The sequence below is a fragment of the Malaclemys terrapin genome, chromosome 1 (genome assembly GCF_027887155.1).
Source record: "Malaclemys terrapin pileata isolate rMalTer1 chromosome 1, rMalTer1.hap1, whole genome shotgun sequence".
In the NCBI taxonomy this organism is placed as follows: Eukaryota; Metazoa; Chordata; order Testudines; family Emydidae; genus Malaclemys; species Malaclemys terrapin.
Window position 1 is genome coordinate 75,062,543 of NC_071505.1, and position 72,089 is coordinate 75,134,631.

Sequence of the window (72,089 nt, forward strand, 5' to 3'; positions counted from 1 at the left end):
CTGCAGGTTCCATTATCTATTTTGCTTCCCCCCATTCAGAATCATTAGTCTTAGTGACTCACAAGGTCTTAATAACACTGTAGGAGCTTATGCATTAAAATGTAGTGACCTTAAACTTTTCTGCTTGGCTTGAACGCAGGAAAAGTAGTTGGTTACGTGGAAAGAATTATTATTGATTCATATCTATTTGCTAGGTTAGATTTGATTTTGGAGAATGCCAATTGAAATGTTTAGGGCCAAATTCTGCCCTGACCTAAACCTGGATCTTGCAAAGCACTTACCACATGCTTAACTTGAAGTATATGAGTAGTCTCATTGAAATAATCTCTGCAGATGAAGAATTATCCTTCTGGAGCACATGCCTTGGATGAGAACACAGCTCAGGAGCAGGAGAACAAGACACATTTCTGGACAGATCAGTATGAAGACACCTTTACTAACCAGCACAGAGCTGATGTATAGAACCTCCTGGAACAGCATCTAAGCTTTCGCCAAGAATTTGTGTGCAAAACTGCTGCTGGACAAATCAACAAGACAGAGTGGGCCAGCAATAACATTGCTATTGCTTCCCAGATGTAGGTAAGAACCAATGTGGATACCGGAGGAGATATAGGCAAATCCATTGGATCCTGTATGCAAGGCCTGAGCCAGATGAGCAAGAAGACCATGGATATAATGATACCATTTCAGGTCCCAGATGCAGATAACATATCTGTGTATAGGTATTTCCAGGAGTCATAGGGCAGTATTAATGTCATTGTACAAGACACTGGTAAGATTTCATCTGGAATATTGTGTACAATTCTGGTCACCCATGTTCAAGAAAGATCAATTCAAACTGGAACAGGTGCAAAGAAGGGCTGCTGGAATGATCAGGGGAATGGAATATCTTATGAGATAAAACTAAAACAGTTTGGGTTGTTTAGCCTAGCAAAACAAGGGCTGAGAGGAGATACAATTGCTCTCTCTAAATATATCTGGGAGTAAAATACCAGGAGGACAGAAGAACTATTTAAGTTAAAGGACAATGTTGGCACAAGAACAAATGGGTATAAACTGGCCACAAATCAATTTTGGCTGGAAATTAGAAGATTATTAGCCATCAGAGGAGTAACGGTACGTAACAGTCTCCCATTAGGAATAGTGGGAGCAAATAACCTAACAAGTTTTAGTTTATGAACAGTATTATATAACTGGGTTGCCTGTGATAGCAGGGTTCTAGACTTGATAACCCAGGAGGTCTCTTCCAGCCCTATGTCCTATGTTCCTTAAGTGTACTGGGACCTTATACCCTGAGAAACTCATTTCATCACATTGAGGTAGTGGGGGATGAAAATCAAGGCTTCTGACTCAATTATGGCCCTTACAAGAGCTGTGCTGGTGAGTGGAAGGAAGAATATTGGCCAAGCAGCAGTAACTGAAGGTACCACTTTAAGAGGCTTGTGAGGGGAGATATCTTCTACTGCACCAGCACGCTGAGAGCTGCCTTTGGCACAACCCCAACCCCGGTCATATATCGATACATCCATCCAATAAGCAAGGAGGGATGAGGCAATAGCCTTGCCTTGCTCAGCCCAGAAATTCCGTTTCTGGTGCCACTGACTATTACTGCCAACAGTGCAAGCTGGCCTCTGGCGGGTGCAGGGAAGCAGATTATGCCTGGCCTTCCTGCACTAGGGGTGAGAGAGTTTCCTGTCATCTTCCCCTCTAGTGCATCAGAGGGCAGCATTATTTTATCTCTTAGTTTTCAAGCATCAAATAATTGATTGCTTGAGATATATTGAGAGTTACCTTAATTACCTTATTTACTGTGGTTAAAGAACAATGTAATACACCATTGCCATTGAACCCCAATAAATATGCCATTAATGTTATTTTAATGATCAATTAGTGTCTAACATAACTATGACAGGTTTCAGGGTAGCAGCCGTGTTAGTCTGTATCCTCAAAAAGAACAGGAGTACTTGTGGCACCTTAGAGACTAACAAATTTATTAGAGCATAAGCTTTCGTGGGCTACAACCCACTTCTGTAGCCCACGAAAGCTTATGCTCTAATAAATTTGTTAGTCTCTAAGGTGCCACAAGTACTCCTGTTCTTTTTAACATAACTATGGTGTTCAATCAACGTTTATTGCATATTTTACTGTTATTGGGAGCTCCTTAAATAAAAGGTGTTGCCTTCTGTTTACAGAGGAAATTAATTGCATATGTAAATACTCTAATGTTGGTGAAAACCAGACATTTGAGACTAAAGAAAAGATAGGTCAGTATATATAAATAATTGTTTCCCTGATAGATCTTTATAATAAAGTAGTTCTGCGAGCACAGTATTTAATATACAATCTTTAGAGCACTACCTTACTCAGCATGGTCAGCTTTTAAAATGTCTGGCCTGAATTCATAGACCATTTTGAGTGAGTAACACAATATTGTTTTGTGCCAAATGCATTATTTAGCAGCTACAGGGCATATTGTATGTAACAGTTGGTACTGACTTATGTGCCTTGACAACACCCATCAGGCAGTATTAAATCATTAAAGTGTTATGGTTCTTTCCCTGAGGAATCATAAAGGAAAGCTCTATTAACCTGCTGGCTCCCCTCTGCCCTCTTTTTTCCCTTTGTTCTACCTTAAGTAGCTAGATGGGATTCCTGGAGCTTGGCTGGTTCTGGAGCCATCTGGGGATTGATTTGGTTGAGCTGCCCAAAGCCCATAAATTTAGGACAATTGGATAGGAACAGGAGGCCAAGTTCAGGGGTAAAAGGCTGTCTGAAAAAAAGTATGATGATTTGAGTATCCAAGGCTTCCATGAAGAATGTTCTCCCTGCCCTGGTCCGGCCATAAAAAATAAGGGGAGGTGTGAGGCCTCAGCACTATGGCTGCTTTGACAAAAGGAGAAAAGGGTACTGAAGTTTGGGAATGTAATGGGGATTGTCTTGCATACTGTTTTATTTCAGAGTGAGATTTGGGAGCTTGCCAGGAGCATAGTAAGTAGGATGACGACAAGGGAATGTTTTTGTATAATTTTGAATGTTATTTATGATTAGGTGGGTTTGTCCTGCCATTGTGAGACTGAAGAAAACAGTGGAAAATTTCTGCTCCAGGAGTCAGTAAAAGAAAAATCCCCAATCTTCCAGAAAATGAGCTAAGCTCCAAAGCTATTTTTGAGGATCGCAGCCACACCAATAGCATATACAATTGGTGGAGAAGAGACTGTTGGGCCTGGTAATGAGGATCACATAAACCAGAGCTTTTCTCTTTTAAAAAGTCCTCCTTTTATAATTACAAATATTTAGTTCACTTGCAGGTCTTTGAGGCAACAAATCAAATAATGTGATTTTATGTATGTTTTACAGTCTATTAGTAATTGTACCACCTGGGAACTAAGGATCAAAGCCACATGGTTGTTACCTATTTGTATGGTGCCAAGCACAAAGATAATTTCTGTCCATAGACTTCTAAATTTGAAATTTCAGAGTTGTTTCTGTTTCATGGGATTTGAAATGGAACATTTTTTCATTGGTCTCAAAAATTTTCTTAACTTTTTTTTAAATGGATATTTTTTCATATTTTTGTGCTGTCATTTTTCCTTTTTGATACTGAGCTCAATAAAATGAATTCTGTTCAGGGTTTCTTTGGTGGTTGATCACTTTTTTTTACCTTTGGACACTTTCCTTTGACACTTCCGCAAGTTTTGAAAAGCTTCTGCATGGTGGAGAAATGGAAGAAATTTTAAAAAGTTACAGAGTGGGAAAGGAAAAATGAAACTCCATCACTCCATGTTTCTGTAACTTTTTAGAACTTGTGATGGTACTTAGTTCCTGTGGAAATTCATTCCACAGGCTTGGATTGGTCCCCAAGAATCTCTCTTTCCTGAATAGACAACCTTATCCTTGTGAAAGGAAGTTCCCTTATACCCGAGAAGAGCTCTTGATTACAATCCTTGCTGTGAAGCTATGAGAGATCTCTTAGATATTTTGGGCCCCGGACATTGAGCACCTTGACACTAAGGTCAGAGACCTTGAACTTGATTTGAGATTGTATGGGAAGCCAACGTGGAGAGTGGTAGGCAGAATTTATGTGCTTGTGGTAGCCTGTGTTGCTGAAGAGAGAAGTACTTATATGACTCCAAATAGTTGATATTATAATAGTGATAAACTAGATGTTTATTAAATAAATGCAAAGGGGATTACACATAAAGAGAAAATAATGAATCCATTCTTACAGAGCTAAACGAGGATTTCAGATGCTATTTCAGTCTGTGAATGACTCAGAGTGGCCATATGCAAAACTTTAATGACACTTTAATAGGTCTGCATCCTTCCTGAGCACAAGTGTCCTGGGATATCTGAGAGCTAATATAACTAGCAAAATTCAGAAATTAGAAGGGTAGCTGCCACTGAAGACTAAACTTGACTCCTAGCTTTACCTCTGAAAGGAATTTCTCTTATTCTTCTTTCCTAATTAACAGTGAATACACAGTCAAAATTTCTTCCCCCTCCCATCCATCTCTCTTTATTTTGTGTGTGGACATTTCTACCCCTCCAACCCCTGCCCCTAAGTATGTCTGGACAAACTGGTTTAAACAAAATCACACCATCACTCAAAAGCCTGTATCCATTTACAGCACGAAAGCAAAACTTTCTGTAGGTTCTGAAATGTTTGATTTCCCTCTCGCTCCCTACTTGTCCCATTTATCATTTTTGCATACCTTTGCACTTCTGGACTCCAGCCAGACCTGGAACTGGACTGAGATTTCCTGCCAAATTTTGCTGACTCAGGAGGTTTATATAAGCTTCAGATAAACATCCATATTTTAGGGGCTTATCCAAGCTCAGCCTGACCTCCAAGTCTTCAGATGTCTACCCCATCACTAGTAATCATCTGCTTCATAATAAGATGCCATCCTAAAGGGACGGTGTGTCATGGATGAAGATCAATATATGAGATATTATTTTGTTAAACAAAATAACCTTGTTTCGCAAAAAGGGTATTATACATTTTTATTTGGCTTTCACTACTGTGTGTTGATTCAAATCAAGACTGCGGTATCAGTTTGTACGTACCTGTGACTAGTGTTCTTAAAAAGCAATGATAAACACAATTTATGTGAGGTTCTTTTACATAGCACAACCTATGGCTCCAATTTTTAGGTCTGGCTGAACTGTGCTTGGCACATGACCAGGAAATTGGGGGAGAGTTTGCCCCAGGATAATTTACAGTAGCTTCAGGGCTACCGTAAGTTATGCTGGCTTGCAATGGCTCCGTAGGGGCCATATGTTGAATGGAAATCACCAGAGTGCAGTGTGATCTAGCTATGCCCCCATCTACCCTCCAGCACACCCCCTGCTCAGGGAATACCAAGAAAGGGTGATTACCTAATGCTGGAGGAATTCCTCAGCTGCCCAATGAGAGAAGTTTTATAGTTCCTTTGCACCTTTCTATATCAAGGCCAAGGAGTCAGGCCAAAAATTTTATGTTTTGTATAACTTGGGGCCTAATCCTGCAAGGTCCTGAGGGATGCTGTGCAGCCTCAACTCATTGACTTTAGTGGGCACTGTAGTGAGTCGGTGTGGCTCCCCTCCTGCCCAGAAGAGGGAGCCCACGTGCAGGCACCAGAGTGGGTGGGACCACCACCGCCTGTCCCCGCCCCCCGGAAGTCAAGGGGCAGGACAGGAAGTATAAAGGCCGGCCGCCAGAGCTCAGTCGGCGGCCAGCCACCGCAGGGAGCAGACGTGTGGCCGGGAGCTCCCGGCCAGGAGACCGTCGAAGACAGAGTCCTGGACCCTAGCTGGCCTGAGCTACCCCGGGCCCGCTACGAGGAGGAGCCGCCGGAGCCCGTTCACGCCCGCCACTGGGAGAATCCCTGGGAACCGCACCCCACTAACCCTGAGGGTGAGACTGGACCCGAACCTCTTCGCCCCTGCTGCTATCCAGAGGAGCCGCCTGAGGACCATTGGCCGGACTTCCCGGCAGAGCTACCGGACTTGCCGCCGAGCCCGGGCAGAGAGGAGCCCATGCAGATGAACTGGCCCGATCCTGGCGTGACGAACGAGGTAGGCTTTGAGGGGGATCATGGAAGCAGCCCGGGGGTAGCCGACCCCGGTCCGGCTGTAACCGAGTGTGAGCCTATGTCAGTGTGTTGCGGTCTGGATACCCCACTGACCAGCAGCGGCAGCAACCGCTGTTAGGGCCCCAGGCTGGAACGCAGTGGAGTGGGTGGGCCTGCGTTCCCCCCTGCCACCCCCGCTCACGGGTGGCAGGCTTCCCCCTCACCCAACGCTCGGCTACAGAAAGCCTAGGCGTGCCTTACCTGAACTGTTTATCCGCTCAGCCCCTGCAAACAAGGGCCTGAGCCTAACTGTGTTTGCCCCGCCCTGATCCAGGGCCTGGGCTTTGAACTATTTGCTCGCTCAGCCCCTGCTAACAAGGGCCTGAGCCTAACTGTGTTTGCCCCGCCCTGATCCAGGGCCTGGGCTCTGAACTGTCTGCTCGCTCAGCCCCTGCTAACAAGGGCCTGAGCTAACTGTGTTTGCCCCGCCCTGATCCAGGGCCTGGGCTCTGAACTGTCTGCTCGCTCAGCCCCTGCAACAAGGGCCTGAGCTAACTGTGTTTGCCCCGCCCTGATCCAGGGCCTGGGCTCTGAACTGTCTGCTCGCTCAGCCCCTGCAAACAAGGGTCAGAGCTAACTGTGTTTGCCCCGCCCTGATCCAGGGCCTGGGCTCCTGAACTGCTTGCTCGCTCAGCCCCCTGCAGTCAAGGGCCTGAGCTTTAACTGTGGTTGCTCCGACTCTGCACCAAAGAGCCGGAGTTTCGGGACTAACTGACTGCTTGTTCCCACAGTAGTGAGTCGGTGTGGCTCCCCTCCTGCCCGGAAGGGTCGAGCCCCGGCTAGGACCTACTACAGGCACATTGGGTGATCAGCCCTTTGCAGGATCAGGACTTTGTGAGGAGAGCGGCAAATCCTTCCTTCTTGAAAACATGACCAACTACTACTGTGCCTGCCTCTTGTAGGCCATTGGACCCTCCTTCATCCCATCAGAATATGACAAAAAGTAGAGCCTGTTGATATGCTGAGGGTTTATTAGGAGCTTGGTTTCAGTTTGGGATTTGTGCCAGCACTGTAAGCAATTGATATAGGATTTTAGGAAGATGGAATACATTTGGAACATGGTCTCTCTTGCAAAGTAGCAGATATTTTGGGCTGACCTCCAAACATCTGTGGAAGCCAGAGTCATTCCCACAAGGGCCTTGTGTGTCCAGACTTGCTCTTAGCTCCTTCCCACCTCTCTGGTTCCTTGAGGGTGTGGTTCCCATTGGAGCCACACAACCAGGGAATTCCCTGGCACACATGTAATTACCTATGGAAAATGGCAGAGCAGGAAATCCAGAGAAGTTACTACTGATACAGCCAGCATTAACTTATCCATAAAAGTCCCACAAGGTTGAGGAGAGATGATGCAGTGAGGAGTGGTGAGTTGCTTCCCCAGCCATGTGGCATGAACTCTGGGGGGCTCCTATGCCAGGTGGCATGTTCCTATTCCTCCTTCTCCCAACTGGATGCACTGAGTTTTTGCTTTCTTTTTCTGAAGCGGTGGAGATAATGCTAGGGATTAGTAAATGTTTACAGTTTATCTAAGCCAACAAAGAAACCGTTTTGTTAACATACCCCTCAAGTCTGCAATTTTCACACCCTTCTTAGTTTCCCCCTTCTGAGCTGCATTGGGCTCAGGCCAAGAAGGGGAACAGAGGATTCAAATGGAAAAAAGGCTGAGAAATGCTAGCAGGATGGACTGTTTCAGTTTTGCACTTACTTTCTGAGAAATACCACCTGAATTTGTTTTGAAAAATGAATGTCAAAAGCCAGAAGCTCAATCATAAATCTCATAAACATTTCAACAACATATCCAAACTGGCAACACTGAAACTTTTCTGAGGCCTTCTTATAAATCAAAAGAGTAAAACAAAATAATCTAAAATGTTTCTACTGACTAAAATTGCCAAAAGTGTTTCTTTTTCTTCTCTCTTTTACTTGTAGGGCCAAATTCTGGTCACAAGTACAAAGGCTGTGGTCAGGGGATTTCCGATGAGCTTGTGGTGGGAGGGAAACCTTTTCTACAGGTTACATATTATCATCTAAGCAGGTCTGCATCTGTTACTCCAGTCTTGGAGCCTGTTGCATACTGATACTTGGGGAATTTGGACAGTTCATCTGTGTAGTTATAGATCTACTGTCTACACAATGGCCTGGTTTTGCTATGCCTTCAATGTACCCCTGTGCAGTGGAAGATTCTGTAACAGACTTCTTGTGCTGACTTCTTGAATCCTGCCACCCTATGCAGTCAAAGCATGTCAATTCATCTTCTTATCAGGTCTAAATATCCACAGAGCCGGACTTGGGGAAAGCACAATTGCCCCAAACAACAATGCATGCATTAGCTTATGCATTAGATTAACTACTATTAATGTAGTTTCCCTTCTGTCAATGTTAATATTGATTTGTTGTGACTGAATAAACCTCTTGCAGTACCAGCATCTTGATAAACTATTGTCATATATTTAAAGTGACTAAATTAAGTAGCAATGTACCATATATCAAAAGATATTAGGGAGAAAGAGGAATCCCCGCTGCCCTGATTAACGCTTGGTCATGCTCTCAGACAGGCAGAAGTGCTGTCTCTAGAATACCAATGTTCAGTCCTTAATTTGTGCCAGGGCTTGCCTGGCTGAGATCTGACACCTCTAGGCTTGGCAGTTTATAGCCCCAGCACCTCTGGGCTTGCTGCATCAGTTATGAAATTAAAAAAATTGCTTGAGCCCCGGCACCTGTTTCCTTGCAAATTAAACACTGCCAATGTTGCCTGCCTGGATTGAACAAAGTGTTAGAACTTTAACCCAAGGAGCAGACTGGTGAGGTGCTGTCGGAGGAGAAACCAGTTCTGACTGGAAAGCTTTAATTATTTCATTTGCTTCCAAGAATATTTTAGAGGACCTGGAACAGAACAGGACAGAAAGTATAAGGAAGACAGTTGAGAAGCCAATTCCTGCTACGCTTATTCAAGTCAAGTGGTATCTTGCACTTTAATAGCCCATTGGGTGCCATGGAACTAGTGGCTGTGTTACCAAGAACACTACTACTAACTAAAATGCTATTTAGTATGAGAAAAAGGGGCAGAATCATGCCTTGCATGCAGAGAAGGAAGGGCAAACAAGTGAAGGCAGAGAAAAGAAAAAAGGGGTTATGGAGAAAGAAGGGAGAGAAAAGAAAAAAATGGATGAAACAGCAATTTCTTTTTTTTTCTTTTTTGACATGTCTTCTCTTTGTTGATCTTTCCTCTTCTATCTGTTGTTTTCTCATTCCCCATTCCTGCATTGCTATATCTTTCTCTTCTTTGGTTATCTGTGTAAGGAATGAATGAGGTCAGTGAGGTAATATCTTTTATCGGACCAATTTCTGTTGGTGAGAGAGACAAGCCTTTGAGCTTACACAGAGCTCTTTTTCATTCCTCACCCACTTTGTCTCTCTAATGTCCTGGGACCAACTTGGCTACAACACTACATCATATAAGGAATATATGGTGAGCAATGCAATGAAAACAAAATAAGTTTAAACCAAAGAGGCATCAACCCTAGTGTAACTTGAGCAGGAGCCCAGAAAGGGAGTTCTATGTAACTCAAAGAAGACATTCCAGGAAGGGGATCCCTCCCTATTTTTGCTCATTAGATGTTGTCAAGTGAGGAACAGTCTTGAAGCAAATGGAATATTTCAGCAAACAGCGATCAGAGGAAGAGATAAGAAGTCCTATAATGAGTATACAGAATTGTACATTGCTTTGCTTTCAATATGCCATATTATCATATAGTGTTTAGGATTAACAGCCTTCATAGTAAACACATTATTATCAGTTACTGGTAACATCTTTGAAACTATCCTGCTAGCCATTTTCTGTGCTGTTGGCCAGAGTCCCTTGTATGGATACCATGGAGGGAAATACAGAGGAAAGGCTACACTGTAATCATTCACAACAGGATGCATATGAGTGATGACATCTCTCCAAATACAGACTGGATGTGTTTTTTCTGTGTTTGAATAGTCAAGGAAACAGCTATGGATTGCCTTTGACATTAGAAATGATCAGTGACTTTTTACCACTGTGAGATGGCTGGCAGCACCAGACTTGATATGATTTAATAGAAACTCTACTCATCTCATTATAGTACATTTGCAAAGTCTTTTGACTGCAGCCTGTGCTGTTGCTATAGCAAATTTGTAAAATAAATGTAGTGGGCCAGATTCAGTATAAATGAAGCTTCATCCACTTTAACTTTTAGTGGAACTTTTAACCTGGAGGGAAGTGTTAACCTAGGGAGACATTTTGGGGTCATCATCCCCTAAAGAGTGGGTAATGATAGCCCACAAAGGGGGCAGGCCAAGATGTTAAGGATACGGGCAGATTCAGTGAACCCCATCTGCATGGCTGAAGCCCAAGCAATAAGTTAAAGGTGCCAGGGAGGGAAGCAATGACAACTCACCTTTGGGGTGAATCCTTCCCCTGGATACCAAGGGTCTTACTGGCTTAGGCAGGGTGTAATTTCCACTCCTCTGCATCAGCACTATTGTTTATATAGAGATTTTCATTTACCTGTGATCACCAAAATAACATAGTACCAATTTCTCCAGGAAATGTTGCTTAAAAGGTACAGAAGAAAAGTAAGAAACTGATGTTGGGATGAGATTTTCCTGCTGCAGTTTGCTGAAAATAGAATTGTAACATACAGTGACAGTGTGTACACTTTTTCTGCTGCAAAAGAGTATGGCAATGCCAGAAGCTTTGCATTGTGGGTTATATAGCGTAATGCATGATTTTAGTCTCTCTGTTGCACAGATAAGTGGAAAGTTTTAAGTAAAACAAATAAAATCACATTTCTTCTATTCTGGATAGCACACTAAAGTACAGTCGCTTCAAATAATGGGTTCATAAAAAAACTGGGTATCCCTCATGTGGTTTAGACATCTCATTACAGAGGGGCCATGGATCTGCAGATAGTGGAAGTTCCTTTTATGGAGCTGTCTTTCTGCTAAAATGGTTATGAACAGATCAATACATTTGTTATGAATGATCTTTTAGAACCCGGGCAAATGTAATATAGCAGTTTTGACAGAAATGGAGCCAAGTGGTGCTTTATAGCTTTCAACAATCATGCAGCTACTTCAATGAGGTGAAACCTGTGCCTGGCCTGTTGATTAGTGAGAGCCGTAACAAAAACAATATGAGCACAGCAGGGTTTGGATTTTTAGTAGTTACAGACTCTCCTTACACTAGTTTTCATACTGGGTGCAGTACCAGTATTGGAAATGTGTGCTGGAAGCGACATACATCATGTCATGTTTAGATATATGGTAGCTGTAATTAAGGTAAGCTACAATGAAAATATAAAAGACCTTTCTTGTTTTCAGCCATCACTCTGGCTATCCTTGGTTTTAGATTTGTTCCATCCTGTAAAGTGGTTGCTGCATCCCAGGGGTGTGACTGGGTGTGTAGACGAGAGATACCAGAGAGGCCCTGGCGCCAGGGCAAGCGCCAACCCTCCAGCCCTGTCAATCGTATGTTTGACACAGCCACAGAGGGAACTCCCAGCCAAGAACTCTTCATCCCAATCCTATGGAGAATGCAACAAAATCCCAGGATAAGCAAGACAGACTAAGTCCGACTCAACAGCTGAGCCAGAGAGATTTCTCAACCCTCTATTGGTGCGCTGTATTGTTGGCAGCATTGTGGATTCCCCTGTGCCCTTGAGGGGCTCTGGGAACGGGTTATCCTCAAATGTGTGGGGGCATTTGACTTTCCTTTTGATCCCCCCTCCAGAGATTTAAGAAGGCCTGCAAAAGGCAGGGCCCCCTTTTAAGTAATGAGGAACTGGGGCCTGTGCTGGAGTCATCCACTGTAAATAAATGTATGCGGTCAAGTTCTGCAACCATTTGGGAGAAAAACCTCAGGGGACTCTTTTACTAGTGGTCTTAGAGTAACCTGTTTAACAAATCTAGCACATTCTGGGATGTCTCCAAACCAATGAGAATTCAGTGCCTGAGCTCCCTAATCTCTCATTGACAACAAAAGGAAGTGGAGGACTCTAGCACCTCACATGATTGGGGGCATGGTGACTAAAGATGAGAGCATCAGGGATTGCCAAAGAAATCAATAAATGTCATATAGATTCTTATTTTTACCGAATGACACACTCACACACTCAGGTGAGAACGGAAAGGCCCTATCTGTTCTGGGTGGATAGTCAAGATCCCAGACTGCCTTTTTAAAGAGCTAGAATTTGGCCCACTCTTTTGCCAAAATGTTTGCTTTCTCTCATTGTGTAGTGTTCTGTACACTAGTGGCGGTAGTTCAGTGGTGCAGTTGCCAATAAAAACAGCAATTTTGAAGAGTTACCATACAACGGTATATGAGAAAACCCAGGCATTGTCTATTTTAGGCCTTGTGAAATCTTGTATGACACTCTAAGTAATTGTTGGCAAACACTGACTTTTTCATGCCAGCTACTGTACTCAGATTGTGAAATGCTTTAGGCTGCATTAAGGGGACAGGATAAGTAACATCTACAAATAATTATAAATGAAAGGCAGAACATTTACTTTTATAATAAGAGCTACCACTTGCAATGACTATAGCCCATATCTGAGGAATTCATAGTGACAGGTCCTCTGCTTTGGAAGATGATTTCTAGGTTTCACCTTCAGCCCATGATCATGTTGTGTCATGACTGCTGAATTGCGCCCTTATATCATGGTCTATCTTTTGAGGTATCAGCCTTACAGGCACAATACTTTTAGTTCATATTCACTTTGCTGTGTGCAATACAGATAAATCACATTTAATGTAGATATTTGTGGAAAGGCTCCCTAAGGATGCTTATTTCAGCAGCATTCAGCTGCTACATAAGTAAAGGTTATTTAAAAAATTGATTTCCCTTTAAATAAGGGGCACCTAAACTGTAGTCTATTATGTTTAATTATAAGATACTGTAATCAGCATACATTGTTAAATATAATAACTTGCATTTTCTAAATCACTTCTATTGATAGCCCTTTGCACACCTCATGTAAGATAATTAAAACAAATTTTACAGAATAACGTAATGTCCAAGTACACAAATTTCCCCAGCTGGTTACGTATGCCTTCCCACATGTTAAAGACTCAAAATTAGGGACACAAAAAACTTATTCATGTAGGAAAGTTAAATTGTTGCCAGGTTAACTCTGTGGCTGCATGACTGGGGAAGTGACTGGCCTAAAGTCAGGACTCTCCCCATCACATCATCTTTCCTCAAACCTGTGGGTCTTTTATGGGTAAGTTAATGCTGGCTGTATCAGTTGTAACTTACCTGTATTCCGCTTTCCATCATTTTCTAGCGTTAATTACATGGGCAACAGGGAATTCCCTGGTTGTGTGGCTCCAATGGGAACCACATTCTCAAGAAGCCGGAGAGGTGTGCAGTAGACAAAAAACAGTTTGGAAATATGGGGACTCTGTGGGGATGACTCTGGCTTCTACAGATATTTGGGGATCAACCCAAACTCTTCTTATTTGCCAGAGAGACCATGTTCCGAATGTGTTCCTAAAATCCTATGGCAGTTTCAACTCGACACAGTACCGGCACAAATCCAAAACTGCCACCAAGCCCTCAATCAGCCCTCAACCTGTCAACAGGCCCTACGTTTGTTGTCTTCCGATAGTCTGAGTGAGAGTCCAGTGACCTACAAGAGGTGGGCATAGTGTTTTGTCATGTCTTCAAGGAGGAAGTATTAGTACAGTGTAAATAACTCTTTTTGCAGCCTCCGTTTCATGATTCTTTATTTCTGATGTAAATCATTTTCAACAATAAAAGCACAGACATCAGATATGTGGGGAACATTGGTAGCTTTGAGACTAAAATCAGTGACATCCCTGGAAATGAAAGGTATGCAGGTAGCATAAAATTGTAAATTCTAACAATATACCTCTTCAAGCAAGAATGAATAAAGAATTTACTATAAACCAGTAAAAAACTAACACTACTACAGACACATTTTTTGCATAAACTAAGCTATGCAAACAAGTTGCTGATGTCATTCCATTGACTTCAGAGAAAGGACTTTAGAATTTGGCCTTTGGTGATGCCTCACTTTTACTTAATCCAGCATGTCTGTATGTTCAGCTTTCTGATGACTTAACAACATATGTAGACACTAATATATTGTTAACTGTTTCTTCCATGCTGGAGTCTTCATAGTAGAACAGCAATAAAGACATTGTAACAGCACTGCAATTTATTTATATAAAGCCATGGTAAAATGTTTACAATGAGTTATCAATATGGCTTGTGTTCTGCTATGCTCTGAGAAAAAATGTAATTCTGACCAAAAGAGATTAAATAAATAAAAAGGCATGATTATTTGGCTTATAGTCTATTGATTTTGGAGGGGTGCTTTGAATAACATACAATGTGCATATTCTTTTTTTGTTGCATTGTGCTAATGAAATCTAGGACACGATTGCTTTATGATCTGCAAGGAGCAAAATGGTCTTTCACCATTCATACTGGAATCATTTTAAGTGTTATGTTAATATTTTTGTCCAGGAATTAGTATAGGGATGTGCTCATAAAATGCTTGTTAAATGACACCCTTAAAAAATTTGTTTTTGAACTCCTATGATATTCCAATGGCAGTATTTTCTCAGTTTGTGTGCAATTATAATATATGAAATGTCTTAACTTACTGAACACCTGAAGCTTCTGTTTAATAAAATATGCTTCCAGAAGTGTGGAAATGCTCTAATCTTTCATCCACCCCCTTGCAGGATATTTGGACTGGAAGCACAAAACTGCTGCCATTTGATGCTCTTTAGAAGTTCATTTTACTAATGAAGCTGGCCCTAATTAATGGGTGCACCTTGTACTTGCAAGGACCCTTGCTAAAACAGTTGAGCTCTTTGTGTGTGCAGGAATTCACTCAAAATGAGCTCATTACAGGTTCAGGGTTTTTTTTTTTTTTTTTTTTTTTTCCCAGCATCGATAATGGCAGTAAGCATTGGGTCAAATTTATATCTGGTGTTAGTCCATTTTCTCCATGCCAGGTTACACCAGAGATGTATTTGTCCCAAATGTCTTCAATGGGAGTTTTGCTTGAGTAAGATCATCAGGACTGGGCTCATTGCAAACAGACATTTCAAGTCACGAGACTGAGTTCTTCCATAGGAGGCTGTTGAAAGAAGAATGAGAAGGAGTGGTGATTATTTATGCATTTGCTAAATAAAATGGGACATTTTATTACATGATCACTCCTAAATATTGAAAATACATTAACATATTTTATTTTACTTTAAATACCTTATGGTTGTGTCAGGGCAAGCTAATGTCTTCTTTAAAATGAATTTATGTTTTGTTTTAAAATGAGTCAGGTATTATAATATTTTTGGAGCTCGAGTATTCTATTTTCTCTTGCGGCTTGTTCATTGTTTCCATTAAAGCCCTGTGTAGGCTTACAGACGTCAAGAATATAATTATGTTGACCAGGGATCGGCAACCTTTGGCCCGCAGCCTGCCAGGGTAAACACACTGGCAGGCCAGGATGCTTTATTTACCTGCTGCATCCGCAGATTCGGCTGATTGCAGCTCCCACTGGCCGCGGTTCGCCGCTCCAGGCTAATGGGGGCTGTGGGAAGCGGCGGTCAGCACATCCCTCAGCCCGCGCCACTTTCCGCAACCCGCATTGGCCTGGAGCAGCAAACCGCGGCCAGTGGGAGCCGTGATTGGCCGAACCTGCGGACGCAGCAGGTAAACAAACCGGCCCAGCCCGCTAGGGTGCTTACCCTGGCGAGTCGCATACCAAAGGTTGCCGATCCCTGATCTAGACATCTTGGTAACATTCACAAATATAGAGTTCAAGAAAGAAGATACTTTTTACTATATTTGATGTATATTGAACTTTAATGTAAGCTATTCAGCTTAGTCAAGATCGTAACAAACATTTAATAATACCAAGCGTGTACATAGTGCTGCATCTGTCATAGAACTTTCCAGTAAGAACTTTCTTACTTCCTTACTTCCACACCTGGGGCCCAGGCACATGGGAAAAGGAGCACTGTACATCAACCTCCTCCCTGCCTGGGCATAGTGGGTCAAAGAATGTGCAGAGTTTCGGCTCTGCAGAACCAGTGCACTGGCCAGCAGAGCTAAACTGGAACACATTACTGGTCATTCTTGTTCTGTGGTAGGTATTGTTTTACTGTTCTGACAGCCTGGCCTACGTGGAGTGTCTCAGAGTGAAAGCTATTGATTTTCTACTCTGCTTTCTCAGGTTAGAAGGAAAAAAATATGTTTGCATCAAGAAATAATTGTTTATTCTCTAAGGCTATGATACAAGGTTCACATGTTAAAGTTAAGTGTCATATCTAAAAATATTAAGTTAGTATTTTTCGACTTTGGAAGCCATGGTGCTAGAGCTCTCCACAGATGGGCGCCTCTAGCCCCAGGCTGGCCATCCATCTTTGTTCTCCCTCCAGACAGCAGGGAGAGGGGGGAACACCCCACAGAACAGACTTTCAGACATGGAGGATATTAGAAATCTGTGAATTTTCTAAGAAAGAAAATTGTCTTTCTTATTTTCTGCGCATTTTGGGAAACCAATGTGAAAGAATTGAGGCAATACATTAATCCTTGTTAAGGAGAACTTTAATAGAAAAAATGATGATTAAACAAGATACATCAAATTCAGTAGAACCTCAGAGTTATGAACAACAGAATTACAAACTGACAGGTCAACCACACACCTCATTTGGTATCAGAGGTACGTAATCAGGCAGCAGCAGCAGCAGAGAGCGAGAGAGGAAGCAAATACAGTACAGTACCATGTTAAACATAAACTACTAAAAAAATAAAGGGAAAGTTTTAAAAAAAGATTTGACAAGGTAAGGAAGCTATTTCTGTGCTTGTTTCATTTAAATTAAGATGGTTAAAAGCAGTATATTTCTTCTGTATAAGTCAATGTTCAGTTGCAAACTTTTGAAAGGACAACCATAACGTTTTGTTCAGAGTTACAACCTCCATTCCCGAGATGTTCGTAACTCTGAGGTCTACTGCACAGAAATTGTTTATAATGTTGGTGATATGTTTATATTGGTTATAAGGTTTTTATAAGGTTTATGACATAAAAAACAATCAAAACTGACCATTCCTGCCCAGTCACTGTACAAATGTTTGAGCAGTAGTGTCCTCAAATCATGTGTAGTGCATAATATAAACCTTAAAAGTGTCAAGGGATGGTAACTGTTGCAGGCTATAGTGTAGTTCTCATTCAGAAACATAGGAAGAAATATACAAGAATTCTATAGAGTCTTAGGGAACAAAATGTATCTCATGACATATTACACATCACAAAGTCAAGTGCAGATAAGCAAAAGTGATTGACTGTAATAAAGAATTAGTTGTCTTATTAACCCCACGTTTAAAAGTGCACATGCTCAGGGAAAATCATCACTGCCAGGAGACGTGTGGAGTGAGCAAAGAGAGCGTTGTTACCCATGGAGGTCGCTGAGAATAATGGAAAATAGGACTATTGCTTAGACAGGATGAACAGAAATCTAGATAAATGCAATATCCATGAAAATACTATTGCGGAGAATTGATTTAATGGCATTTTAAAGTGCACCCAGTGTATTAATCTCTCTGTCTATCTTGCACTCTTAACTATGATACATGAGGCTTAGGCATTCCCTTTTATTTTCATCTTCAGTTCCGAGGGACGGAATTTTCAAAATACCTACAAGAATTAGGCGTCTTTCTCCCATTGCAGGTCACTGGGTTTGGACACTTAACTTGCTAAGGTGTGTTTTAAAATCCTACCTGTAGTGCATGCTTCTGTCATAATTACAGACATGCAATCAGCAGCTAACTCAGTGGTGACCTGTGAACTGCCAGTGATCTGTAAAGCACTTGTTGGTGGCCCATGGAAGGGTATCTTGTTTCCATGTAACATTAATGTATTTTGGGCTTCTTTTAAGCCCATTCCTAACACTTTCCCATGTAAACAATTGTTAATATAGCCATAGGGATTTTATTTGATCATCTCTCAGAGTGGGGAGGTGGTCCAGGTAAAACTGTGAATGGGAAGAGAAGTGTCCACAAGACAGTGTTTCTATTAAGATGTGGATCAACTGTGAAGGAGTTTCAGAGCCCCAGAAACTAGTTATCTACAATGTTGTCTAAAGTTAAAGGATTATTTGTCACCATCATCTATATGAGCATGACAATTTATATGAGCTAATTCAGTGAACAAATTAATTCTTAACTCATCAGTCAACCACCTAATGGTTTTTGGAAATCTCCTGAGCAAGCTACTGTGGTGGATTTAGTATATTTGTAAAATGAATAAATCATGGTTGGGGCATAGAGATTTGACTACAGTTGTAATGACATGTGGCTGTTAAAGATGGCCTACATACTTACACTGTGGTAATTCCATAGAGCTTGTTAATGTCTGACAGGGTTATTTTGGGTACTTGAGTGCACTGATGGCCCTTAGCTTAATGAAGATTAATCCCATAGCAAAAGATCAGTCTCAATTTTCGACTGCTATTGCCAAGCAAGTGGAAACTAAAATGTGTCAATTTAATCAAATGCTTGAACCCTAATACTCCCTTTATTTTACTCACAAGCAAAGGCATGAAAGTTATGCAATATTCAGAGGAGGTGGAATTTCAGGATATTCTGTTAATTATATTATCTTATTAGTGAATGAATTGAACTGATTGTTTCTGGTCACCATGTCCTTCAAGATTTTAGAACTTTTTTATTCATAGTTTGGTAATGGAAAAAAAGTTTTCCTGCTTTTCCAACCCCCATTTGGGTTCTAAACTTTCAATGAACTAGTCAACAAACTGAACTAATTGAATTAACTGAAATAAAAAAAAAATATTATTTAAAAAAAACCCTATTTATAATTAAATATGAAATTAACAGCCTATGGTAAGGCCTAAACTATTTTTTAAAAATATTTTAAAAATAATTTAAAAAATAAACTTGTATTTAATTTATATAAAAATAATCTGATATAATATTAAAATATCTGATATTTTTAAATAAAAGACCATTGATATTTATCCCCAACCATGCCAGTCAACTAGATATATAGAAACCTACCTTGGTCCAACATTTAGGCAGGTGGCATTTAAGTCTGGGAATGGGTCTTAAGAAACAGGCATGGAGTAGGAGCTGCAAAGAGAGCATACGAGATAAAAACAATGCATTCCACATTGGATAATTCATATCTCAAAAGACTCTAGTGCTTACTAGGAAAGGAAAACAAAGGGTTTATATTCTTTTCTTTGTGTATGTGGACTTAAATATGAAACATTTCTGTGTATTGAATAGAGACTAGACTCCACACACACATCTCCCCCCACCCCGCTCCCATCAGTGTGAGGAGAAATTTCATTTCAGCACAAGTAGATTGTGATTCTCTGTTTACGTCTTACATTTGATTGCAGTTGTGGATCCTGAAGCAGAAAGGAACAAGTGATGATAACAAATACCGATTGGAGCAGAATCTAATCAAGGGACAATCAGTCATTGACTATAGTGTATTTTCTTATGATTCTAATTGCTGAATTTATCGTAAATGCATCTTCTATTGAGAAAGGGTTGAAATAAGAAGGGTAATAATATTTCAAGCAGCAGCACTGTGTGACTGGACTGAATGCCAGATTCCCCTCTTTCTTTCACCAGTTTTATACCAGTGCATTGTAGTTTACACCACTATACGTGATAGGAGATCAGGCCTTTTCTATGATGACAATTTTAAGGTTTCCTTGAGCTTTACAATTTACTTCTGAAATTAAAGATTTTTTCTGACTGAAACAGCTGTGCCTGATTGTAATTCCTCATAAGGCAAGTGAAAAGGATGGATTATGGATTATTTTAATGGATTATTTTTAAAATTCAGGAGGTATTTTTTAAGGAAAAAATATTTTTGAATCTTAAGCTTTTTAACTGTTTGAGGTAGATAAGCCTTAAAGAGACATTGTCAAATACTTTTTATTTTGACAATTGGAAACTGAGCCACTAAATGGATATCCTATTCCTTATCCCGCCATGTAAAAACTAACTTAATATCTTACTCTCTTGATTTTCTGCATGGTGAAACTATCTGCCCATTCATTTCTGTTCTTCTGAGTCTCTGTGTACGTTAGTTTTATTCCCTTCTTGGGGTACTTAATCTTTTGACAAAGGGCCAGAACCTAGCCTGCTCTATGGCCCCTTTGCACTGCCAGAGCACTGCAAAGGGGCTGTAAAGCTGAGATAAATGGACAGATGTAGAGTCCCCTAGCACAGGGAAATTTCTTTTGGCATTGAGCCAGCGTGACTGAATCAATGTCATCTCTGCCCGCCCGTTGCCTCTGATGTGGGGGTGTGAATGGAGCGTGCTCCATTCAGATGATACCTGCTGGCATTATAATTATTAAAATAACTTTTCATTTTTGCATCTCTGGCTTGGAAAATTTTAGGACTTGTCTACACAGGGGGTTTAAACCAGATTGATTTGACATACACTGTTTTACTCGCAGCAGGTAAGAATCACTAATAGTGTGCACATGGGATGGCTGTGTCTCTTCCAATTTGCATCATTGTGTACAACGGGGGCAGCTTGCTGCATACTAAGCATGTGGCATTCTTGGAGTGTATCCCATAGTCCTTTGCTTTACTGCTGAGCAGTGTGCATTCTGTGATTTCTCTCTCTCTGCAATGAGGGATGCATAATGGAAGCCAGGAGGGTTCACATTTTTCAAAAAAATCCACGTTTTCTTTGTCTCTGCCCCATGATTCCTTTCTGGCTGGACTAACATCACTTTTGAATTGCTGTGGCCCAGCAGGGCCCCAACAATGCTCCACGCCGCTATGCTGACAACCGCAAATCCTCAGGCAGCTTTGGCTGTATTTCAACACTCAAAGCAGGATGAATTTGGTTTTGAACTTCACCTGCTGCACCACTGAGAAGATGATTTGGCAGTAGCAGCAGCTCCTCCAGTAGCACCAGAAGTTTCAGGAGCAGTAGAGGAAGTGGGATGAAGATAGGGTGACCAGATGTCCCAATTTTATAGGGACAGTACCAATATTTGGGGCTTTGTCTTATATAGGTGCCTATTACCCCCCACCCCGTCCCGATTGTTCACACTTGCTATCTGGTAACCCTAGATGAGGACAAGGAAGAAGAGGAGGACACTGAGCAACTGATACTAAAGGAGTGGTTCCTGGAGCAACTTCACACCATGCAGTGCTGTTTCTGGCCTGGGAAACCAGTGTTAATTAGTGGGAAAGGATTGTTCTGCAAACCTGGGATGACTAGCCGTGGTGAAAGAATTACAGTGTGGTGAAGGCAACCTTTTTTTATATGTGCCAAACTAGCCCCAGAGCTGCAGTGACAAGCATACAAATATGCAGTGCTCCATACCCATGGAGAAGTGGGTCGCCATTGCCATCTGGAAACTGGCCATCCCAAATGCTACCAATGCGTAGCCAAGCAATTCAACCATTGGGGCCATTGTCATGCAGATCTGCAATTTCACAGAAAGGTACTGTTACACCACGCTATAAAGCTAGAAAGGTACTGTTACACCAGGGTATAGCTCAGGAGATAATTGATGGCTTTGTATACATGGGGTTCCCTAAGCATATGGGAAATTGATGAGACCCATGGGCCTATTATTTGAGTCCCCACCCCTGCCCCAAGGATTCCAAATTATTAAACAGAGAGGGGTATTTCGCCCTGGTGCTCTAAGGACTGGTTGACCACTGTGGCAGGTTTACAAACATAAATGAAGAATTGTTCGCAAGCGGCCACAGAGGTATTATCTTTCAGAACTCAGTTCTGTGGACTGTTTGCCCCCCAGATCACTAAGGACCTTCGTGGTGTGGAGATTGCTCTGGTTATCCTGGGACACCCGGTTTATTCTCTGCTTCTATGGTTAATAAAACTGTTCACAGGAGGCTAGGGCAGAAGGATGGAACTGTTTAACTGCCACCTCAGTAACTGCATAATGGCAGTGGAGTGTGCATTTGGCCACTTGAAAGGGAGATGGCTCTGTTTGTGGAACAAGCTGGAAGCTTCAAAAATGCTTAAGAGTGTAGCTGCATGTTGCATTTTACACAATATTTCTGAAAGGGAGAAAGTCTTAAGGAAGGGTGGGAAACTATGAGGCAGACACTTCCTCAGCGGTTTGAGCAGCCAGCAAGGCATCCAACAGAAAATAGAAACAGAAAGGTCAACACTGTCAGAGACACCCATTACTCTTATTTTGAGTCTCAGGCCTGAAAATGTGCAGCTGAACATCCAGTCATTAACCCACAGAGCAAGGTGGGATGGACTGTGAGCACTGTGGCATTGTTTATAGGTGGTGGAAGTGGAACGCTATGGCGATCCTTATTTTGCTTTGTGTCTGTGCCTAGATACTTTTGTAAAATCCTATGAATTATTTAAAATCTATGGATCCTCAGTGTAAAATGCATTGATGGCTCTTTATAAAGGAATTTTTAATGGTTTTTATTATTATACACTGTATTATATAGCAAATAGAAATAAACCTTGAATTTTTGTTTGTTTATTGTTTTAATTAAAAATCATCTAGTGCAGTGGAAGACAGAACATAACAAGAGGAGGGGGGGATTCAAGTCAAGCTGAGCAGATACCTTGCCCCTGCCTCTTCTTGTTCTTGGACCTTCTGGTGTTGTGCGGTGATGCTCAAAGTTATTAGGACATTAGATACCTCAAAAGAGCTGGTCTTCCAGCTGTTCTTGCGGCCCTGAGTTTGGGTTTGTGAAGGGAATGGCCTCTGGGAGCACAGCTGCAGGGGGAGGAGTTGCTGGTGATTCTAGTACTGTATTCTGTATTGCCCAGGGGTTGCAGAATATGGCTGGGTCTGGTTTACTGCACTGCATTGCCTGCTGCCCTAATAGCAGCATGCACTGCAGCAGAGCATTCTTGCTCTGTCTTGCCTGCAGGAATTGCATCTCCCTCTCCTTTTCAACCATCATTTTGCCATGATAACACTGTCCTTTACCACTGTGACACTGTCTTTGGCCACTCCAACAATCTCTCTAGAGAACTCCATTTCTTCGCCCTCTCTGTCCTCAAGTACGGTCTCCACCTTTCTGCTGTTTTAGTCTTTCTTTGGAACTCTGCAATGAAGTCTGCAACATTTTAATCCCGAGTTTTCCTTGTTTTGCCGCTCAGATTAGCTACTCACTCAGTCATTGATAAAGGCCTGTCCTTGAGGCTCTGGGCACTGCAGGGAAAACACAAGTGGTCATTGTTCATATTTCAGAGCGGCTAGGATAGCATTTTGATATGAATTTCTGACTTTCCCTCCCTGAGATTCTTTTCAGACTTGATAAGTGGTGTGTGCATGAAGAGGGCTGTATAGGGATTTTTGTTTGTGAAATGTATGTTGTGTGGAGGCTTTGGTGACCAGGGAAGGGGTTGGGAATTATGATCACAGTTTGGATTTACATTTGCAAAAATGGTGTTGGAGAGGTTAGCTGGGCACATCTGGGGGTGAGCTGGATAGTAATCCCCGCTACATCCCTTTAGGCTGTGTACTGACTCTCAATGATATTACACTGAGGAGGGTGACTAGGAGGCAGAGAATGGGCTTATTCAAAAAGGCAAAGGGCATACCAGTGAGATATACTGTGAAGATATTCACCAAGATGCTCCACCCCCCCACCAAAAAAAAAAAATTCTGCAGAAGTGGAAGTGGGAAAATGACAGGCCAGCTATCCCCCATAATGTCCAGACCAAAATCAAGCAATTTCTCAGTCTGAGATTTTATTTTATCTCCTCTGCAGACAGTGAAATTAGATAGAAGAAAAATAGAAAGTTTTCTGCAATGATTGTCTGAAGCATTTACTGTTCCCAGTCTTTCTCTGTGTAAGCCTGCAAGAAGCCATTAAGAGCTTTACTTGCTCTAAGGTAAAGCTCTTTTCCTTTTAAGAATGTGTGTTATAGAGCATTTATACCTCAGTGGAGAGCTGTAATCTTTGTACCTTTAGGGGCATGCAATGCCCATGTTTACCTCATGTAAACTGAGATTAGTAACCAGATTTCTCTTCCTGTAAGCACTGTCTAAATAAACTGTTGAATTTTGAATGTGCCCTTCAATGACATGGACTTGAAAACAGGTGATAGTTGGGGCTTTAGCATAACACAGAGACCTACTGCCCAGCTGGAGAAGCTGCCATTTTGAAAACATGGATAGGGGCCTGAAAGGACAGAGTGGGCTGAGGGAAGCAAGGGGGCAGGGGCTAGAGATTTGGAAAGCAGCCTAGCTGACATCTGCCTACTATGACTGCAGCATGGGGCACCTAGAACAGAAGCTAGCACAAGAGTATAGCACAATAATAATGATAATTAATTGTAAAGATAAATACGTGCTGAGGTTCCCTCAAGAGGATCTGCCTCCTGAGACCCAGGCTGGGTTCCTGGCTGGGAACGAGGCTCAGTTGCTGCATATCAGAGATTGGTCTCGCCTTCTATCTGGCTGGCTTCAAAGTCCTGAGTCCCAAAGAGATCTTGGCTTTTCAGGGACAGTTCTTCACTGGCCTCCTCGTGTTCATCTTCCAAAGAGTCTTGCTGATCATCCTTCCTGGGTTTCATGATTGTATATTTGATTAACATCATGGCTGGCTCTGCAAAAAATGGATAGGTCACATTTCCACTGCTGGACCTCTTCTGGCATCTCTGGTTTGAATGTACATTCTCCTGAGCCGTTTGCTCTTTATCCTGAACTGGTTGGTGTTCTGACTGACTTCTTGCAGACTTCTGCTTAGCAATGTTCTCAAAAAGATCTTTATTCTGGTGGCTGTCCACAAAAGTATCCTGCACTAATGCTTCTCCCCAAGTGGCGAGGAGATCCAGGGTCTCAGCACAGCTCCAAATGGTTGCCCAAGGCATATTGGAGTAATATCGCAGCAATGCTGACAGACTTGAATACAGGAGAAAATGGGCAAATTCTGGCCCTGCCCAAGTTTTCAAAATGGGAGAGGGGACATCCAGTCAACTTGACACCACAGCCCTGGAGGGCACACAAGTAAATCGACAAACCAGCAATGGTTGCCTACAAAGCAGTTTGGGATAGCAGTTGCAGGACTGCCACAGCACCTTTGAGTGTGCACAAACAATAGGCTGAACAAACTCTACTCACATCAAACTTAGTTCACTTTGAAAGAGGATTCCAGAGCTTGTGATAAATATGGAATTAGTGCATTAAAATTAATTGTGTGGTGTGTACACAATCATTTTCACACCTGCTTAAGTCAACTTAGTCTAGTTTAACACTCCCCCTCCACTGCACTCTCTTGTGTAGATAAGTCCTTAAATTCCATCTGGGACCAGAAGAGGAAACGCCACAGTAGTACCAGAAAGGCTATTTACAAGGTATTTCTGCTCAGCTGTGAAGCCAGAAATACCAGAAATTTAACAAAGAAACCTGTTCTCCTGAGATGTCCAATTTTCTCTTGCTTTCTCATGAGGTTAGGATATCCTAGATAAGATTACAGACTTTAGGACACTTACCTGAAGTGATCACATTAGTCCATTGCTAACTCATCAACTGCTAATTATTTTTAGCTTTTAAATTTACCATTGGGAGGACATAAATTGGGAAAATATTAATAATAAATTTATCTTCATGAGATGGGATGGCCTGGCCTTATCACTCTCAGCTGGTACAATGAAGAGATATGCCTAGAAAAGTCAGGTAAATTAGACCCTCGATCAAGCATCTGCACAGTACACCACAAAATAAATAGCACCTGTTTCACTAAGATTAAAAGATAGAGAAATCTTTGTATACCTTATGGTTGATATCTTTATTCTGCTTCCCATGGAGGTATAACTACAACATCTTATCTGACTTAAATTCAATGGTGGCCAGGACTGCCACAGAAAAACAACTCTGCAATGTACATTAATTGACTGATTAGGGCATATGAAAGTGTCTTTTTTTCCCCCCTAAGGTAAACTAAATGAGTGTTATGTAGGAGATAATGGATGTTTGGAAAAAAAGATCAAACAGATATATGTAGGCCCTACAAGAGATAAGATGGTCAAAGGGGTTTTATAGAGAATAAACTTTGGGTTTATGTGTGCTAAAGGGAAAAGTGTGATTGACAGGACTATTAAAACCAAACTCCTATGTCTAAATGATGGGTAGACTTTTCACATCAACACAATCAAGTCAGTGAAGGAGATTTAATTTCTCATCATGGTAACTCTGCAAAATTCTAATTCTTCCTTGTACACAATATGTCAGCTTTCATTAATGTCTGATGTTACTCCCTGATTTGCACTTTCTCTCCTGTATTCTCAGGCAGAAGACTGTATTTGATGCATTAAAGAAGATAGCAAATAGTTAAGAAATCGCAATCCACACAAACATCTTTTTTCCTGAAAGTCTTAAAGAAGGAATTAATCTTTTCTGGAAAACATAATACGAAGGAAAGCATTAAGACTGCACTGATGTTGGGTCGTGTACTGGAGTTGAGTTGGAGGCTGCTATTCATGTACATCTTTTAATATTTGGTCCTAAATGCAGATATAAACACATTTATCCAACAATGCAATTGTGTTCATGATCCAGCTACCAACACACATACAGCCAGTCAGCCATTCCAGCCTGGCTAAAAATCTAGAGGGAGTCTTTACAAAATGAACATGACAACAGCTTCCTTCATCAATCTATTTGTTGACTGCTCAAATGGAAGCTGACTGAGACAACCAAAGGGAGACTGATTTAGGCAGCAGGCAACTTTCAGTCTGTACTCAAATTTGTTCATAGGTCAAGACAAAATGCAAAGCAGTCCTGAAGTTTGTTTCCATGAATATTCCAATGGGAGAACACAATTAAAGCAATTCTCACTTGAGCCATTTATAATGCATTAAAATGAATTACTAAGAGATTTGGACCTTTTGTTTTTATTTTACAATTGCACAACACAAAACCCTATTAAAAAAAGAACAGTGCACTAACCTTTGGCTGCTAAGTTAGGGAGCCATTTGTTCTGTATATTCACGTATTGAGCCCTAATACTGTAATCATGTAGCCAACTTTTGCTTCCGTCGAAACAATTATAGTCTCACCAATTTAACAGAATGTCTTTCATATATAAAGATGCAGCTTGCTGTTCTTCTTTTGACAAAGGGTTTTGAGTGAAGGAAAGCTATTGCAAATACAGCTCCCTTCTGCAGAAAATAAAATGGAACAACCTATTAATATATAGACTCCAGTTCCCATAAGCAATTTGGAGATTTAGTATGGGTTGTCAGAGTGAAGAGTCAGAAAGGCAAGGAGGTCCTGGGGAAATAAGAAAAGACAGGATTAAAATAGTGGAGCAGTGAAAGCTTGAAAATACCCACTCTTGCAATCTACGTCTCCCCTTCTTAATAAAGTTCTTCAAACTCATGAGCTCCCCCTGCTCATCTTCTACAATAACTTTTAAATCAGCAGGTACCTCACAGATGTCTCTTAGATTGCTCAGCAAAGGCAATGACAATATATTTTCAGAGGACCTTTTCAGTACAATTTTATTTTCTCACTGTCATAACTATAAAGGGAAGGGTAACAGCTGTCCTGTGTACAGTACTATAAAATCCCTCCTGGCCAGAGACTCCAAAATCCTTTTCCCTGTAAAGGGTTAAGAAGCTCAGGTAACCTGGCTGGCATCTGACCTAAAGGACCAATAAGGGGACAAGATACTTTCAAATCTTGCGGGGGGGGGGAAGGCTTTTGTTTGTGTTCTTTGTTTGGGAGTGTGTTCGTTCTTGGGACTGAGAGGGACCAGACATCAATCCAGGTTCTCCACATCTTTCTAAACAAGTCTCTCCTATTTCAAACTTGTAAGTAAATAGCCAGGCAAGGCGTGTTAGTTTTCCTTTGTTTTCTCAACTTGTAAATGTACCTTTTACTAGAGTGTTTATCTTTGTTTGCTGTACTTTGAACCTAAGACTAGAGGGGAGTCCTCTGAGCTCTTTAAGTTTGATTACCCTGTAAGGTTGATTTCCATACTGATTTTACAGAGATGATTTTTACTTTTTTTCTTTAATTAAAAGCCTTCTTTTTAAGAACCTGATTGATTTTTCCTTGTTTTAAGATCCAAGGGGTTTGGATCTTGATTCACCAGGAGTTGGTGGGAGGAAGGAGGGGGGATGGTTAATTTCTCCTTGTTTTAGATCCCAGGGGGGTTGGAACTGTATTCACCAGGAGTTGGTGGGAGGAAGGAGGGGAATGGTTAATTTCTCCTTGTTTTAAAATCCAAGGGGTTTGGATCTGTATTCACCAGGGAATTGGTGAAGGTTTTTCAAGGCTTCCCAGGAAGGGAATCCATTGAAATGGTGGCAGCGGAACCAGAGCTAAGCTGGTAGTTAAGCTTAGAAGTTTTCATGCAGGCCCCTACATTTGTACCCTAAAGTTCAAAGTGGGGATACAGCCTTGACACTCACTCTTCACACTTTCAGTCAGATTCCACTGCTGCCACATATAGACATCTTTATTTGTTTTTCCTGTTTAGCTGAACCCCACATCCATGCTGTCCTCAGTTTCTCACCAACTGCTGTATTTGAGGCTCTTCTCAGGCCATGTATACACCTGGAAGCTTTTCTTTGCTTATCAATCTACCACAGAGCATCACAGTCTTATGTTTTCCCCTTTATAGTTTAATCCCTTATGAATGAAATTAACAGGTAAATGTAGGATGAGGCCTGACTATTCTCTTATTTGAAGCAGAGTCTAAGAGATGCTTTTGTGTCAGAGGTAAAGCCTCTGGTGAACAATTCATTGCAGGTTTTTAAACAAGACATTTGTTTCTCAACTGAAAATATGTGCAGTTCTGCTGAAGAGATGGAGCTGAATTCAGAAGTAATGCAGAAGGTTCTGTAAGACTACCTTAAACTCCTTTCCACCAACTTATGCTTCCTTAGACCTATTTCCATCTGCTCTACCTCTGAGTAAGCAAATCTAAAGTAATGCTCTTACATGACAGAGAGCCAGGAGAAGGTGTAAATTAAAGCACTACTTTTACACCTTCTTCCAGTTCCTTGGCATAGAAGTTACACTAATTTACATTGTGAGAAGTGGTATAAACAGGTTTTAGGTAGTTCAAGTGAATGCAATAGGTTTTATTTTACAGACCCTTATATATCACTTCTGAAATTGGCCTGCAGATCTTAGTAAACCAGAAGAGAGCCCAGAATGTCCCCAGTAGCCAGTAAATGAAACCAAAGTATAACATCAGGGGAAAATATTAAGGTGAACAGTGATGTTATGATGTGAATTATCAGGATAGAAACTTGATGGGAAAGATAATACTGTAATAGCCTCAGACTCAAGTGAGACAGCAACTCTGTAAAGATGACATGAAGCTGAGGTCAGCCTTTAATCCTAGACCCTAGGGGCAAGAGCATATTAAATCACTACGAGAAGTGTCTAGTTTGGGGAAATTGTATTTACATAACTCAGTTTCACTCCGTTCTGGTTGCCCAAACCTGAAGTGCAGTGAGGTGTTGTTGGCCGGATTCTCCAAAGCTGGCTGACACTCTGAGGTGTCAGACCTCCCTACCGTGCCAAGCCCAAAGTGCAGTAACAGTGTATTGTCCAAGTTTGCATGAAGATTGGCTTCAAAGGGGAAACACTAATTGCAACTTGGATTACTTTAGAGCGAATTGGTTTGCATAGCTGCTTGGTACTCTCTAAAAGAAACCCATTGAGTAGTCAGAGTTACCAATTTGCATTCGCAAGAGCATGTACTCACAGTGACCAGTTTGAGCATGTGTGCACATATTATGTGGGGATATCTACACTGAAAAATTTGTCCCTATTTTTGAATCACATTAGAGAAACTTGGATATCACAGTAATGGGTGTTTACCTAGATAAACAGTTAAAGCTGTAAGACAGTTTCTCTTATAAACCCTATTTTACTGAAAGCAACTCCATTCTAGATGACATTTCTCATGCAAAGTTTCTGCCTAGAAAGATATTTTCAAAATAAATATTCTGAGATTAATTGGATAATCTGCTTTTGAGTTATGAGACTGACATTCTAGTTTCTAAAAATTCTCTTTTTGTTCAACTGAAAATTAAAAAGGGACAATGTAAACATTGCAAATGTTGTTTGTATGCCCTAATCCTCAATAAGAATTAAAACACCAGACTACTATTACCACGTCAGAGTGGTGAAATTCTATTTATTAGAGATGATTTCCATAGAACTTCCATGAGGGACATGATAAACTATGCAAGTGCCACTTCTCCTATTTCACTGTAAGTTTCCTTATTTTAAAAAGGTTAATAGACCTTTTTCTCAAGAAGTGAGCGTTCCAGAATAGAAACAAATCTCTTCATTTGTGAGGTTTGCACTAGATTTGGGTGAGTTCTGCCAAAAAGTGTTGGCTAAAATTGTTGTAAATAAAACCTACTGATTGTCTTAATTGATATGCACAGCCCCTTTTATCTGCCTGTTCAACAGTAAGCCTCTTCCTTCTCCCAGAAGTAGATATGTTTGGACAGGATCCTGTGAGAGGCAGCAGGGAATAGCTGCTACTGTGCTTCCATCTCCTTCATCCCGCTATGCGAAGGAAACAAGTGACTGTGCACCTAAGGGTTGTATATACACAAAGAATATTTACATGTATGCAAAATTATTATGTTATCTTGAAATTATTATAGTACATATACATTTGCTTGTTAACATTAACATTTTGAATGTATGCATACTTTTTTATTCTTCAAAGAATATGAGCCAGTGTGCTGACTGCCTCAGCAGTCCTTTAGGCTTTATAATCCTAAAAGGCAGATTGTATGTATGCCAACACTGGAGCTACAATGGAGAAGGAGAATGTAAGAAGCAATGCTCCTTCACAGCCTCCATCATAAAGGCCAGCCAAAACTGCAGTCCTTTCACTCACCTTTGCACCAGAATTACATGGGTCTAGTAAAACTTTCAGAACTCTTGCCAATTAGATAGTATTAGCGGTATTTAGCATATTTTCTGTGCTATCAAGGAAGAAGAATGTTCTCATGGATAAAGTTAGGACTGGGACTCGGGAGTTATGGGTTTAATTCCCTGCTCTTCCACAGACACCCTGTGTGACCTTGGGAAAGTTAATCTCTTTGTCCCTCAGTTCCCCATTTGAATAATGGAGAAAATATTTTCTTCCTCCCAACCCTTTGTCTAGTCTATTTTGGAGTGAACCAGAGCCAATGGGAGTCTGTGTACTTACATTTTAGACAATTTGAGGTAGGGACTGTCTCTTATTATGTGCTTATACATCACCTAGCACGATATGGCCCCAATTGTGGCAGGAGTCTCTAGATACCGCTGTAATACAAATAATGAAATAATAATAATAATAAAGGTATTGTTATGTGGTTGCCATAGTTTCACTGAAGCAGGTTTTCTGGAAATAAGCATTCAGATAAATTGTGTTTGCACATTTGCTAATTTATATTCACAAAAGGAGCCACAATTGAGCACACCAGTATGTCCATCCAGAGCTGAATAGACATTTCAATAAGTGCGAACACAAGACTTGCTGGCTGATCATTTTTGAAATGCACTCTGCACCGTCTAAAATCAAATCAAATAACATTATTCTGGAATTGTTTTTTAAACCCACAGTGTCAAATTTAAATGTTAAGGCATAATGTGAATTGCCAGGAAATTTAATAAATATAGAACAAATATTCATTCTACAGTATACGGTACTGTGCTCTACTTTTAACTGAGCCAAGGTTTCATTTCAAACAAACTGTCATGAGATATGCCATTTGATACTTGTTGCTTAAGTTTATGGAGCTAATGAATACTAAGGGAATCTGCCCAATAAAGTAATACACTTCTCTGCCCAAATCCGCTTCCAAGCTATTGGCAGTGTATGTAGCTTTAACAAACTAGGGTGACTTTATCTGGTTACTGAACCTCTAAAATCTGAACCACTAGGGCCAGCTAAATTGTCAGTTGCAGATGAAACAGAGACTGAGCCTAGGTAAGGATGGGATAGCAGCTTGTAAGAAGTCTCTTATTTGATCCATTTTGCTTTATTTGTATTTTTATTGTTTATTTAATCCATCTAGTTACAGTCATTTTAGTTTATCTGAAGACATGATTGGTTCATGGATTACATGAGACATAACATTGTCCCTGGAATGTTCATCATAAAGGTTTTCTGATGTATTATATATAGAGATAATTTTTTTCCTCTTTATAGCAACTCCCACTTATATCATGGTAGTGTGTCATGTACTGTTCCCTTTTCACCTATGGAACTCCCCACATACCTGCTGTGGTGAAAAATTTAATACTTGTGTCTGTAGTGTTCCTTCTGGTTATGCCTGAAGTATCAGATCTGAATGATAGTGTTGTATTAATTTGAGTAGAATATATACACTAAAAAAAGAGTCAAAGGTGTTAATATGACCCCACCACTCTCTAGCAGTTTGGTACGCAGAGACCTCAGCCTGCATAGAATCATGGCAAACACATTATTGAAAATCTCTTAAACGTTTCATTAAAGTTGTAGAAAAGGAAAATAGTTAAAGCATTTGAAACGTTAAGTTTTAAGTAAGGCTTTCACTGTAGAGAGTTTTTATAAGGAAACCCATTGTTTGACAGTCTTTTAGATGATAGTAAAGATGACGATAACTGACCTTTTGGAAAAAAGAGAAGTTGATTGAGATGGGCTCCAGCTGTTGTCATTGCTGTTGTTAAAGTCCAGTCCTGTATTCTAGAGCACAAAACAAGCAAACACACACAAAAGGGGAAAGAAAAGAAGAGCAAAGATGGAAAATTCAGCTTCTCTCTCTGGTGCTGACTCTCACTTGCAACCTCGCTGCTGACAAAAACACAGGAAAATTGCATGGTTTTATCAGCCACAGGGGCATGCATAACAGGAGGAGGGGGGGAAAGCAAAGGCACTCTGCCCCCATCCAATAATCATCAGGGGCACAGAACTCCTCCAGCCCTGGAGCTGCAGTGCAGGGAGAGCGAGCTCCTCCTGGCCATGGGGCTGTGGGAGGAGAGTGAGCTCCTGCTGGAGCCGAGACAGGGAGAGGGAGGGAGGGAGGGAAGAGAGAGCTCCTGCCAGAGCAGGGGGCAGGGCACAGAATGTGCCCCCCCAAAAAAGGGGTCAAAGTAAAATTTCTGCTCACGCCCCTACACCACTTTGAGGCCTGGCAATCTTGTACCAGCTTTGGGATATTTATGGCATTGCATTTCGCTGCCTTTCTGGTCACAGGCTTACAGCAATGTTGCAAAATATACAGTCTTGGCTGGGTAAGCCAGACTATTATTAGAAAGAAGGAAAAAAGAAAGAGAAGAAATAATGTAGGGAAGGAAAAGGGCATATTTTAAGGGTGGAGACAAAATTTCACATTCCAAGTGGTGGTCAGGATTTTAATGGAGCTAGTGGAGGTAACAGAGTCACCTGGGTCCCTCTCTCTGTTCCAAGCTGGTCAGCGCATCTCTCAGGATTAGGATGAAGAAGGCCCAGGATCCCAGAAGACAGTGGGGCTAGCAGTCATGATGGCGAAGCTTGATCCTTCCACTTCTTTTGTCTTTCAATCAACCAGAATTTGCATCCCCTCATTTCAGTCAGCCACTGTTATGGTAGCCAGCTTTTCCCCCAAAAGTCTCATTTTAAGGACCCCAAAAGGAAGTGATGGGCAGAATAGCCCATTCCCTCATTATTGTATCTACCAATAAGCCTAATTTCTGACACACTAATTTTGGTTCACTGATTTCTGGTCCCACACTTGTTTTGTTTAGCGGGCATGATCTTAACTCAGTCCTTGAGTTACATCAGCTGCCTTTTGTTTTGACTAATTTAAGCTGTTTTATCTCCCTTTTGCATCTGTTTCCATCAATGTTTGTTGTTTATAGGTTATTGTGACATTTAATGAAATTGTACTCACTTTTTACAGTTGAGATTGCAATTAAGGTAAATTTGTAGACCCAATTATTACAACAGAAGCACTTTTAAAAATGACATCAGAGTATCTGCCAGGCAATGGACTGATTAAGGTGCAGAACATCCTTAATTGACAGTGAATTCAGTGGAAATGGAGGATGCTTAGTACCCATCAGGACAGACATATTTAGATATATGATATTATTCCTAGTCCTTTTTCTTCTTAAAAGTCATATGGGAAAATGTGCCCAGATAGGTACCACTATCTTTACACAAGCTCCTTAGAGTCCTGATTGTGAGTTTCTTTCTTTCGTAACGGCTCACAAGTCCAACACTTTTCCTAAAACAACCCGGCAATGTTTATTAGAAAACAGAGAGAACACTTAAGGAAACTAAAAGTTAGATCAAATACATTTGGGTGAGTTTGGTAGCTATGCATAGCCTAGCACTTCAGCTTAAAATTTTAACATTCCAAATACTTAATTGTACCTCCAGCTAATGTTGATCAGAACACAGGGAAGCCCCCTGGAATCTTTGGATAATTTGGCTGCCAAACTCGAACAAGTGTCTACTGAGTATATGCATAGAAAGTACGCTTATTAAGTTTGCAGATGATACCAAACTAGAAGGGATTGCAACTGCTTTGGAGGGTCATAATTCAAAATGATCTGGACAAATTGGAGAAATGGTCTGAGGTAAACAGGATGAAGTTTAACAAAGACAAATGCAAAGTGCTCCACTTAGGAAGGAAAAATCAGTTTCACACATACAGAATGGGAAGAAACTGTCTAGGAAGGAGTACAGCCGAAAGGGATCTAGGGGTTATAGTGGACCACAAGCTAAATATGAGTCAACAGTGTGATGCTTTTGCAAAAAAAGCAAACATGATTCTCGGATGTATTAACAGATGTGTTGTGAGCAAGACACGAGAAGTCATTCTTCCGCTCTACTCTGCGCTGGTTAGGCCTCAACTGGAGTATTGTGTCCAGTTCTGGGCACCGCATTTCAAGAAAGATGTGGAGAAATTGGAGACGGTCCAAAGAAGAGCAACAAGAATGATTAAAGGTCTTGAGAATATGACCTATGAAGGAAGGCTGAAAGAATTGGGTTTGTTTAGTTTGGAAAAGCGAAGACTGAGAGGGGACATGATAGCAGTTTTCAGGTATCTAAAAGGGTGTCATAAGGAGGAGGGAGAAAACTTGTTCACCTTAGCCTCTAAGGATAGAACAAGAAGCAATGGGCTTAAACTACAGCAAGGGAGGTTTAGGTTGGACATTAGGAAAAAGTTCCTAACTGTCAGAGCACACATTCCTTTGTTTAGGACAGAGTTGTTTGCCAACTTCTGTTTGGACAGAGTTGTGGGGTTTAGAACATGTGATAATAACAGCATAGAGTGGAATCTTATAACTTCACATACAATGTTGCCACACATATTTTATCAGGTCAATACTAAGCAGCATATAGTGAGTTTTCAAATGATACTTAGCAAGGCATACTTTGTTCAAAGATTATTACAATAATGTGTAGGGTGTGAATACAGAGCTATATTCTATCACAGTGGTCTGATCAGTTCATGATTAAGTTACATCGGTAGGACAGTGAGGGAGCAGTTTGCAATGCTGCTGCCCAGAGGATACTTGTTCTGAACTAAATACTTATTTCATCCTCATGTGATCAGTCCCATTGCCATCAGTGAGTCATCTCTGGTAGCAGAATATGGCCCTCTGTAGATAAAGAGAAGATATGCAATTCCAGAGCTGTCATGCTGACTCCCTTGACGAGTAATAGTGTTCATCTGGGGCATAAAGTGAGGAATTCTGATTTTCAGAGGACTAAAAGTAAGGATTGCCAAATGAACAAAGGATGAAGGGTAGGAGTGAGCATTGCTGAATTACACTTATAAGTGCATTTTAAATTGGACATCAAAGTACTATTTAATTTGTAAAGTAGAAGAATAAGAGCATAAATAATAAAGGACATTGATTTGTTTGGAGGTTAGAAACCCAGAAAATTGTTGCCTCACTCAGTAAACAAACAAATCTGTTCACTGGCTCAGGGCATTCACTAACAGCATGCCTCCTTGCTATGTTCATCTGTGGCTTACATTATTATTTGACAAATATATTGGGTGAGATTTTCAAAAATGCTCAACATTGGCTGAACTGCTCCCACTGGAATTAATTGTAAAACTCTCATTCAAGAGTGCTATTAGGCCAACACTGAACACTTTCTAAAATTCCACCCATTATGTGTTTGTATTTTAACTTGATTCTCAGATTCAAACACATTGGGTAGGATTTTCCCCTCCTTAGGAGTTTCATAAATAAATCACTGCAGAGAGGAATATTAGATAATGAGGAGTGGTATAAAAAGGTGAACTGATTGTTCCTGTTCACCTTTGCCAGCAATATAAGAATAAAATAGCATTCAGCATTAAAACAAAATTAATTTTAAAATGGAAAATGTTTATATATATATATAATCCTTGGAACTCATTGACCCAAGATATTAGTGAGTCAAACAGCTTAGTGAATTTCAAAAGAGGATCGGATCATTATATCAATGAGAAAAATGTGTTTGCTAACACTTGCTAGGGCAACATTACAAGGGCTATTCATGTTTCAGAAGGTAGGTTGGTCACTAGTTGGAGTCAGGAAGAAATGTTTCCTATGGTTCTGATGGGCCAATAATAAATGATTCAAAAGAAATTTCAGAACCCCATAGAACTATTGGCTTGTATTGACATGGCAAGTTTTGTGTACTTCTTTTGCTTTGTTAAAACGTGGAAAGGGTGAGAGATGGATGGGGTGTTGTGCTGTTGAAAGAAATGAAAAAAAACCCACACACAATGATTTGGAATCTGCAAGTGAAAATATGCTTAGATTTATTTTATCTAGGACAGTGGTGGGCAAGCTGCGGCTGGTGGGCCTCATGCAGCCCTTCAGGGTAATCTGCTGGCGGACCATCAGACAGTTTGTTTACATTTGCATGGCCGCCTGCAGCTCCCAGTGGCTACTGTTCACCCTTCCCAGCCAATGGGAGCTGCAGGAAGCGGTGACCAGCATGTCCCTGTGCCCTGCGCTTCTTCCCGCAGCTCCCATTGGCCGGGAACAGCAAACTGTGACCACTGGGAGCTGCGGACGGCTGTGCAAATGTAAACATGTCTTGCAGCCCGCCATCAGATTACCCTGACAGGCCGTGTGTGGCCCGCAGGCCACAGGTTGCCCACCTCTGATCTAGGAGCTTATTTTTTTCCTTTGACCATTACATATTGATTCAGTGTACATCATGTCCAAACATGTGAGGCAAAGCCTTGGCATACTAACTCTGTTTGAATTTGAGGATATTTGCTACAGTGTGAATTTGTTTTGAGCAATTCTTTGCAGCTGAGAAGACACCCTACTGAATATAGTACATTTGGTAATATTCCATAAATCTGTAAAATCAACTTCCCAGGCTGTCTTCCTCATCTTGCCCTGAGGTCAGGATAGCTGTCATATTTCATTTGTTGTTTTCTATTATGTGTGCTCACTTCTTTTATTACCCTTTTTGAAGTGATTCATGCCTATCTTTCATATAAAGATTCCTGTCCATATTCTTCATTCTTTTAAGGACTTATTCTAATTCACAACCTCCTGCCATTATCTCTTTTGTGTTATGTCTATTACTTTCAATTCATTCTTGGTTTCAAGGAGTGCAGCAATTAATTGATCTTCCTTTGTTTGTCCAGCAGTGAATGGCAGTTTTCTGAATATTTCTTCTCCAAGAAGAGATGTAGCATTTCAACACCTTGTAATTCTTACCAAAATATTTGTTTTTTCCCAGCATCTCCAAACAGCTTTAACTGTTCTGTTCTTTCCCTCGTAAGCACTTGGCATTGCCACTATTGGAAGACAGGATCCTGGGATAGATCGACTTTTGGTCTCACCCAATATGGCTGTTCTTATGTTGGTTTGTTTGTTTGTATGCTCTTTTTATTTATTTATTTATTTATTTATTTATTTATTTATTAACCTGTGATGACCTTCTAGTCTCAGTTTCTGGGACACATTTTTCATTTTACATTATTTAGGTAAAGTCTTCCAAGGATACATGAGGTGACAGCTAGGCCTATCATTACTTTTCTAGTATAGTTTTTTCTTTGTTTCTTAATCACTTGTTCAAGATGAGATTACCTTAATAATTTTCTTCTGAAGAGTGAGGATATTAAAGGTGGTAGAATTTAATACGTCATTGTCTTTAATGAAAATAGTTTAATGGTAATGAGCAGAATGAATGAAAAGGTCATTTCAAAGGGACATGAGTATTTTAAAAAGACAGTATATTGATGTCACTATTCTGTATGTACGTTCTTCTATTAATTTGATTTGATATAATATATGTTCTTTTCGCGGAGGTAGTCTGCATGTGAGACATTCTCTGCTCCATACGGACTCTGAGAGCCATTTCACACATAATGACTGCACAGTGACATTCTTGCTTCACACACAAATACTATTTGGCCCTTTTATTGTCCTGTAGATAAATATAAATATATATATATATAATTTACCTCTAACCGGGAAGTTGGTACCACCCTGCTACTCATAGAGACCTGATGACTGTATTCCTGTATGATGGCTCTTTAAACAAAAGCTCACTGTTATAATGACTATGGTTTTGTTTCAGATATATACCTGGCAAGGATTTGTAAACTTGTTAATACTTCCTAATTAAATAAATAAATAAATAGTTTTTAAAACTGGGAGATGTACTAAATTAAGCACAGAAAGGGTCAGATATCCACAATTTCAATGTGGGTTAATTTCTGATTATCACTGCTCTTATTTGCATTTTTTTGGCATTATTTGCATTTTGCAAGTTTTGGACTTCTACTTAAAGATTCAAAGTCTTTTTGTTTGGTTTTTCTTCTAATCTTCACATAACCTCTATATTTTCTTCTAGTTATAATGTATGTCTGTAACAAAAACAAAGCTTGAATCTGCCAAGTTAACATTCATTTTTCTCCTTATTGCTACTTTGAAAGAAAAAGTAATCAGCTTTTGAAAAGACATTGCAAGGGCTTCAGTTTTAGGATGTCACATGACAACCCTGGATGAATTAAATCACATCTGTTTAAAGATGTTTCATGGCATCTGAGGCTACCCTCATCACTGAGACTTGGTGTAAGACTTCACCTAACAGGAAGTTTTTATTCCATTGATAAGGTGCAACTGGTTCATTAACAGAAAACTAGACTCGCTAGTCTGCAGGAAGCTAGAACTTGAAGTTGGTGGGATGTTCAGAATGATGTATTCAAGACATATTCAAGCAAAAAACACAAGAGTTTTTGTTTGGGTAGGTTGCAAATGGCAGGACATAATGATGATAATGGAGGTATTCAAAGAAAACCTGAAGAATGCATTTGATTGTTTTGACTGTAAACTTCAGCTTAATATCACAGTCAACTTTTTAAGTGTTTTGGACAACCCAGATGAGATCTGTTTTTACAAACTAAATATATTTGTGAATGCCTTGTATGTTGTCACATATTTGTCTGCAGCCACTTAGAACCCAATTTGAGATTCATTTTGTTTATGTCAATAATTCTGGCAGATCCTTATGTGCTGTGAATTTTGCCATTTTTTAAAAAAAGGATCTTGCATTACAAAACTCCTGGTATTATTTTGATTTGCAGATTGTTGCTCCCTTCAGAAACATATGGTCAGTGCATAATCAATAGGTAGCTGTATATCTGAGGGTAAATGTAGCCATTTTTTGTTAATGCAGTTGACTTTGTCACCACTCTGTCAAAGAACAGGAGATGTCAGGGCTTCCCCGGTTGGAGGAGAAATTAGTGACATGGAGTCTGGGTCTCATTTTAGTGTAACTTGTTTTAATTACACATATGCACCAGCACCAGTTTCAAAAGAGATGTAGGACCAGATTTTTAAAGTATTTAGATGCCTAAAGATACTCATAGGCTAATGGCAGGATTTTCAAAAGAGCATGAGCAGGTTCAGTGCCTAACTCCCAGTGATTTCAAGGGGACTTAGGCTCCAAATCTCTTTAAGTGCGTGTGTAAATGCCAGTAGGCACCTGTCTGCATTTTTAGGTGCCTAATTCTCTTTCAGAATCTGGCCCTAAGTTATTAATGTGATTTTGAAAATGTTACCCTATTTTACTGACTTGATTAAATCATGCATGCCCCTTTTTGATATCTTGCTACATGGAATCACAGCAGCAGAGCTGAATTTGGTGGAAACTGCTCTGAGGCCTTTAAAAGAATAAACAACACCACATTACTAAAGGAGCCGAATAATGGAGATCTAGGCTCAGGCAATCAAAAGAAAACACGGTTCTACTCTGGGAAGTGTCTAAAAGTGGCACTTGCTTACCCAAATACATCTGCTCTTCTCAAATAATAAGAGTCACATCTTCTGAGTTTAGTGGCAAAAAATAGCTTTTTACTATTTTTCCTCATGTTAATCTGCACCCTAAGCTACTAAGAGTGAGGAAGCTGGATTCAATCCTTATTGAGTACCAGCTAGAGAGATATTAACTAAGTTCCAATTACAGAGCTAAGTAATTACATCTGTGTAAAATCTCTGGTGGCACTACAATGGCACAGGTGTCAATGAAAGCATAATCTGAAGACTATGAGGTGACACAACTGTAAATGAGGTGTAATTTGGCCTGGAGAACCTTTGTTACTGTATAAAACAAAAGGAGGCAGCTGGGCTCTGAGGCTGAGTTTCCAGGGTTGGCAGTTAAAAATGTCTTTCGACTCGTTAGCTAAGCACTTTTGATATGGAATCATTGAGGCACAGTAAATGTAGAATCTATGACACCTTTTTCACATAGCTACTTGCAAACTAGAATAACATTTTAAATAATGTTTTGGTTGAAACCTGCACACTGAATGATGAGAATTGTGGTCAATTTCATCCTAGGAAGACAAAGACTGAAGAACACAACATCTTCCCAGGCCCACTAGAGAGGAAGGTATTCAGTTCCTACGGAATCTGGAATCACTGCAGGACGGGGGTGTCACAAGGTGTGCCTGCCCCGTAGAGTCCCCTCATGAAATAGTGTGGTGCTGCAGGCACCCCCTGACTCAGTTTCCCTTCTCTCAGGACCCTTTAAAATCTCTATACTGTCCAAAAGAGAGTGAGACAAAATCCCTTTGCTGGGCTTAAGAGTTGTACAACCCTCCTCCTTGGGCCCCTGTATTTCTCTGGGAGTGCCTTTATCTATGAGCAACTGAGCCCTTATGCCCTTTTATCAGACCAAGGTAGGGCCAAATCATTATTCAATTAACTGACCAGGTAGGCTTGTTCCCTTTAAATTAGCTCATTAGGGGTAGTCTGGGCCTGGACTCTCTTGAAAGAGCCCAGTAATCCTGTGAGACTGTGATTAATGCAAAATCCCAAGGTCGGTTATGCAGAGACCAAGTCTGATCTCCTGGGGAATAGGGGGGGAGACTGGTTTATTTGCTTTCAGGAAGCTGGGAGACAGATTTTTTGCTACAAAAGGCAAACAGACTTGGGGCCTTCCATCTGATTCAGCAAGTAGACGGCCCCCTTAGTCCATGTCCCCACCCCTTGCAGACGGTTGGAAGGGCTTTGGCCTACCAGAGTCCACTGGCCTGATGGGTGATTTCTGGTATATTTAATAAGTATGTAGGACCTTTTATTGCTTTTTAAATACATTTTTCTGAAATGCTTTTGCCCTACAAATAAATGTACTCTGCTGAGAAAGGGCTGTGTGGTAACTTGTAACTGCTGGGACCCGCTCTTTGTCCTCAGAGAGGAAACAAAGAACAGGAGCTGGCTGCTAGACAGACTGGCTTGTTGGGGATATCACAGTGTAAGGCAGCGAGCAGCCTTAAAACACTGGTAGTGGAACATGAGTCCCCGCCCAGAGACACAGGAAGGCTGGAGGCCTGAGGCCTGGATCCTCCTGAAGTGGACCACAGGTGCTCTCATCCTGAAACTGCCACAAGATGTCACATGCAAATGTTAAAGAATCACAAGTAGATTTGCTTTCTCCTAATACTGAGCAAGGAACTTTATTAGAAAAAAGAAAATAGTACTATTACTAAAGCTACTTTGTGTCTCTATGCTTCATTGTGCAGCTTTCTTTTAGCACATTCCCCAGCACCCCTCCTAGGCTTCCTGCTATGGGAAATTCAGAGTGAGCTTTCAGATGTGGGTAGGACCCAGGATATACTAGGCTTCTTGTGGAGGTTTATCTTTACATTTTAGTGGGGGAGCCTGGACTGTGAATTAAGAATATAGGACTTGCCAAACTGGACCCAGGGTCCAGTTAGTCAAGTCTCCTGTTTCTAACAGGGGCCAACATTCATAGGCAGGTGCAAGAATCCCACAGGTGGCATCTCTGGTGTAGTCTGTCCCCTGTGAAAGACTCATCCTAATTCCTAAAAATTAGAGATTGGTTTATATCCTAAAGCATGAGATTTTAATCCCTTCCAAAACTCCTCCTTTGCATTAACTATTATAACTGAATGCTCTGTTTAGCATTGGCTCATGAGTGTCAACAGCTATATTTGGATTTAAAATGGTATCCTGAAATCCAAACTGAATGTAGGTCTTAGTCTCTAGGCATGATACTATCCAATATATCTGTCAATTCAGGTGATACAACCCCATATATAGTGCATTTTTAAAAAAAGAATCTATCTGCATATGTATGTCAGCAATGAAAGTCAACAAACTGATTTTGGTTTGCTGAACCAAAAGTTTGCTATAACAATTCTTCCATAACAACAGTTCATTCACTCAACCCTACAGCTACAGTTAAAATTATAGCTTACATTCTTGTAGTAATAGCTATTCACTACACACATTATTATCTGCACTGAATGCCTTTTCTTCCTGCATGTGACATAAAGACCCCAGTTTACAAAGGCTGAATGCCAGGTTATTACTGGCTACAACGGAATTTATTCTTGAAATACCACACCTTGACAGTTAACACCAGAAACGGCAACATTGAATCAGACCACATGAGTTGTTTCTCGTGTACCATACCTTAATGCTGGGTTACACTGTTCCTGAAATTGTGTAGCCCTCTCTTAATGTTGTGATGAATGCAGTTGTCTATAGCTGGTATGCTACTAGAAATATGTAATAGAAAGGCAAACACTTGTTTGCTTTTCTTAATACATTGCATTTTGAACACTTTAGGATTATTATTTCAGAATATCAGACATTGCTCCCCTTGGACATGATTTAAGGGATGAGCTCCCCTTCCTTTCAAAATTGAGAGACTGCATATAATACAGGTCCGGGACAGGGCCTTTTTTTTTGCTCTGTGTTTGTACAGTACCTAGTACAGTGGGGCCCTGGTATAGTACAGGGGCTCCTAGGCTACTACCAGAGTATAATTAAACAATGTTTAAACCAGCAAGTGTAGGGTCCTGACCCATGTGCAGTGCAGAGTTCACCCTTGTGAGGTCTGCATGAGTCGCAGAAGCAAGTGCAGTGTCTGCACTTGGGAGAGCACAGATTGCTCCCATTGTGCACAGCCCCCAAACCAGGTGGGTGGGGGGCAGTGAAGACATATGGCCCTTCCATACTGGGGACAGTAGGCTGACAAACAGTGTAGCCTGCAAAGCAGGGAGCCTGGAACGGGATTATAGCTCAGGGAGGTTCCCCTTGGGCAGGGGAGCTAGGAACATAGGCGCTGACTCCGTGGGTGCTCCAGGGCTGGAGCACCCATGGGGAAAAATTGGGGGGTGCTCTCCACCCACCAGCAGCCAAACTCCCCTCCCCGCTCTGCCCCCCCACCCCACCTCACCTCTGCCTCCACCTTCTCCCCTGAGCATGCCGCATCCCCGCTTCTCCTCCCAGCGCTTGCTACCGCAAAACAGCTGTTTGCAAGGAGCGGGAACGCCGCACACTCAGGGGAGGAGGTGGGGAAGAGGCGGGGCCGGGGATTTTGGGAAGGGATTGAAATGGGGACTTGGCGGGGTGGAGTCAGGGCAGGGCCAGGGGCAGAGGGGAGTCGAGCACCCACCAGCGCCAGCAGAAGTCGGCGCCTATAGCTAGGAATCTCACCCAATGCATTCGCAATTGTGGTAGCAATCATTTTCCTCGTGAAGTGCTTGGTTTTCACTTCCATATAGTGGAACAGCATCATCTGTGGCAAATCAAGTCCAGAGATCTTACACAAAAAAATACCCCAGTTATTTCACATTTTTATTGTGCTGTTAACAGAGGCTAGATTCTGCCTGGCATTCACTTGGTGCACTGGACTTAAGCAGCCTTGTCCTTTCCTCTCATACACACCTGGTGTGGCTCACATAAAGGCCAGACAATCACAGTGCCTGTGGTCTGGGATGCCTGCCCCTTGTGCATGGTTGGTGCTCCAAAAGTGGAAAATGGAGGGAAAGAAGCCAGGGCCATGGACCCATCCTCCTCTGCACCAGCCTGTGAAGTAGGACCAGCATACAGCTGGGATCAATACGGATGTAGTAGCAGGCCCCTCCTTATGTACACTGGAAGCTGTAGAAGGTGTTTGCATCCCTGAAGCAGAAAACTGCTTGGTGCTTCCCTGGAGTGCTGTAAGTCCACACCACCTCCAACGAAGGGCTGTGTCTAAGAGGAACTTGCAGGCTGGAGGAACATACATGCTCTCCTGTGTGACTGGTTAGGGAGATATTCTCAAGTCCAGACCCTAGAAATGTATGTGGTCATTCTATGTTTGGGTTTCTTGCATCTTCTTCCTTCTCACATACCAGCAAAAAGCAAAGAACAATGAACTCCAAAATCTGAGTAATGGTAAATGCCCACATTTAAAATCATGTAACATGCTTCCCTTCCAAATACCACATTGATATATACACTATAAAGTCTTCCAGTAATAATAAAAATGCCCCAGATCCTCAGGTGGTATAAATTGGCCTAGCTATATGGAAGTCAACGGCTCTATGCTGATTGACACTATCTTAGGACCTGGCCAAATAATAATGATTTAAAGGAAGTATATTCAGAATTTAGTTAGATGCACTTTCTATTTAAAGCTGGACAATTCCAAGTGCTCTAAAATCCACCCAGTTACTCAGATTGTCATGAAACTTGGGGGTGCGTCATGGGATTATGGTCTAGGATTATTGGTCCAAATTTGGAGTCATTTGACCAAGGAGTTTCTGAGACACAGGTCCCTGAAATGACAGTTTTTCTTACGGTTCACAGATTCTATTGATTTTTTCCCCACAGATCTAAGGATCAAAACAAAGCTCTGATCCTGGCACAAGGGTCTCTCTTGCTCGAGAGTTACCCCCAGTGAGTGCATGGCACCCATTACCCTTTGTGTGTGTGTGGGGGGGAAAGGGGGATTAAAAAGAGTATTTGCCAAAGAGTTTAGCACTCAACATAAGTCCATGCCTTTTGCTCATGTGCCAGAGTATGCAGCCTGAGTGGTCAAGAGGATTGCCGGTCAGCTGTGCATCATAGAAACTGTGTAGCTTCAGGGAAGATGTTCTTGCCATTGTACTTGAATACCACATTGACATTGTAAGTTGAAAACCCAACCCTAGGCAGAAACCTGCAAATAAAAAAGGGGCCATATTTCTGCAATTTGTCTCTATCAATGATTTTTTTGTACTTTGAGGATTTATTTTGAAAAATTCAAAAGGCACTCAATTTATTTTTGAAAAGAAAATGAATTACAAATGTGAATACTTGCGAAGCGGGGGTAGGGAATGAGGAGTGGAGGACCAGGGGGCAAAAGGGGAGGAATTTGGGCCTGCAGTGAGGGGAGAGGAATAAATGGGGATGGCTTGTAGGTCAGGGAACAGGGGTTGGGTGACAGTTAGGATGATGGTTTGGGGAATAGAGGAAGTGGTGGGATACTAGGAGAGGGTAACATGGAAGTGGGTGGCAGGGCCAGTGGAAAGGATTGGGGCAGGGAGGATTGTTAGCTCCACATTCTCCCCTCCTATGTGTGTACCAAGATGTGGGGGGGCCTGTGCCTCTGGTGATGTCAAAGTCCCACTTCTTGACCCCCTATGGGACCAGGATGGAGCTTGCACTTCTGGGGGGTGGGGTGGGGGTCTGAGTTACCCCTTCCCCCATGTGTGTGCCAGGATATGTGTGTGTGTGTGGGGGGGCAGATTGCCCCTCTAGGGGGTGTCTCAGATCCTTTCCCGCCTCTCATGTGAGTTGGGATCGGGGGAGGAGCACGGGGTGGGGTGGTGGTTGTTCCACTAGTAACAAGGAGGGTCAGAAGAGCCAATGTTTCTGCCCCATGTGAGTCAGTATCTGGGGAAGCCCTGCCCTTCTGGTGAGAAGCTGGGCCTGGGAACATTCACCCATGGGGCTGAGGGGCTGAGAATGGAAATCCTTGATGCATATCACAGGCTCTGAAGCACTGGGGAGGGGGGATGGAAACACCCAGTAAGCTGAATGGAGCAGTTCACAGGTCTCAGGTCTCAGAGCGAGCATCCTAATCATTTTAGTTGCCCTTCTCTGAACCTTTTCTACTGGCATTAGAAAAGGTTCAGAGAAGGGAAACTAAAATGATTAGGGGTTTGGAACGGGTCTCATATGAGGAGAGATTAAAGAGGCTAGGACTTTTCAGCTTGGAAAAGAGGAGACTAAGAGGGGATATGATAAAGGTATATACAATCATGAGTGATGTGGAGAAAGTGAATAAGGAAAAGTTATTTATTATTCCCATAATATAAGAACTGGGGGCCACCAAATGAAATTAATGGGCAGCAAGTTTAAAACAAATAAAAGGAAGTTCTTCTTCACACAGTGCACAGTCAACCTGTGGAATTCCTAGCCCAAAGGCTAGGACTATAACAGGGTTTAAAAGAGAACTGGATAAATTCATGCAGGTTGAGTCCATTAATGGCCATTAGGGTAAGGAATGGTGTCCCTAGCCTCTGTTTGTCAGAGGATGGAGATGGATGGCAGGAGAGAGATCACTTGATCATTACCAGTTAGGTTCACTCCCTCTGGGGCACCTGGCATTGGCCACTGTCGGTAGATAGGATACTGGGCTGGATGGACCTTTGATCTGACCCAGTACGGACGTTCTTATGTTCTTATGTTCTCTTTACTTGTCAGCCTCACAGTGACGTCCCAGCTCTCAGCCAGCTCTCAGGAAAACCAAAGGGAAAGGTGGTTCCACAATTTTCAGCCTTGTTCCTCCCTTCAGCTCGGAGTCACTCACCTCCTCATCCTCCTGTCCCCAGGATGCATCAGTTTAGATCAGTGCTCAGTGCAGAGAATATCATAATTACCTTAATTCACCTCCATGTAGGATGGTAACACACAATCAGTGTGTTGCTTGCATATATCATATGGCAGTAACCCCTGGAGTCAGTGTTGTAATGGATCTGCTAATCAGGGACCACATTTATCATCAGCACCCTCCTCACTGCACTTCTGGCCAAATAGGGGGAAGGTCCCGAACCAGGAAGGGACTAGGCACCTTTGGGGAAGCAGGAACAATCTGTGGAGCTGTAGAGCAACCACCAGGAACTATACAGAGCAGCAGCAGCTTGGTAGGGAGCTGGTGCACAGGGGCTCCAATCAGAGACATTAACTGAGCTTGGCCTGGAAACCTGCAAGTGCCTATTTGCTGAAAAAGGGACTGGGCTAGAGAGTGCTCCCAAGGCACTAGCTCTGAACCTTAATTGGACTGCCCAAGGGACCCAGACATTTACAGCAATTGCTCACTTGAACTGTAACTGTTTAATCCTCTGTACCTAGGGTATTTGCAACCCTTCCCTTTCCTGCCGGCCCTAGTAAAATATCCTGTCCCTTAGCCATGGGTCTGAGTGATTACTGGATCTACCAGGGCGATTGCCTACAAGGACTTGTTGCTGAAGCACCTACAGTGCTTGCCTCTGGGTTGTAACACACCTGGCACACTATTGGCACCTTAGGAGTTTGCTGTACTCTAGTACTGAGCAACCTCAATAATTAAAGTGATTATTGGCCCCTGTCATGTGACTGACCCTTGCCATCGTGACCCACTTCATGTGACTGGGGCCAGCACAAGCAGTCCAGTTTGTTCCCAGCATCTCTGCATGTCAGACCATTAACACAAAGAGTAAAGGTCCTGCTAGCTAGATAGTAACCAGCTAGCAAGGCCCACTCCAGGGCTAAATACTTAAAGGAAACAATGAAAATACCATTTAGTGAGGTCACCTTTCAAACAAATCAAACCCCTTCACGCAGTTTGGAAGATGACATTAAAAATATGCGCAAGAAACCTGCCTGTGTCTGAAGCAGGGAACTACAGGCTGTTCTATGGAATTCTTCAACCATAAAGCACACGTGCTGTAACTTACACCCACTGCACCTGGGCAAGATCTAGAGATTTCAGCTTTAAATCCCAAAGATTCCATGGCCTCTTAACTATTACCAAATTTTCAAAACAAAAAGGCAGGCAGCAGAATTAACAGTCAGATTAAAGTGTCTAGGGCAAACCATTGCCTTTGTCAGAGGAGAGAATCTGTCCTTCTCTCCAACAGAGCTGGGCTGGGATGTTTGTACCAATTCAACTTTGACAAAGCTCAGGGCATTTGGCTCTGGGGTTTTGCCTTGTGGCCTATCCCTCCTATCTGCAATGGTGAAGGTGGAAAGAAGCAGAGGAAAGTCCTTCAAATCCATTGTCTCAGGGGAGAGTCTCACCACCTCCATTCTGGGTGTCCATTATAACAGAAGATAACCAGACAAGCAAATTACATTATCAGGAAGAATTTAGCAGCTCCCCTTCCCTGGCCCCAGAGAGGAAATTCTGTTCCTCACACAACTTATTTCTTTATATTTAACTCCTCCCCTTTTGCCTGAATTTTTTCTAGTAATAAACTTTAGTTCCACTCCCTCTACAGATGGTGTGCTTACTATTTGGTGGGCAATGTCCATTCATTTTACCTTACCCCAGCCTTAGATACAGATGGAAAAGCTCTTCCTCACCCTGTGCCTTGCCTGTGCATCTGTCCATTGACTTCTGTCCATCCTTCCACTCTCAGGGAGGTAATGTTACTAAATCGGTGTAGACAGGCACTTACATCGGCAGGAGCCAAATTTAATTTAAGACACTTCCACAGTTATGTCAACGCAAGGTAGCATAGACCAGGCCTTAGTGTCAGTGTTTTTTGTCTGCATAACTTAGGCATTCAACCACAGGTCTCTGCCATACTTTGCATTCTACTGCAGCATTCGTGATTCTTAATTGATATAGCAACACCTCTAATTGTAATGACAGAGCAATATCCTGATTGCCATGGTATAACACAGGCAGAGAATATTACTCATGAGCAATCCATAACCTTTAACCACTATAGCAACACTTTTAATTGAAACTGGCAAAGTAGATTGGAAATCATCCCAACAATGTGGGCTGAGCAATTATGATCATCCCTTTAAAGTGACAGAATGCTTTTCTATCTTAATGGGAAAAACATCTCCCTATTCACATGCATTGATTGTGTAAATAAATCATTAAAAGTTAACTGATCTGTGCTATTCTGATGACATTATGTGACATTCCTTGCTACTATCTTGACTTTCCGCAGGATCCCTTCAAAGTATACTCAATAGTCTCCCACAGGAAGTGGTCAAAACCCTCTTTTGGATCCTGTAAATGTAGATTTTACAAAACACCACAGGGAACAATTCCTTCCTTGACAGGGAGAAGGATGAGATGATCTAATAAGTCTTTTCCATTTATATTTTTTATGGCTCTGCCATTCTCATCTTTGAGAATCCTCTTCTAAGTGATTAAATCATCAACAATCCTTATAATCACTCCTAATCATCACAGAGATCAGACATGATTTAAAATTTTTCAAATCAGTCCACACAATGCTTACTGGCTAGAATAGATCCTGAGAGGTGCCGAATGCTCCCACAAGTTTTACTAAAAACTTCACTAGAGCTCCCTAGAAAAATCAGATGAAATATTTTTTTGTTTGAAAGTTTTGAAACAGGAGCAGATTTTCATTTTTTTAATGGTGGCAATATGAATGATCTATTTTGACTTTTTTCAGCACATAGTATTTATAAACATATTAAAAGGCACATTTTTGGGAGTTTTACATTCACAATTTTACTTATTCAGATATGAACTGGTGGCCAGAGACCACTGTGAGTTAATACACTTTCCTAATTCATGTGAACAAGTCTATTCCAGAATTGTGTGATACTGCTGGTATTTCAGGATCATTGAATATCTCCTTCTTTCCCCCCAGAGAGTTTTATCTACACTGGTCGGTCGCATTAGCACATAAGGTTTGGGGTATTTTTATTGTCCAGTTATTTCTTGCCAAAATGCATTCTCTTGAATACTCTCTATTTGCATTTCTTATGTCCTAGCTGAACTCTTTTTAACATCTTCTGGCTCACTGATTTCAGAATTACAATTTTTTTTCATTCTCCATTACCATTGCTTTAATCTCACACAGTTCATCTCAATAACTTCAATACTCTCTTAAAGTAGCTAGAATATCTTTTTTCTTCTTCTTGGTAATCCAGTTGTTTTGTTAGGACTTCATTTAATGCTGTTGTGTAAAATCTTTAGCTTCAACTGGTTTTAAATCACTGTAGCCCCATTGGCTTCAAGAGCTACACCAATTTACAGCAGCTGAGGATTTGCTCAAATGTCTGCTTCCTTCTTGATTTTAGCTGGCTCTTCTGTGTGGTGCTGATATATTGTTACATAACGTGCCTCTGTGCATCAGTTTCTCCATTTATTTCTGGTATCATTGGTGGGTACTGTTGATGTCAATTAGTGTTTTAATAGACTGACTTCAACAGGAGCAAGATTAGCTCCTTAAAGCAGTACTGGACTTCCTCTTGCCCATTAGCTGGGTTGCAGATACCTGTGGTTTGTGAAAGAGGCTGGGGTAAAAGGAATTGAAGCTAACGCCAGGTGTGTATGCAGTTTTTGTACTGGTATAACTAGGTTGGTTAGGGAGTGACTTTTTACCCAAATAGTTATACTGGTGCAAGCCCTAGTGTGGATGCAGTTATACTGGTATAAAGGTGCCATATACCAATATAACTTACTCCTCTTCCTATACAGGAACAAGCTACATCCCCATAAGCACCTGTATGGTGGTATAACAGCCTCCATATTATAGGGGATGTACCACTTTAACTAGACCGAGATAGTAACTGTTGTGTGTAGAAAAGGCCAAAGAGATGTTTTGTTGGGTGGGTACCACCATTCACCAGCTTAGGAGAGAGGTGTGTGAGGGGTCTGCATTAAAGTTTCTTGGCGTTTTAGACAATGTAGCCTCATCTCATTTTTTTATACACCTGATGTTACAATATTAAAAAAAAAGAACAGAATTGATGCTTTGTAGAGCTCATAAGTAATAGTTTGGGGCTTGTAGCTGGGAAGTACTGAGCACTTCCATTGATGACGGTTATTTATGATACTTGTAGGGGCTCAGCAGCTCTTGACGCCTGGCTCCTTGGGCCTGACTCCAGTGCCATTGAAGTTAGTAGCTCAACTCCCATTGATGGGAGCAAGATCAGGTCCCTTTTTGCCTCTGCATAGTAACACAATTTCTACCCATTGGCACATGGAAGTAGTTTGTTTTGTGTCATGGTACCTACACACAATATTCTTCTGGGTTATTTTGAACGATTTTATATTTTTACATTTGCCTGTTCCTGTCTCTATTTTAAATTTGACTATAGTTTTTCAAGCATATAGATTCCCTTACTAAGAATGTAGTGAATTCAACTGGACCATAGCCCTAAGCATCCCTTATTTTTATTGTTTCAGCCAGCAGAGTTCTTTTATTCCTTTATACTATACTCTGATTTCTAATGAGACAGTTTTTACATCACAGCGTGGACCTTACTTTGTCTTGAATTATGCTTGTCTTCACAGTTTACATATTTACATTTATTGTTTTGGAGGTTGCAGAACTGTAGGTATGGGAAGGAAAAATCTCCAAAAGGCAGGGATAAAAGCAGCTCATCATTTCAAAATGAAATGTTAAATTGTCAGATGTCATCTCTTGTGAAATTATGATTTACCATATTTATATACAGTTCTTCAAATTATGAACATGGTGCTTCAGTAATGACTATCATCAGCTACTCCAATTAATCTATTTCATTGGTGTCCACTCAGTTATACATCTTCAGGATCCTAGTGGAGTCTTTGAATAATGTTTGTCTGGTATTAACAGTGTTTTAGGCATGTTAAAATCTATAAATCTCCATAAGTGATTTTCGTATTCCAAAACATTGTTCAGTCTAATTATTTTCAATGTTTCCCGCTGTAGTTATTAAAGAAAAATAGGCATAGCAAAGAGCTAAGAACTCTGAACTCTTTTATGTAGAGATATGTAACCCGGAACCCTTTGGCAGTATTCTGCTCTCAGATATGCCTGTAACTCTGTTTAACTGAAAGCAGGATTTAATCATCCAAGAATTAACTCTTAATCTCTTAATTGTTTCTAATAGCTGACATCACTTTCCATTTTCTGCATCATTTTTATAGTGTGTTCTAATCCAGCGTTTCTCAAATGCGGCCATCATGGCCGCATGCGTGCACTGGGGGCTTTTCTTGTGGCCACGTCCTCCTGGGTGGTGATTGGGGGGAGGGGCAAAGCAGCGGCCCCTCCCCCAGGGCTACTATCAGGTGCTGGTCCATGCCTCTTTCTGGAGCCACAAACACTTTAGGAGCAGGCAACCACTGTGAGTTCCCCACCTTCTCAGGGGTGGTGCTGCTTGGGCTGCTTGGTGGGTGGCATGCTCTGGCCCCCAGTTGCAAGGCTTTGGGCCCTGGCCCTGGGGATCCGGTTCCAGGCTCACCCCCTGCATGTCACCCCTGGCCCCTGCTGCCTCCTCCAGCCCCAGGCTCCAACTCCAGGCTCACCCCCACTCACCATCACCCTGACTCCCACTGCTGCCTCCAGCCCCCCCATTGCCCCTGGTCCCCCCAACTCCCCATCCATCCAGGGCTTAATTGGTCGCTCAGCTTGCTTGGGCTGAGTAAGTCTGCTGTGAAAATTGATATTAACAAATATACACATATCACTTTTCAAAGTAGCAGACTTACTAGCTAGAAAGTCTAAAAACAAACAAACAAACAAACAAAAAAACAAAATATGCAAAGCACCTTATTTGTGTTTCTATTCTGTATAGGTCCAATAAAGAATAGAGACAACTGTACGTTATTTTTATGATTGAGTCTGCAAAAAACCCTACATAAATAAATTACAATGATTTGGACATGTATATGTGCATATTTATTTGTTTTTCCTAAAGTTAAGTAAGTATTTTAGGAAAAATTGTCAGAATGGCCACCAGCAAGATTCTGTTGTGAGAACCCCTGAATCATCTTAAACAAAGGTCCAGTGACATTCTGTAGCACTTAAGTGCAAGGTCTAAAGCATTCATGGTAGCCTTTGTACTTCAGCTTGCATCCAGGGAGCCATAAATACTGTGGTTATTAGGTTCTGTGCATGGCAAATATGTATACAGGACAATTACAGAATAATAATTAGTAGGACTATTACATTTTCTTTAATGACAAATAAAAGACACCTATCTAAAAGTTTCTGTTGTGAACAATAAATGTCTCACAGGATTCTTATTAGAATACAGCTGGGCTGAAATATAGAAGGCTGCATTTATTATACAGAAGAAGCAGACTCTTCACATTAAATGGTGTATGACCAAACAAGCTGCATTCATTTGACTTCCCAGACAGCTGGAGTTGAATTCAGAGGCAGCTAATTGCCTTGGGGACCCTTCTCTGGCATGTAGCCTATTGGTACTCTTCAGGGGTGGAGCAGCTTCACACAGAAAGCTTAAAAGCATCTGGACTGCTGTTGTGCAGAATGCTACTGCTGACAGATTTACCATCTGTCTTTGAGAAAGACAACAGTTTTGGGAGGCCAGATACTACCAATCTCCAGTATAAAGCCTTTGTCAGTCAAAACCTCCTCATTAGACCAGAGAATACAACTTGAATTATGGCTAACTGTGTGAACTAAAAAAAAGAAATATCAAGACATTCTTTATTTTTATTTGTGTACAGCTAGAAGAAAAATTGTGTAACATTAGGAAGCAGCAAATTGTAAACACGTTTGTATTATCCATCAGCGGGGCTTTCTCTGTGTGAACCAGTTTTACAGATGTGCCAGCATTAGCCTGTTACTTCCCTACTTACACTAGAAAGAGATGGAGTACTATAGTCTATTTAATTCATAATGCATTAATCATTCTATATTAGATGACTCAGCTCGACATTTCTGTAGAATATGTTTGAATTTCCAATGCAAGTGTTTTTGTTGTTATGCTTGTGTAGCCTATGAAATGGCTTGTCTCTGATTTACAAGGGACTCAAAGTATATATAGCCACAGAAAGGGGGAAAGGATGAATGTATTTAAGCACCCTCTCACTCCCAGAATGATGTACACCCATCACAAACACACACAATTATGACCACCTCTTTCTAACCTACTGTAATCTTAAAGGGACGATTTCAAATTAGGTCCAAAATTTACATGTGGTTTTTCAAAAAATTAAACTATATAGAAACATTTTCATGGTAGATAGATAGATTTCAAAAAATCAGCAGCATTTGTTTAGTAGTCCCGTGTGCTGCAGATGTGAATGGTAAACATTATGCCTCAGCAACAAGAGTCCTAGAGATCGTGAAGAGTGAGATTATGAAATCTGTGATTACCATGACCCATTATAAACAAATGGGCAGATTTTTTAAAAATAGCACTCTGTGCTTAAGCTTGCAGATGAGTGCATAGATTTCCATATGTAGTAGAGATTAGGAATTTTCAGAGTGGCATTTGAGAAACGCTGGATTAGAATACACTATAAAAGTGATGTAGAAAATGGAAAGTGATGTCAGCCATTAGAATAGAGCTGCTGTTTCCTGACAATCTAATTACAGCATTATGTCCAGACATTGTGCACTTTACAGTCAGATGCTCATGGGGGAACTGTGTGTGTGCACACGTGTCTAATGGGGCTATTCAAAGGGGTTAAGGATTTACCTTGTCCCTCCTGTTTCTCAAAGTCAAATTTCAATCTCTCCCGAGGTAGACACCAAGAAAGTAACAATATTCGTAAATATACCTGTTTTGTCACAAATGAAGGAAGTTGAATATAGGTAGCTGTTCTTAATTCTGAACTGCAGTTATAAACCAATATTTAATTAGAAATTCTCCAGATATCTTACCCCAAATACTTTACCACAAAGCTTATGGGAAAGCTGTAGAGAATATGCATTTTTTCCCTCCAGGATCACTTATGGCTGCATAATGGCGAGAAACTAGGTGATTCCTCTATGTATGTGCAGTGTGGAAAGAATGTATTGCCCCATGGGTAGAGAAATGTATACTAAGAAGCATTTTGATAGTTAGGTTTCACACTAACCCATTGTATGTCCCTCTCACCCTGCAGGATAATTAGTCAATCAATCCCCTGACTATTGCTAGTGCTCCCCTAATACAAGAAATTTGCTCTTTACAGCTAGGATTTTCAAAGGGGAAGTCAACTCCACTTGCAATGGGATTTGTGCACCTAACTCCCTTAGGCTCTTTTGTAAGTCCCAGTCTATAGTCAATGTTCATTTTAGAATTGCACAAAAGAATGATGTCATGATGTTATCAGTAATGAGAGAGGGAAAGTGTCATCTGAGAGAGGAAGACAATGGAAACCAGTGACGGCAACTGCAAGTACTTTTCGAGAAGCGGTGGGGGGTGTGGGAAGGAGGGGGATGGTTGGCTCATGGGAACATTTGCCTCGACCACCACAAGTTTGGAGAGAGATCAATCCAGGGACAGAGGCTATTTAAAATAAGGCATCAACAAATCCATGGCCACTCCCGCAGTGGATGGAAGAGTTGTACCCTTTCTACAAGACAAACAGCTGCCTTATATGTGGCCCAGGTTCCTTTCAGAAAATCCCCTGGATGCATATATAGAAAAGGAAGTCAAGTCAAGTAGTTAGAGTGCTAGCCTGAGACTCAGAAGCCTTGGGTTAAGCTCCCTGCTCTATCACAGAATTCCTGTGTGACCTTGGACAAATCACAGAGTCTTTCTTTGCCTCAGTTCCCCATCTGTAAAATAGTGAGACCAGTACTTCCCTACCTCACAAAGGGGTGGTGAAGAGAAATATATTATTGTGAGTCACTCAGATACGGTGGTGATGAGGGCCAGATAAGGAGATGGATTAAATTGCCCTTGCATGCCAGATTAGGTGCATATCTTCCTGTTTTGTTGCCCATCCAGCTGTGAAAAGTCTGGCCATAGTGTCTGAGTCATAGGGTAGACTAAGCACAAAATTGCTCCAGTTTAACTAAGAGTTTTCAAACAATTTAGTTAAATCAGTGCACATCCCTGCAACTGGTTTATACTGGTTTAGCAACCAATTTAAATGTGTTCATGCAAAGGGTGCATACATTTAACTAAGTTCAATGTAAAAACTATTTTAGTTAAACACATGCAATTGTTGTGTGCAGGCAAGGCCATAGTCTATAAGTATGGATATGGGGCTCAATCTTGCACACACTGAATTCAATGGGACTGCTGCCGTTTGCTTCAGTCTGACCCATAGTTACCTGCCAATGGATTTGCACAGGTGTAACTGCGGGCATGGTTTGAAGAAAATGAGATCAAACAGGTATAATCGATAGCATCATTTGGCCTGCAGATGGTAAAAAGGGAAACCAGCTTGATTTCCATAGCCCAATTAGCAGGATTGGCAGGTAGGAAAATTGTCTTTTTATTTGTAAACTGAGCACACTTAAGACTGAATCAGTTAGCCACAATAAACACTGACCCCCCACTTTGTCATTTTTAGTCACTTTGCAGAGTAGAATCACATTTTGCTCTGGCTTGACAGAAGCTATTAAAACTTTCCTCAGGGAATCTGCTTCACATCTCAGATATGATTTAGCAGGAATGTCATGGGACTTGGCCACTTTTACCTGCAACAATAGCAGGGCCGGCTCTAGGCACCAGCAAAACAAGCTGGTGCTTGGGGCGGCACATTTCTAGGGGTGGCATTCTGGCGCCGGCCATGCCGCCCCTAAAAATGTACCCCGGCCGCCCTAGCTCACCTCTGCTGCTGCCGCTCGTGCGTCAGGGCGCGCGAAACCGCTGATTCACGCGCCGCTGCTCGCCCTCCCTCCCAGGCTCTCAAACCTGGGAGGGAGGGGGAGATCCCGAGCAGCCAAGTTGTGCCAAACAGCTGATTCGCATGCCGTTGTTCCCCCTCCCTCCCAGGTTTGAGAGCCTGGGAGGGAGGGGGAGATCCCGAGTGGCCGCGGCATGCGAAACAGCTGATTCACGTGCCGCTGCTCATCCTCCCTCCCAGGTTTGAGAGCCTGGGAGGGAGGGGGAGACCCCGAGTGGCCGTGGCGCACGCGCTGCTTCTCCCCCTCCCTCCCTCCCTCCTAGGTTTGAGAGCCTGGGGGGAGGAGGCAAGGCTGGGGATTTGAGGAAGGGGTGGAGTTGAGGCGGGGCCAGGGGTGGGGTAAGAAAAAAACGGGGGGGCGGTGGCCAAAATTGTTTTTGCTTGGGGCGGCAAAAATCCTAGAGCCGGCCCTGAACAATAGTTTGCAGCCTGTACACCTGCTATGCAAAATCCTGGCAAAAGGTCAACCGTGCACCAGTTTGAAAGAAGCAATTAATATATCAAAGGAAGAACTATAATGCAATTAACATAGTTATTGGCCTGATAGGTGAACATAATGAATATAATATGGATACTTTCTTAAGTATGGTGGGTTTCTTTCACAAATAATAGTCCAGATCCAAGAATAGTCCAGTGGGAGATCGGTGCTTTACAACTCCTGATCCTTGGCTAACTCTGGCTGCCAATGACACCCAGCAGCTGGTCCAGCAGTTGGAGACCACCAGAGAATAGGAATATTCAGGCTATGGTCCCTGCTGTCCAGTCACAGACCTGCACCAGGGTCCAACAGAAGATGGTGTTGTAAGAACCACTACAGCTGCTGTATTTCACCCAAGATGTCCTCAGACAGGCAGAATCATCAGGCAGCCTGTTAAGCAAGTTTTAGGTCAGCAATATGATCCAATATATCCAATGCAAATTCTTGATGTATCAACTTTTCACCATTTTTAGCGGCTGCATTATTCCCTGCACAGGCCAGTGGCAGGCATTTGAGAGCCAGTTACTTCTCCCTGATCCTGTTGGCTGGTCTATGCTGGTCTCAGCCTTAGTCTGAGTAACAGCAGATCTCATTCACCTCCTCCCTGCCTCACCCCACCCCCAAAAGAACTTTTTTCTCCTTTGCTATGCCTCCCCTATGCCAAGGGGGCAATAGTGCAGGAACCAGCAACATTGACTTTGCACCTGTAGGAAGTTCTTTTCCACCAGAAGAATTCCTTTCTGGCCAGCTATGAGCAGATACTCGCTGTTAGGGTTCCCCCCACTCACTCTGAACTCTGGGATACAGATGTGGTGACCTGCATGAAGGACCCCTAAGCTTATATTCTACCAGTTTAGGCTAAAACTTCCCCAAGGCACAAATTCCTTTCCTTGTCCTTGGACAGCATTTCTGCCACCACCAAGTGATTTACACAAATATTCAGGGAAGGGTCACTTGGAGTCCCTATCCCCCCAAAATATCCCTCCAAGTCCCTTCACCCCCTTTCCTGGGGAGGCATGAGAATAATATACCAACTAATTGCCTTATCAATGTGAGTACAGACCAGACCCTTTATCTTTAGGACACTAAAATCAATCAGGTTCTTAAAAGAAGAAATTATAAAGAAAAAAGTAAAAGAATCACACCTGCAAAATCAGGATGGAAGGTAACTTTACAGGGTAATAAAAAGATTTAAAACACAGAGGACTCAGCTTCACAGTTACAAAAACAGGAATAAAACTACACCTCTACCTTGATATTACGCTGTCCTCGGGAGCCAAAAAAACTTACTGTGTTATAGGTGATACCACGTTATATTGAACTTACTTTGATCCACCGGAGTGCGCAGCCCCGCCCCCCCCCGGAGCACTGCTTTACCGCATTATATCCGAATTCATGTTATATCGGGTCGCATTATATCGGGGTAGAGGTGTACCTTTGTAGCATAGGAAAATTCACAAGCTAAAACAAAAGAAAACCTAACGCATTTCCTTGCCTTACTTACAATTTCTGTAATTCGTAGATGGATTATTCCAGGTATATTTTTAGGAGATGTCCCTGCTTGCTTCTCTCTCCGTCCCAAGAGGGAACAAACAAAAAGTGCCACAAACAAATTCTCTTCCCCCCCCCCCAGATTTGAAAGTATCTTCTTTCCTCATTGGTCCTTCTGGTCAGGTGCCAAGTAGGTGATTTGAGCTACTTAACCCCTTACAGGTAAAGTGATTCAGTATAGCTGCCAAGGAGGGATTTTATGCTACCTTTTTCTTTATATTTATGACACTGGCCCTATATCTCCAAGATGTCTTGGACCTATATGTCCAGGTATCTGACCCCCTCTGTAGGTCTGGAAATCTGAAAATATTTAACACATTTTACAGTTGGGGAACTGAGGAACAGAGAGATTAAGGGCGGCATTTTTAAAAAGAGACTAAGGATTTTAGGTCAGTTACATTTTTGGGTGACTGACTTGAGAAACCTTAAAGGAGCCTGATTTTCACAAAGTGCTGAGATTCCACTCTTGGAGAATCAACCCTCTTTTGGGTGTTTCAAGTTGGGCACCTGAAAAAGCTAGGCACCCCAAATCACATGTCACTTTTGAAAATCTTAGTGTAAGTGACTTGTCCAAGGTCAAACAGGAAGTCCTTGCTGGAGTCAGGAATTGAATGCAGGTCTTCTGAATCCCAGGCTAGCACCTTAAGCACTGGATTGTCTTTCTTGTTCCGGTTGGTTTTGACTGGACGCATGTCACAGAGTACAACACCTTTCCATTATAAAATGAGTGCAGCAGCTGGGAGTCAGATTTCTGGTATTAAATTTTAAAATTCAGAATTGGCTTGCCATAAACACTCTCCGAGATGCTAATGATGTTAATTGTTTCCATCAATATGCCAGCAGAAGGCATGCACGCAAAAGGACACCATTACAATTTGAAAGGTTATTCCCAGAATATTTTGTTGACATTTGTCCATTTTACATAGCTTCTCTTATTCTGAACGGACATACCACTCATTTTCAAATTATTTTGTTGGTTTAACTCTGATTCTTTTGAAAGGTCATAAAATGTCATAAACGCATAAATATTGCACTGGCAAAATCTGTATTTGCATTGAAAGGATGTGCCATTGAAAATGTAAGTGCTGATTTGCATGTACACATCAGATATGCTTGTAAATTTTATTGGCAGAGTTAAGGAGGTCAGATTAAAATGTGGTCCCTCACAATCGTGTTGTTTTGGTGTCTACCATTAAAACCTATGGTCTTCTAAACCAAGAGTATGGTTAAATTAAACTATGCAACTCGGTCATGTAGAGATACTAGCTGATTATAGAAGTATTCCTGGCCAAGATTTTCAAAGAAAACTAATGATTTTGGGTGCCTCAGTTCTGGGTGACCAACCTGAGACACCTTAAAAAGGTCTAATTTTCAGAAAGTGCCAATCCCCCATTCTCTGAAAATCATGTTGCTTTAACATCTCAGATTGAGCACCCAAAATCATTAATCACTTTTGAAAATGTTGGCCACTATTTTTAATATCAGTTACAATTATGAAAACAAATTGAAACTTAAAATATATACACCATCTGTACTTTCATTCAGGGCTCAAACTGTGTGTATATTGGGGTGGGTATGGAAAGATGGTATGTAAACAAAGAAAAGTGATTGTGTGCATCCCTTCCTACATACCTTCCCCCTTCTTTGCAAAGTTTTCCTTTTCCAACTGACAACACTGATACACAGAGACATGTTTTATCCACCCACTTCCTCCCCTCATTCAGGCACTGCTCTCAGGGGTATCGTATCCCTTTGATGTGCATTAACTTCCATTAATACTAATGAGAATTCAGTGAACACATCAAGAAGGCAGTATATATCTTTTGCAGTAGATAATGTACTCTTGGGTAGTTATTTAACCCAATATATATGTGAAAATAATGTGAGGGATGAACTTGAAGAGTAAAGGGGAAGAACAGAGGTAAAGGGCAAATTCAACCATGGTGTTAAATCTGTTGAGGTTAGTAGAGTTAAATAGCAGTTACCATATCACATGATGTTAATATAATAAACCAGGCATTTCAAAATTCAAATGTATCTGCTTTATCTATATTTCCCCTGTAATCAGGGAGGGGGAGACAGAGAAAGAGAAAGAAAGAGTTCTACGATAATACTTAAGTCTATTAACAGTCAGAAGTCAACAGATCTGTTTCACTGGTCTTGAAAACTGTGATGACTGTGGATACAATAAGTGTAAGAAATGGGAGCCAGAAGTTGAGTGAGATGATACTGTACAGAAAGCTAACTGTAATAAGCTGTTGTATGTTCCTTCTCATCTTTTTGTAATGTAAAATCAATGTTCTGATTGCTGACTATTTGGGGTCATTTCTGTAAGAGTTTAGAGGGATTACCTCTGATCTTCTGTATAAATTTCACAACAGGTGTTACACATTACCTATTTCTTATCCTTGCAGTTTGAATTGAATACAGTGTTCTTCATCTCTTCTTGTCCTAAACCGATGTGTAAATGGTCCTGTACACTGTTAAACAATTGTTGTGTTCTGTCCCATGCAGTAGTAGCTGCATTTCATTGCTCAGTGAAGTTATTGTTATTATATATATCCTTAATTATTTAACAACAGTGTTTTAAGGATTAATTAATGTATGAAAACATTCTTAGAGATACTTAGATGAAGGGGGGTATAGACGTTTGTCCTTCACTCTCAGTGCATGTTTAAGACGGTACATGATGTATGTTTCCTAGAATATAGAAAGCGTAAGATGAATTGATGTATTTATTTTTAACTAATTGATATTTTGCTAATTTCTTAGGACAACTACTGTGGCAATGTAATAATGTGTAATATTCTTTTTCTTTTTGTGTGTGTGTGGATTTTTGGTTTGTTTTAATTGCTTGGTTAGTTGTTTTATTGTCTATTTTTTTTATTAACCAGTTTAAACACATTTTTTAAAATAAAAACAAATTTTTTTAAAAAGTTTAATGTTTTCAGAAAATTAAACAGATAAATCAAATAAAATTACCAAATTCTAAAGAGTTTGGAAAACAAAACAAAAACATGAAAACAGAACAAAAGTTTTCAAATTTTCATTAAAAATCTCCACTGTTTTCTATTTTTATATGATATATCTTTGTATAAGTATTCATTTATGGGAATTCCCATGGTATCTCAGCTGGTCAGAGCAGGGTATTTTGGTAATTTTCTAGTCTTGTCCCTCCTGAATCTCATTGCTTTATGGGAGTTTTTACACATGTCCTAAAATTCTTCTGTCAATTAAAGGGTGCTTTGGACATTGCGTGTATTTTCCAACAGTGAGACCTGTGGTGCCTTGTCAGCCACAATCATACATTTATGGAATGAATGCTTGAAATATGAACAGCACAGAAGGGTTGCTGCCAGTGGAAAAAAGATGATGAAATTCCTAAGCAAAATGAAGAGATAAGGAAATATGAGCACCCTGGATACCTTTGTCACCTGTTCTTGACCCTGCCAGTCAGAACTCCAACTTTTCCTCCTTTAAGGGCTTGTCAACTCACAGAAGTTGCACCAGTTTAACTAAAAGTATGATGTTGCATTGATTTAGTGAATTTTCTCCTGTAAAACCTATAAACTATAATGTTTCCATAATAGTTGCAATATCTCAGCTTCCCTCAGCAAGGAAGGTATTGATGCAATCTGTTACCTGAACAACTAATTGATTTCAACCAGCTTCCTTCAGGAGTCCACCAAACAGGGCTGCCCAGAGGATTCAGGGGGCCTGGGGCAAAACAATTTCGGGAGCCCCTTCCATAAAAAAAAAGTTGCAAAGTTGCAATACTATAGAATACTATATTCTCATGGGGGCCCCTGCGTGGCCTGGGGCCTGGTGCAAATTGCCCCACTTGCCCACCCCCCCTCCACCCGGGTGGCCCTGCCACCAAAACACTATCTAAACCCCATCTTGTGTTCAATCTCTTTTGATGAACCAGGACAAGATTTCTCTGACCTCAGCCCAGAGGCTCGTGCACTCAGCATGGCCATAAACAGAAGGAGGGGAAAGTATTACCATATCTGGAAAGGATGAAATGGGAGGATGTGCAGATCCTGTCCTCTGCAACCTGCAAAGTGATTTTCATCAGGAGCTGCTCATGCTGACTAGGGATCTTGCTGTGCTGCTATACTCTGGTTTTCTGCTCTCAATTGCACTCTTGACCTTTCCTCCAACTGTCTGGAGAGCTATTGAACAACAGCAAGAATTGCTGAATCTAACCTTGCTAGTGCCTCTTGTTCATACAGGCAGCGATGGCTGAAGCAGTGGCACTAGTGAGCATTGGAATGAGGTAGGTACAGAGGACTCCCTCTTATGGAGTCCCCTACCACAGAAGACACTGGATGTTGGGAGGTTCAGATAGCTCAGTTATGATAACAGTTGCAAGTTCCAGTCTCTCATGTGAAGAAACCATATGTGAAAGAACTGGTGGTACAACAGTTGTGCTACCATACCCTAAATCCAGAGTAGGGTTAGAGCTGAGTTACAGATTATGATTTGAAACTGTGTCACATGTGGAGACAATCATCGTAATCTCACGTATTTACAGATACAGCTGAGGACAACAGTGGAGGTGGGACCTACGTTTAAAAGAAGTGCTTTTTCATAATGCAGCAGTTGTGTGTGTGTGTGATATATAAATATATATATGAAACTAGGCTTTCCTTTTCAGATCTGTGTGTCAAATACATCCTCATCTGAAGTTATGGTTTCAGTGAGTGTCGTAAAAACTACTGGATATATCAATCACACCTCCTTCATGAACCCAGCCCGGATGCAAGCCAGCTGTTCTTAATTGAATCTTGCATGTTATATGCATGTTTCCTTAGCATCACTCTCCCTCCCTTTTTGCATTCCATTGCTGCATTGGCTTGGGGTTCCCGCTTTTTCTCTGCAGATTATTCGTATATTAAAAACTAACCATTTAAAGGAGTATTTCCATAACCATGGTGACACTGTAATATTATAAGTACAAAAGAAAACTTCCTAGATTGGTGTTTTCTATGATAAATTGCTGGAAATTTAATATAATAAAATATTATTTTATTTTTTACAGGGGAGAGAGAGAGAATGGAATGTGCTGAGTATTTCCTGATCTGCTTATTCTGGAGTCACTGTTATAAAATCATACCACATTTCTGCAGCAAGAGTGCTACAGTGTTGCCAGTTTTCCTGATTTTATCTTTTATCTGGCAATATTTGGTATTTTTCTTAGGGCCCCAGCTCCTGGAGTCATGTGAATATATGAGAAGCTCAGGTTTCATTTGAAAAAAAAAAGAGTAAGTTTCTAGCCTACATAGTTCTATATATTTTAGGTATGTATGTGGTCCCCATTACTGTGGTATCTGAGTGCATCACAATCTTTAATGTATTTATCCTCCCAACACCTCTTTGAGGTAGGGGAAGTGCTATTAACCCCATTGTACAAATGGGGAACTGAGGCACAGAGAAGCTAAGGGACTTGTCCAGGTTCACACAGGAAGTCTGTGGTGGAACAGTGAATTGACCCCTGTTGTCCAAAGTACTAGTCAGGCGTCCTACCCATTGTGGAGAAAAGCTTGAAAAACATAACCAGTAAAGGCTCAAAAACCAGAAGACTAAAAAGAACCCAAGATGTACTGAGTCTAAAAATCTTGTGATTTTTTTCAGACAATTTCATGATTTTTGAAGACTCTGAGTTGACAATACTGCTGTGCTTAAATTGGATTGGAAGTTGCAAAAAGCAGATCCCAGAACATTAACAGGGCATCTGAAAGCAGCCGGGAAAGAGTCTAAAATGGAAAGCATTTAAGGATCTGAAAGCTGGAGCTAAGGTGACCAGACAGCAAGTGTGAAAAATCGGGACTGGGGTGGGGGTAATAGGAGCCTATATAAGAAAAAGACCCAAAAATTGAGACTGTCCCTATAAAATCGGGACATCTGGTCACCCTAGCTGGAGCAGAGTTAATGTAAATTACCTGACAAAAATAGCCTGTATGGCATTTTCCCTGACTAGAATCTCAATTGTAAACAGCCTGAGCTTCTGTTTATGTTTGGTTGCTTGGGTGTTTTCTACTGAGATACTGTGTACTCCACAGACATTTAAAAAACAGTGGTTTGCTCCACTCTCTAGATTGAGCAAATGGATATCTTTAATTGAATCCCTATAGTATGTGATTCCTACCTTACCCCCTTGGTTTTTCCAGAGCTAAAGAAACTCTATTAACAACCCAGTGACATCTGGCTCTTACAGTATATTAAATGTGTTGTTTCCAATCAATAATGCTTTTGCTGATGAGATTCTGACTTTTTGTTTGTAAACAAAACTTTCCTGGACTCAGGGAATAACAGCAATGTATAACTTTGAAAGATGCCTGAAGGTTTTTAGTTATGTTATTATAATAGCAGGATTGTGATATAGTCAACTTGAACCACAGACTATTCCTGGCTGATTTACTGTTTTGCTAATAACAAAGCACGTCACACAGCTTTTCTAAAGTATATGCTATAGAACTTGGATCTAGCTAATTGTGAATGCTGCTCCTTTCAGAATTAAACAATAGAACGGTCTGTATTTCAGAGAGAGAGTGATGATGATCGTTAGACTTTTTTCTTCCACTTCCCCCTTACAAAGGAGACTTAACAACAGAGCACCTTGGGGAAAAAAGATTTATGAATCTGAACAAATTCCTAGCACTACACCCACTCTCCAATGAAGAGAATGATAATGGTCTCAGGGAACCGTAACAATGAGAGCAGATGCAGCAAGAGTTGTGTTCCACCCAAATCAGTAAGGACCACCATTGATGGAATATTGAACTCTATATGTGCAGCAAATGGAATGATACTCTGAAGATGCAGTTAACCTGTTTCTCTGTGTGACTGAATTCTTTTCCAGTTATTAAGTTATTGTGAAAATTAAAGGGGGAAAGGAAGAAAAAAGATTCTTGTGACTGGCTTTATTAAAATGTCCTGTTCTGTATTTGATTAGGTCTCTTATTTTGTACTTTGTGCTGCAAGCAACACTTCTTAAGAGTAGGACCTTACCGTAATTGATGCAGAAAATATTCAGGGCCTTCCTTATCTAAAATGGAGTCTTCAAGATGTCCTTCATTTAACATTCTCTCAAAACCTTCTCATTACTGTTGGAAAGGGTACATATAGTAATTGCAATGAGAACTGGTTCATTAAAGTAATGATCTCTTACAGTCAGTGGTGTACATTGCCAGTGGTTACGCTTTTTACAGCTCTGTAACAATAAACCATCTCCTGTATATAATTATTTTCCATGAGGTAGGTTTTGAAGGCTACAAGTTTCATCACTTTCAGATCAATTAAACTCTTCAGACTTTTCTTTTTGTTGTAGTCTCTCTTATCCACATGTCATATGACTTCATTATCTTGTGGCTGTTGAATAATACTGGATGCTGAATGAAATTTACAGAACCACAGATGGCGATTGGACTCTGCTAACAACGTCTGAATACTTTCAAACCTGAGAGAATATTCCCAGATTGATGGTTGACGGGGCTATTTGGCTAACCAATGTACCTGCTACTCATTGAAAAGTCAACTCATTAATAGACGTATGTAGCACTTACCTAGTACTTGCCATCTTCACAATTAAGTAACAGTCCTCTCAGCTAGGTCAAGTTTACTATCCCTGTTTTATAGCAGGGGAAAAGGAGGTAAAGCAGTTAGAGCTAGATCAGTGGTTCTCAACTTATTTATCATTGTGGGCCGCATATGTGGTCCACAATGTGTTACTTGGGTTGCAGAGGCCGGGTGGCAGGGCAGCGGCAGCCCAGACCCCGCCCCTGGATTCCAAATCTTGGCCATGTGGGGTGGCCGGCTGCCCGCCCGCCCTGGACCCTGACTCCTGCCAGACGGGGCTGGGCAGCCACCACGGAGCTTGTGGGGCTGGACGGCAGACCCAGACTCCAGAGCTTGCGAGGTTGGGTGGCAGTCCCGGATCCTGCATCCCCGACCCCGTGGGGCTGGCCAGGAGCCCCCGACCCCACTGTGTGGGGCCAGGCGGTAGCACTGGACCCTGGAGTTTGTGGGGCTGGGCGGCAGCCCTGGACTCCCAACCACAGGGCCAGCCGGGAGTTCAGGGCTGCCGCTGCCCTGCCACGCGGCCATCGTGGGGCAGGCCAGCAGCCCTGGATCCCAGCCCTCCCCCATCGTGGGGCAGGCCAGCAGCCCTGGATCCCAGGCCTCTAACCCCATGGGGCTGGCTGGCAGCCTCGACCCCAGACCTCCGCCGCATGGGCCGGGCTGGCTTGGCCTGGACTGACAGCCCTGACACCTCCACATTGGGCAGCGGGGCATCCCGGATCCTACTGGGCCAGGCAGCCAGGAACCCTGACTCCACCACGCGGGCTGCCCTTTATCACACAGCTGAGCTGGGCCCCATGCGGAGTTGAAAACCCCTGAGCTAGATTTTCCCTTGTTGGCACAGACCTGTGAGGGCAGAGTGGAGCTGCATGGTATTCTGTCTCAGAGAGCCAGAATGACTTCCAGAGCTCCCCAGTGCATAGGCTGTAGCAGACTCTCCTCCTATATTGCCAGACAACCCCACTGGCCTGCACACAGGGAGAAGAGAACCATGATTCCACCTGCTCTCCACTCTTCCTTGGCCTCTCTGAGGTGCCATACTCAGGCACAGAGACTGCAGTTCTGCCCAGCCTAGGAAGGCCATGCATAGAAGAGAGGATATATTTTCCACCCCTCTTCCTATCCTCAAAGCTCCTGTGTAGGGAAGTGGCAAAATCTGGCTCATAGTGAACACGTCGCAGCCTCAGTGCTTGTTATACCACCTTTAATCCCCTTATTAATTCATCTCCTTCATGGATTTAGAGGTATCAATATCACTAGCCCTGAAGCTTCTATTTCAAAATATACAGTGTGTAAAAGATGTGCAAGAGAAGCTTGGAATGACTGTATTCTGGATACAGACCTGCTAACATGTCCCTCGTAATCACATTGTCTCCTGCTCACGTGATGAACATATTGATGACTCAGAGTTTAGCAGTAGCCTTGCCTTGTTGTCTCATCATCATGATTACTATTTTATTTATTATTTGTATTACAGTAATGCCTAGGAGCCTTTATCCTGCATCTGATGGTACTAGATGATGTAGAAACACAGAACAAAATGATGGTCCCTGCCCCAAAGGGTTTCTTGGGAACAACCTCAGGGCTTTCTCCCAATCTTTACATGCCTTTAATAATACATACTGTATAAATCAGTAGCATCTCCAAAATCTTCCTTTTTATCAATTCCTTTTAAATGTGCTAAATAGAATGAAACATATAAACATTAGAGGGGCACTGTCAACTTAACACTCACTCTGCTCTCTGGAAGTATTTTTACAAGTGGCACCTAAGATGATTATCAGTGAAAGAAATTAAGAAACATTTACCAGTTTAATTTATTTTCTGTTCTGTGCATTTGAGAATACTTTGTGTATAGTCAGTTTCACTCTATTTTGCGTACATAGAGCCTGATCCCACACAGACTTAAGAAAATGTACAGAAGTCAATGGGACTCCTCAAGCATATGAAATTACACATTTAAGGGTTTGCAGGATTAGTTTTCCCATTTGTCTGGATCATTCACAAAAGAACAACTGAGAAAAATGGAATATATTTTGGGTAGGGGACTTGAAGGCAGGTATTTGGATCTGAAATTATTTGAGATCATTTTTTTGAACTATCTAGATTTCAAGTTGACACTGTCTGTTTGATGAAAGAACAGTTGTATTTAAGAATCAAGTATGCAGGGTCGGCTCCAGGCACCAGCCCACCAAGCATGTGCTTGGGGCGGCGCCTGGAGGGGGCGGCGTGGCGTGGCGCTCCGCGACTGGGCTCGTCGCCCTCCCCGTGGTGCTCCAGCCACCGGGGAGAGCGGAGCCACAGCGGGCTCACCGCCCTCCCCCCGGCCCTCCGGCCGGTCGGGGAGAGCAGAGAGCCTTGGCGGGCTCGCCGCCCTCCCCCCAGCACGCTGGCCGCCAGGGAGAGCGGAGAGCCCCAGCCGGGCTCTCCGCCCTGCTCCCGGCACTCTGGCTGCTGGGGAGAGCGGAGAGCCCCGGCCGGGCTCTCCACCCTGCTCCCGGCACTCTGGCCGCTGGGGGCTCTCCGCCCTCCCCCCGGCACTCTGGCCGCCGGGGGCTTGCCGCTGGGGAGAGCGGAGAGCCCCGGCCGGGCTCTCCACCCTGTTCCCGGCGTTCTGGCCGCCAGGGAGAGCGGAAAGCCCCGGCCGGGCTTGCCGCCCTCCCCCCGGCGCTCCGGCCGGTTGGGGATTGCGGGTCCGGGCCAGGCTCCCCTGCTGTGCTGGGGGGGGTGGGGGAGGGCGGCGGGTGGCTTTTTTTTGCCTAGGGCGGTAAAAAAGCCAGAGCCGGCCCTGCAAGTATGCATAACAAAGAACAGGTTTGTAGACCTGAACAACGAATACCACAAATTCAATGTTCTTTAAAAGTCTCTGGACCAAAACATCCATCCCTTTTTGTGACCTCAACATGCTCACTGTTCCCTCCGCACAGACCATGACAGTTACATTCAGCCAAATTGGGTAAGCATATTAGCTGTGTATTTTGAATACAATAAATCAGTAGCGAAATGGTTAACGAGGTTGGCATGTTTAATTAGGCTTCACATTTAACACTCTATAGGGATGAATGGGAGAATTTCACACTTCTCTCAGTGCTTCTGTTCCAGTGTGTTTGGCTGTAGACTCAAAAAGACATAAGTGCTTCATTTTACATTGTCAAGGTTATCACTGCATCCCAATGGAGGGAAACTTCATTTTTAAAACAGACAGCTTATATTCTGGAGCACTCTCCAGAAATTCACAGGAAGAAACTAATTCATTGGAATTAATGGATTTTTCACGCTCAAAAACTCTATTGTTCCTGCACATGGGTATTTTGATTCTGGCCCATGTCTAATTAACAGCTGTTGTGGATTTATTTCTCTCTCTTTTTTCAGTTGGATGAATATGGATTCTGATTTACTTTCTCCTTCCCCGTTGACAGTTATACACTACTTGGCAGACACCATAAGAATTTGGGCAGCAGATATCCATCTGATCCTTTTTTTCCCTTTTGATAGATCATTAACATATGTAAATATTCAGGAGAAGTAGACAGTTTTAATCATCCTATTAGTGCTCAAAGGAAAAGTGCAATACAGAAAATAGTTCAGTAGTACTTCATTTTATGAGAAAGATAAATAAATATCTAATAATATAAACAAAAATGGGTTGCTGTAATAACCGATTAACAATGATTTCATGCAAAGGTGCCTGTCACAGGGTGGGCTGGCCCTTTAAGTGGAGGAAGTTGGGTTTAGCCCCACCTGTGCTTAGTTATCTGCCTCAAAGGTGATGGATTTGGGAATGGTGGTTGGGTTAGGTGACCAGGCATCAAGGAATGATAACACTCTTTTTCCAATGAGAGAGCATGCTCTGTAAGAAACGGAGGAGGAGAAAGATGCCCAAGGGATCTAGTAGGGTACCAGGGTCACGGGAAACTGCTGAATGGGCTCTCCATACCAACCAGAGGGAAAGGCCTGGCTGAAGCTATCTCGTAAGCAAACAAACAAACAAACAAAACAGGGGAGTTAGAAGGACCTGAAGAAGGATATTTCTAGAAGGAAGTAACCTGGACAGGATAGTATGATGGGTATTGAAGTGAGTTGATACTCTTATATAGAGTCCAAGCTGGAAGTTTTAGAGAGGGTGGGAGGAGATCCCCTTCAACAGTCTTCTCTGAACCTGCCACAGTCTCAGGTGCAATTCAGACCAGTGAGAGTTTTGTCACCACTTGTATTATAACCCTGAGTGCCCCCAAATACCTCTGTTGCTTGTGACTCCCTACCTGGGACATACATACAGCCAGCATGCGCTCTGTGATTTGTATGCTGTACTGCTCTGATTCAGCCACTTTGAATCCAACAGCCTACCAGCAGCTATTATGGACACACTCTGATCTTAACATAGTTGGTTAATGTTAGCAGGTGACCCCAACACATAACTAGTCATGCACTTTCCCAAACCCATGTGCTCTGCAATGTCCATCCCTCCTCCTGCAACATTCAGAGGAATAATAAGATCTGTTTGCTCTTTAAAGAGACAAAACCCACCAGCTTGCTACCCGAACTGGAATTAACATTCATTTTAATTCAAACACAGCCCTGGTGGTTTAGCTTAATAGTAAAACAAGTTTATTAACAATAGAATATAGGATTTTAAGAGATAAAATTAGAAATGGCTACAAGCAAATAAAAGTAAAAACATGCATCTAAAATTCTAAAATGTCATCTAGCAAGGGGCAGGCTTTGTTCAAGATGGCTTTTCTCACCCACAATCTTCCTGCAAGACGGTGACGGAACCCCCTTGTCAGGATCTCCTCCAGAAGCCCAAAAGTGCTGGTTCCTTTGTCTTAGGTGAAAGAGAGAGCTTGGGATTTTCTGCCCCTTCCTTTTATAGTCCAGTGAACCTTTGAAATGAATTCTTCTGAAGGTTACTCCTTAAAGCAGGGGTTGGCAACCTTTCAGAAGTGGTGTGCCGAGTCTTCACTTATTCACTTTAACTTAAGGTTTCACGTGCCAGTAATACATTTTAACATTTTTTAGAGGGTCTCTCTCTATAAGTCTATATTATATAACTAAACTATTGTTGTATGTAAAGTAAACAAGGTTTTCAAAATGTTTAAGAAGCTTAATTTAAAATTAAATTAAAATGCTGATCTTACACCGCAGGCCCACTCAGCCCGCTGCCGGCCTGGGGTTCCGTTGACCTAGTTGGGCAGCGGGCTGAGCGGGGCCTGCGGGACCCCGGCTGGCAAGGGGCCGGCAGCCGGAACCCCAGACTGGGGGTGCAGGTTGGAATGTGGGGGGTGGGTGCAGAAGCTCCTGTTTGGTGCTCAGGGT

The 72,089-nt window shown here is 41.8% G+C and overlaps 2 long non-coding RNA genes across 2 annotated transcripts; both read right to left on the reverse strand.

Annotated features, from left to right (window-relative positions):
* Positions 1–15,039: 15,039 nt before the first annotated feature.
* On the reverse strand, positions 15,040–27,397 carry LOC128830385 (uncharacterized). The gene is made up of 3 exons (XR_008443573.1): positions 27,076–27,397; positions 19,193–19,264; positions 15,040–15,254 (listed from the first exon to the last, which is right to left on the reverse strand). It is a non-coding gene; the product is annotated as an uncharacterized LOC128830385 (long non-coding RNA).
* A 2,860-nt stretch (positions 27,398–30,257) lies between these two features.
* LOC128830384 (uncharacterized) lies at positions 30,258–33,037 on the reverse strand. The gene is made up of 3 exons (XR_008443572.1): positions 32,748–33,037; positions 31,322–31,419; positions 30,258–30,695 (listed from the first exon to the last, which is right to left on the reverse strand). It is a non-coding gene; the product is annotated as an uncharacterized LOC128830384 (long non-coding RNA).
* Between the last annotated feature and the right edge of the window lie 39,052 nt (positions 33,038–72,089).